Raw genomic sequence first — 70,629 nt, 5'->3', positions numbered from 1 at the left:
TCTTTCTTCATGGGCCCCTCTGGCGAAATCAGGGATTCCTCTTCACAGAAAAATGCCCCTGTCTCGCAGGCGCAGAAAACATATTAAATTTCAAGGAGTCCAGGGACTGTCTGAAGCTCAACGTGAATCCCGTGGAAGCCAGGTTAGGAGCCTCTGGTAGGGGAGTCCCCTCCCGGGCAGTAGCCTGGCCCCGGCCCAGCGGGGCTCACCGCGCTCCTGGCTTCCTCTGGGGAGCAGATGTCCGCAGCTTTGGGGCGCCCCTCGCCACTCAAGGTCTGGCTCTGTATCCCTACCCTTGTGACCTCCTATGTCCCCGGGGAACAGCACGCCTGCGCCAGCTGCTGCCGCACCAGGCAGAGAGGTGTGGTGGGCTCGCCCAGCCCAGGCCCCCGACATGATAGGACAGGGCCAACATTTTCCGGAAAGCCACTGGGGCGCTGTGCCCCAAGTGCAAAAGCAGAGAAGGAGGGAAAATGGAGCTCCCTGGCAGCGCAAGCGCGCACGGGTGCACCGCTCCGGCTCGGAACTGGAAGTGGAGGGAAAGGATGCAGGATACGCGGAAACTCGCTCTGGGGATCTCTAGGGTGGGTGCTGCAGTTCACCACCCCCCAGAGAAGTTCAGTGGGTTCGAGCCATTCCAGGGCCCCGAGGGCCAGCTGCGGCAAAGGCCTGTGAGATTCACACGTGAGCTCGGGACAGGCGGGGGCGACCACGTTTGTAGTTTGTTCAGTGAAGCAACAGGTCGTACTGGGCATCTGTTTTGTTACCGAGCACTTCCCGAACACCCGGCAGCTGGTCTAAGCACCCTGCAAATATTAGCTCCCCTAACGCCTTAGGAGACGGGAGCACCATCGTCTCCACCTGACAGATGTGGAACCCAAGCGACGTGTCCGGAGTCGTCTGGCCAGAGCACCGCCATGCTCTGCAGGGACTGCGATCAGGGACTGGGCCGTGAGCAGCACAGACAGGGTTCCCCCCCTCCAAGGGGCTGACGTTTTAGTGGCCAGAGTGGTCAACAGGCCAACGCAGCGCGTTGCGATGCATTCGTCCATCGGGGTGCAGAGGCCATGGCTGTGCTCGAGAGCGCACCGAGGGTCCGGGTGCAGCCAACAGGTTGCAGGGACCCCCTTCTCGGGCCCAGGACCAAAGGGGCCAGACAGGAGGAGAAACCATTTCTGGTTGTGGGACCTCCCGTTCGGCTCCCACTCTGAAGCCCAGAAAGCAAACAACTGGGAGTGAGGCTCCCGTCAGGAACTACGGGAGTCAAGCGAGTGTCCTCACTCCTGTCTGGGGTATCAGAACCAGGGGGGTGCGGTGGGCCTGCAGACAGTGAGCTCCCTTGAGGGAAGGGCATAGGCTTGCGTCTCTCTCCATCACACTGGCTCTGGGATACAACAGTGACCTCCCCTGCCCCCCCAAATCCCTCTCTTAACTGAGCCTACATTAGAGTGGGAGTGGCAGACGATAAACAAAACGAGCAACGAAAATATAGACAGGCTTACAGGAAAACTGAAGCAAGGAAGGAAGATAGTACAGATAAGTGAGGAAATTTTATTTTACCTTTTTTAAGTTTATTTATTTATTTTGAGAGAGAGAAAGAGAGAGCAGGGGAGGGACACAGAGAGAGAGGCAGAGAGAGAAATCTCAAGCAGGCTCTACACTGTCAACTCAGAGCCCGATGCGGGGCTCGAACTCATGAACCTCAAGATCATGCCCTGAGACAAAATCATGAATTGGACATGTAACCAATTGAGCCACCCAGGCGCCCCCCACCCCGAGTTTTTTTTTAATGTTTATTTCTTTTTGACAGGTGGGAGGGAGAGGGGCAGGGAGGGGGGAGAGAGAGAACCCCAAGCAGGCGCCACACTGTCCACTCAGAGCCCGACGCAGGGCTCGAGCTGACGACCCTTGAGATAACGACCTGAGCTCAAACCAACCGACTGAGCCACCCGGGCGCGCCGGAAGTGAGCACATTTTAGACAGAAAGGCCAGCTCTGAGAAGAGGACACTAAAGTCAAGGCCCGAAGCAGGCAAGGGAGCAGGCCACGCAGATACGTGGGGGAAGAGTGTTGCCGGCAGAGGAAGAGCAAATGCGAAGGCCTCGGTCAGGAATGCGCCGGGCGTGTGTGAGAGCCAGGGAGGAGGCCGCAGCGGCTGGAGGGCAGTGAGTTGAGCGCCATCATAGCAGGAGCTGGGGGGTCAGGACGAAGGAACAAGTCCTGGAGGGCCGGCTGCGGGGCCCAAAGTGGTTCCACAGCTTGGAAGGCCTCCCAGTCCTGCTGGGGCTCACTGGGGGAGGTGGGGAGGCCCCACAGGGAAGTCTATTAATAACCCTCTCCCTCCCGCGCTCCATTCCAAAGGCATGACCGGGCTCCCCCCCACCCCCAGGGCAGGCAGGGGCTTCCCGGAAACCCCTCCTCCTTCTCAGGCTGGGCCCCGGGCTGAGCTGGCGGGAGCAAGCTGAGATTAAGAACTGACCCTCAGGGGCACCGGGCCCGCTCAGTGGGTAGAGCGCCCCTAAAAACACAACACAAAACAAGGACCTACCTTTAGAGTTTACACAGCCCACCTTTCCACCGCCACAGCGTGCCCCATTCCCTTGTCGCTTCAGCCGCGAAGACGGAGGGCAGGAGGGGCTGCGGCCGCCTGTCCCCTCTGATCCTCCTGAGGGAAAAACACCTTTTCGTTAGGGTCTCTAAGCAGCAAATTCTCTCTCAAAGTCCCGCTTTGCCACCTCCCTCCCTCGCTCTGGCTCTGCTGTCAGAGGTGAGAAGGGTAGCTGTTCCGCCATCTGGGATGTCTGTGTCCCAGAGGCCGGTGGCCTGCACCGTCCGGAGATGCCAGAGTCAAACCCTCTCTCATCTAGAAGAGGATGTGTGTCTTTACCCACCCTGTGATTGGCTATTATACTCTCTTAATGGGGCTTTTTGATGAACGGAAGCTCTTGATTTTAATGGAGTCTAATGCTATGTATACATCTTTTATGGTTGGTGCTTTCTGTGTTTTGATTGAAAGGCCTTTCATTTTCCAAAGATAATGAAAATACTTTCCTATATTATTTTCTAGAAAATTTTTATAAAATATTTTTAAGTTTATTTATTTTGAGAGAGAGAGAGAGACAGAGAGAGAGAGTGCCCAGGGGAGGGGCAGAGAAAGAGAGAGAGAGAGAGAATCCCTAGCACGCCCCATACTGTCAGTGTGGAGCCTAACGTGAGGCTCAAACCCATGAACCTGAGCCGAAGTCAACAGTTGTAAGCTCAACCGACTGAGTGACCCAGGTGCCCCCAGAAATTTTTTTTAATGTTTACTTATTTTGAGAGAGAGACAAAGCACACGGGAAGGGCAGAGAGAGAGAGGGAAAGGGAGACTCCCAAGCAGGCTTTGTGCTGTAAGTTTCAAGCCCAACTTGAGGCTCAGTCCCACGAACCGTGAGATCATGAGCCAAAACCAAGATTCAGACGCTCAATGAAATGAGCCACCCAGACGCCCCTCAAAGTTTTCTTGTTTTGTTTTTGTTTTTAGTAAACTCTACACCCAGTGTAGGGCTTGAAGGCATGATCCTCAGATCAAGAGTCCTATGCTCTACCGACTGAGCCAGCCATGCACCCCATATTCTAGAAGTCTTTTTATTTCATCTTGCTCATTCAGATCTATGATTTTTTTGTGGGTGATATGAGATAGTGGTCGTTTTCTTTTTGCCATATGGCTAGATAATTGTCCTAGCAAAGGATACTGAAAAAAAAAAATCCTTCCCCCACTGAGGAGCAGGCCACTTTTGTTCTATGTCCGTTATTACCTGTGCAGGTCTCTTTGTGGACTCCCTACTCTCTTCTATTGGTCTATTTGCCTATCACTGGGCCAATATCATCCTGTTTTAATTACGTTCACTATATGACAATATCTCATAGAACTATCTTTCTGTCTACTTCTGGAAGACTGCCTTGGCTATTTTTGGACCTTTTCCATAGACTTTAAATTGCCTTGTCAAGTCTTCACACACACACACACAAACTGTTGAGATTTTTGAATGGGGCCTCGCTGAATCTTCAAATCACTGTGCAGAAAACTGACACCATAATGATATCGAGTCTTCCAACCCACGAATACAGTCTAGCACTCCGTTTATTTAGATTTTCATTTTTCTCAATATTCTTTTATAGTTTTCTTTTTTAAAAATGTTTCTTTATTTTGAAAGCGGGGGGGGGGGAGTGTGAAGGAGCAGAGAGAGAGGAAGAGACCCCAAGCAGGGCTTGATCCCATGAACTGTGAGATCATGACCTGAGACTAAATCAAGAGTTGGACACTTAATCGACTGAGCCACCCAGGTGCCCCTTCCTCTTTTATATAGTGTTCTATGTAAAGGCCTAGATTTATCCCTAAATATTTTTTTAATCTTTAAAATCTTTAAAAAATATTTATTTATTTATTTATTTGAGAGACAGAATGCAAGCAGGGGAGGGGCAGAGAGTAGGGAAATACAGAATCTGAAGCAAGCTCCAGAGCTGTAAGCACAGAGCCTAATGCAGGGCTTGAACTCACGAACCTCAAGATCATGACCTGAGCCGAAGTTGGACATTTAACCAACTGAGCCACCCAGGTGCCCTGAATCTTTATTTATTTTTGAGAGAGAGGAGAGAGGAGAGAGGAGAGAGAGAGAGAGAGAGAGAGAGAGAACGGGAGAAACGGGGAGAGAGAGAGAGACACAGAATATGAAGCAGGCTCCAGGGTCTGAGCTGTCAGCACAGAGCCTGACATGGGGCTCAAACTCATGGACCGCAAGTTCATGACCTGATCCGAAGTTAGACGCTTAACTGACTGAGCCACCCAGGCACCCCATCCCTAGGTATTTTTTATGCTACTATAATAACTTTTTAACTTTTTTAAACATTTATTTATTTTTAAGAGTCAGAAAGACAGAGCATGATCAGGGGAGGGACAGAGAGAGAGGGAGACACAGAATCTGAAGTAGGCTCTGGGCTCTGAGCTGTCAGCACAGAGCCTGATGCAGGGCTCGAACTCACAAATTGCGAGATCATGACCTGAGCCGAAGTCAGACGCTTAACCGACTGAGCCACCCAGGTGCCCTGACTTTTTAATTTTTTTTAAGTTTCCAAATACTTGTTGCTTATATAGAGAAAAAAGAATTAATTTTCCATATTGACCAAATGTCCAGCAACCTATTTATCCTTCAATTCATTGGATATTCTTTGTACACAGTTGTGTTTTCTACAAATGATGACAGTGTTATTTCTTCCTTTCCAGATCTTTAATCTTTTTGGGTTTTTTTTCTTCTTTTATTGCACTGGCTACGATTTCCAATACAATGGTAATGGAGGGAATCCTTGTCTCATTTCCGATCTCAGGAGGCACGCTTTTAAGTATGATACTTGGTTTATAATTTTTTATAGCTAGCTTTTATCATAATTAAGAATTTTTCTTCTGTTCCTAGTCCCTTATTCCCATGTATATACTTACAATAAATGTCTGTTCTTTAAGATAACTTGAGTATCTGTTCCTAATATCCAAAAAAGCCTAATTAAAACAATGATCATTTTGTCACTGTCTTTTAAATATTTGTTTATTGGAAAAAATTTCTTTTTATGTTTGAGAGAGCGAGAGCAAGAGAGGAAGAATCAGTGGGGGAGGGGCAGTGGGGGGGGAGAGAGAGAGAGAGAGAGAGAGAGAGAGAGAGAGAGAGAGAGAATCCTAAGTAGGCTCCTCACTGTCAATGAAGAGCCCGATGTGGCAGTCAAACTCATGAACCATGAGATCATGACCTGAGCCGAAATCAAGACTCAGACACTTAACCAACTGAACCACCCAGGCTTTCCTTTTTAAATATTTATATCTCTCCATCTTCCTATTTTATTCAGTAAGGTCAAATTTCCAGAATAATATCGAGTAATAGCAATGACGGCAAGCATCCTAGTCTCATTCCTGACATTAAAGAAAATGCCTCTAGAATTTCATCTAAATTCTATTTTTTAATTTTTATTATTTGAAAGAGAAAGAGTGTACCAGCTGGGGAGAGGAGCAGAGGAAGAGGGAGAGAGAGAGAATCTTTATTTTTTTTTATTTACTTATAGGAGAGAGAGAGAGAGAGAGACAGCGTGAGCAGAGGAGGGTCAGAGAGAGAGGGAGTCACAGACTGAAACAGGCTCCAGGCTCTGAGCTGGCAGTCAGCACAGAGCCCGACACGGGGCTCGAACCCACGAACCGCGAGATCATGACCTAAGCGAAAGTCGGACGCTTAATCGACTAAGCCACCCAGGTGCCCCAGGAGAGAGAGAATCTTAAGCATGCTCTACACTCAGCATGGAGCCCAATGCAGGGCTCAGTCCCACAACCCTGGCATCATGACCTGAGCTGAAATCAAGAGTCAGGCGCTCAACTGACTGAGCCACCCCGGCGTCCCATTTATTAATATTTTATTTTGAACCTTAGCACCTCTATATTCAGAATTTTTACATGTATATTTTTTTTGGTGAGATTGCTTCATACATTTCTTTTTCCTGCTATCATTGTCAGGTTTGGTATCAGTTATCCTATTTTCATATAAAGAATTGGGGGAAATGATCTTTTTCTATTTTCTAAAACAGTTGAAGAACTATCTGTTCACTGAAGTTCTGCTAGGGCTCAATGACACACTCTCATCAAGCAGAGATCACTAACTGGTAATATCTCAAGGCATTTCCTTCCGGTTCTTTCCCTCCCCGTGTGTGTGTGTGTGTGTGTGTGTGTGTGTGTGTGTGTGTGTGTGTACACATGAACAGATAAACCAAATAAGATCACTCCATATGCTGTTCTGCCAACTGCTTTTTTTAAACCAATAATCTCTACCATTTTCATCTCATATAATACCACATATCTGTATTTTCCCAGGTAACCCTGAAATGACCCCTGCAGCTGGTTTGTCCAAACCATCACCCAATCTAGAAGAAAAGGCACTAATTGCATCTGGTTTGGAAAAGGAAAATTTTAGAGTTGCTGGAGGGGGGTCGGGGGATGGGCTAAATGGGTGACAGACATCAGGGAGGGCACTTGTTGGGAGGAGCACTGGGTGTTATATGTAAGTGATGAGTTCCTAAATTCTAGTCCTGAAGCCACTAAAAAAAGAAGAAAACCCTGCAAATGAAATATACAACAACAGGTGGAAGTCCAATAACGTATTAGGATATATGAGCATGGAAAAAAAAAGAAAAGGAAAAATTCCCTAACAATTATACTTGTCTTAAAATGGAAAAGGCTACATTGGGAAATTGTAAGACTAGAGACCTTTTTTTTTGCCTAATATGTCATGTTTATTTATTTTTAATATAATTTATTGTTAAATTGGATAATATACAGTGTGTACAGTGTGCTCTTGGTTTTTGGGGTAGATTCCCGTGATTCATCGCTTCCATACAACACCCAGTGCTCATCCCAACAAGTGCCCTCCTCCATGCCCCTCACCCATTTTCCCCTCTCCTTCATCCTCCATCCATCCTCAGTTTATTCTCTGTATTTAAGAGTCTCTTATGGTTTGCCTCTCTCCCTCTCTGTTTGTAACTATTTTCTTTTCACCTTCCCTTCCCCCATGGTCTTCTGTTAAGTTTCTCAAGATCCACATATGAGTGAAAAAATATGATATCTGTCCTTCTCTGACTATTATTCAGCATAATACCTTCCAGTTCCATCCACATTGCTGCAAATGGCATGATTTCATCCTTTCTCATTGCCAAGTAGTATTCTATTGTATAGATAAACCACACCTTTTAATCCATTAATCAGTTGATGGACATTTGGGCTCTTCCCATAATTTGGTTACTGTTGAAAGTGCTGCAATAAACATTGGGGTACATGAGCCCCTGTGAATCAGCACTCCTGTATCCTTTGGGTAAATTCCTAATAGTGTTATTGCTGGGTTGTAGGGTAGTTCTACTTTTAATGTTTTGAGGAACCTCCATACTGCTTTCCAGAGCAGCTACACCAGCTTGCATTCCCATCAATAGTGCAAGAAGGTTCCCGTTTCTCCACATCCTCTCCAACATCTGTCGTTTCCTGGGTTGTTCATTTTAGCCACTCGGACAGGCATGAGGTGGTATCTCAGTGTGGTTTTGATTTGTATTTCCCTGATGATGAGTGATGTTGACCATCTTTTCATGTGTCTTTTGGCCATCTGGATGTCTATTCATGTCTTCTGCCCATTTCTTCACTGGATTGTTTTTCGGGTGTTGAGTTTGGTAAGTTCTTTATAGATTTTGGATACTAACCCTTTATCCAATATGTGATTTGCAAATATCTTTTCCCATTCCATCAGTTGCCTTTTAGTTTTGTTGATTGTTTCTTTTGCCATGCAGAAGCTCTTTATCTTAATGAAGTCCCAATAGTTCATTTTTGCTTTTAATTCCCTTGCCTTTGGAGATGTGTCAAGCAAGAAATTGCTGAGGCTGAGGTCAAAGAGGTTCTTGCCTGCTTTCTCCTCTAGGACTTTAATGGTTTCCTATCTCACATTTAGGTCTTTCACTCAGAGTTTATTTTTGTATATGGTGTAAGAAAGTGGTCTAGTTTCATTCTTCTGCATGTTGCTGTCCAGTTCTCCCAGCACCATCTGTTAAAGAGGCTGTCTTTTTTCCATTGGATGCTCTTTCCTGCTTTGTCAAAGATTAGTTGGCCATCCATTTGTGGGTCCAATTCTGTGTTCTCTTTTCTATTCCATTGGTCTATGTGTCTGTGTTTGTGCCAATACCATACTGTCTTGATGATGACAGCTTTGTAGTAGAGGCTAAAGTCTGGGATTGTGATGCCTCCCACTCTGGTTTTCTTTTTCAATATTACTTTGGCTATTTGGGGTCTTTTGTGGTTCCATACATATTTTAGGATTGTTTGTTCTAGCTTTAAGAAGAATGCTGTGCAGGGGCGCCTGGGTGGCTTAGTCGGTTAAGCGTCCGACTTTCGCTTAGGTCATGATCTCGCGGTTCGTGGGTTCGAGCCCCGCGTCGGGCTCTGTGCTGACTGCCAGCTCAGAGCCTGGAGCCTGTTTCAGTCTGTGGCTCCCTGTCTCTCTGACCCTCCCCTGCTCACGCTGGCTCTCTCTCTCTCTCTCCTAGAAATAAATTAAGAAAACATTTAAAAAAAAAAAAAAAGAAGAATGCTGTGCAATTTTGATTGGGATTGCATAGAATGTGTACATTGCTTTGGGTAGTATTGACATTTTAACAATACTTATTCTTCCAATCCATGAGCATGGAATGTTTTTTCCATTTCTTTGTGTCTTCTTCAATTTCCTTCATAAGTTTTCTATAGTTTTCATCATACAGATCTTTTACATCATTAGTTAGGTTTATTCCTAGGTATTTTATGGTTCTTGGTGCAATTATAAATGGGATCTACTTTTTTAAAAAATTTTTTTGTTATTTATTTTTGAGAGAGACAGTATGAGTGGGGGAGGGTCAGAGAGAGGGAGACACAGAATCTGAAGCAGGCTCCAGGCTCTGAGCTGTCAGCACAGAGCCTGACACGGGGCTCGAACCCACAAACTGTGAGATCATGACCTAAGCCAAAGTCGGACACTTAACCGACTGAGCCACCCAGGCGCCCCCGGGATCAATTTCTTGATTTCTCTTTCTGCTGCTTCATTATTGGTGTATAAAAATGCAACCAATTTCTGTACATTGATGCTGTACCCTGCAACTTTGCTGAATTCATGTATCAGTTCTAGCAGCCTTTTGGTGGAGCCCTTTGGGTTTTCCATGTAGAGCACCATGTCATCTGTGAAAAGTGAAAGTTTGACTTCTTTGCCAATTCTGATGCCTTTTATTTCCTTTTGTTGTCTGATGGCTGATGCTAGGACTTCCAGCACTATGTTAAACAACAGTGGTGAGAGTGGACATCCCTGTCGTGTTCCTGGTCTCGGGGGAAAGCTCTCGGTTTTTCCCCGTTGAGGATATTAGTTGTGGGCTTTTCATATATGGCTTTTATGATATTTAGGTATGTTCCTTCTATCCTGGCTTTCTTTAAAAGTTTTACTAAGGTTGCTGCATTTTGTCAAATTCTTTTTCTGCATCTATTGACAGGATCATATGGTTCTTATCCTTTCTTCTATTAATCGTGATGTTGTATCGCATTGATTGATTTGTGAATATTGAACTAGCCCTGCAGCCAATGAATGAATCCCACTTGATCATGGGGAATAATTCTTTTTATATGCTGTTGAATTCAATTTGCTAGTATCTTGTTGAGACTTTTTGCATCCATGTCCGTCAGATAGATCGGCCTATAATTCTCCTTTTTTGTGGGGTCTCTGTCTGGTTTGGGAGTCAAGGTAATGCTGGCTTTATAGAAGGAGTCTAGAAGTTTTCTTCCATTTCTATTTTTTGGAACAGCTTGAGAAGTATAGGTATTAACTCTGCTTTAAATGTCTGGTAGAATTCCCCTGGGAAGCTTATTTGTTGGGAGATTTTTGATAACTGATTAAATTTCTTCACTAGTTATGGGTCTGTTCAAATTTTCGAATTCTTCCCATTTGAGTTTTGGTAGTGTGTGGATGCCTAGGAATTTGTCCATTTCTTCCAGGTTGTCCAGTTTGTTGGCATATAATTTTTCATAGTACTCTTTGATGACTGTATTTCTGAGGGATTGGTTGTGATAAGTCCATTTTCATTCATGATTTTATCTATCTGGGTCCTATTGCTTTTCTTTTTGAGAAGTCTGGCTAGGGGGTTATCCTTTTTTTTTTTTTTTTTTTTTTTCCCAAAAAACCAACTCTTAGTTTCATTGATCTATTCTACTGGGGTTTTTTTTTTTGGATTCTATATTGTTTATTTCTGCTTTGATCTCTATTATTTCTCTTCTGCTGGCCTTGCGGTTTCTTTGTTGTTCTGCTTCTCGTTCCTTTAGGTGTACTGTTAAGATTTTGTATTGGGGATTCTTCTTGTTTCTTGACAGCTGTCACTACCTCTAGTTTATTTTGCACCTCATTTACAGCATTTTTCAATTCATCATGACTATTTTTTAGTTCCTTGATCTCTGCAGCAATAGATTCTCTGCTGTCTTCTATGCTTTTTTCAAGCCCAATGATTAAGCTCACGGCTATTACTCTAAGTTCTTGTTCAGTTATATTGTTTATATCTGTTTTGATCAATTCTGTAGCTGTCATTTCTTCCTGGAATTTCTTTTGAGAATTCTTCCCTTTCATCATTTTGGCTAGTTTTCTGTCCCTTATGTGTTTTAAAAGCCTGTTGTGTCTTGCACTTATGAGCACTACTATATTAAAGAGGGGTCAGTAAGACTGCAGACTTTAAAGCAAAGGCTGGACTAGTATGTGTGTGGGGGTGGCACAGGGAATTCCTGCATGTGGGACGTTAGAGCTCACGGTTTGTTAAGGTGTGTCACAAACCTGAGTGATGAAGATACTAGGACTGATTTCCTACAAATCGTGTTACTGTATCACTTTTGCACTGGATCCTATTCCCTCCTGTTTACTCAGGTACGTTACTTCCGAAATTCCCTCTCTCCTGCATTATCTCTTGGCCTTTTCCTCATCAGCATTCAAATATGCTGTTATCTCTGTTTTGAAAATGCCTACTGTCAGTCTTAGTTCCCATTACACCTAGCACAGTTCTTTTCCTTTTACAACAAAACTCAAAAAAAAAAAAAAAACAAAATACCCCACAATTGTCTGTATTCACTGCCTCTGATTCCTCTCCTCCCGTTCTCTCTCGAACTCACTCCTGTCAGGCTGTTGCTCACATCACTCTATTAAACTGCTCTTGTCAAGGTCACCAGTGACCTCCACTAAATGCAATACTCATTTCCAAGTCCTCGTCTTTCTTCCATGTGCTGGTCATTTGCCTATTTGCTCTCAGAGCCATTTTCCCTCTTCTGCTCTGTTGTGTGGAATAGACAACTACATTTCCCAGGTGCCCTTCCCCTCTGACTTCCTGAAGGGTTTGGCCAATGGGAATCACTGGCTGAAGATTGGAGAGCAGAAGGGGAGAAGCTGGGGTACCCCCTTCCTTTCCCTCTGTGTTGAGTATCATCTCTAAAACAGTGACTGTATCTCCTCTGCGGCTCCCCCTGGATAGGCCCTCCCTCTATGCAGCAAGCCCCTGCTGGACCAGCCTTCCTGCTTCTGGGCGGTCCCTGATCCTGGACTTGAGTAACACCACCTTCTTTTATTTTACTTTTTTGTTTTAGAGAGGGAAGGGGAAGTGAGGAGGAGAGGGGAGAGAGACAGAGAGACAGAGAATGACAGAGACAGAGACAGAGACAGAGAGAGACAGAGAGAGAGAGAGAATGAATGAATATCCCAGGTAGGCTCCATGCACAGGTTGGAGCCCGATGCCAGGCTCAATCCCACAACCACGAGATCATGCATGACCTGAGCCGAAACCAAGAGTCAGATGCTCAATGGACTGAGCCACCCAGACGCCCCAAATAGCATCACCTTCTACTTATGCCTCCCGTATAGGTGAAGCAGCTGGAAGCCCTGGAGGTAAAACAGGTTCCTGCTGTTGCTAGATTTCTGGGTTAATTCACCATCCCCGTCTTAGCTTCTCAGCTTTTTCTGAGAATAGGTCTCTCACCTGAGTAACCAGTTCCTCATGTTAAATTCTTTGTTTATTTTTTTTTAATTTTTTTTTACCATTTATTCAGTTTTGAGAGACAGAGAATGAGTGGGGAAGGGGCAGAGAGAGAGGGAGACACAGAGTCTGAAACAGGCTCTGAGCCACCAGCACAGAGCCGAATTCTTTGTTTAAAATTCTGAGTGTGGTTTCTGTTTTTTCAGTGGCCCCTGACTAAAATAAAACACCTAGTTCTCTTAGCTTTCAGGATATTTCTGTTTTCCTCCAACCTTACTAGCCATTTCTGTCTTTGTTTTTACAGATTTTATTTTTAAGTAATCTCTACACCAAACGTGGGGCTCGAACTCACGTCCCTGAGATCAAGAGTCACATACTTTTCCAACTGAGCCAGTCAGGTGCCCCAGGATTCAATCGTTGCACCAACTCTCTTTGCTATGTACACTTAATGTCTTTGGGAATCGCATCCTGCTTGGGGGCCTTTGTATTTTCTCTTATGCTCATCCAGATTGCTTCCCCCACCCGTCCTTACCTGGCTGACTCATTCGCATCTGTCAGGTCTCATAGGCTCAACGGCCCCTCCCCAGGCTCCAGGCCTGACCACCTGTCACCCTCCATCACATCACACTACTGTAACTGACCGGTGTCTTCCTCACTTGTTTGTCTGGCACCCCTGCCCCCAGCTCCTACCGCAAACTCGAGCACAGAATAGCTACTCGGTATACAGTGAGTTCACTGAGTGAGGTGTCAGACGAGCCTTCAGCAGGAAGAGGGCCATCTCTTCCTCTGGGAAGGAGAAAAGGACGGAAAGAGATGAAGCTAATGGGCGCCCCCTGTGTCCTTGGTGCTTTGGGGAGAAAAACGTCTGTTGGGAGAAAGGGGGGGCTCGCAGGTAGAGAGGTTGGGGTGAAGTGGAGAAGGCTCCAAATCGTTCCGGGGGGAAACAGGAAGGTTGCTGACCCCAAACACAGAAGGCTTGGCCGGCTACGGGGAGAACCCATCTGAATACTGGAACCATACATTCATATCAAATTCCACTCGTGGGGCCCCTGGGCGGCTCAATCAGTTAAGAGTCTGACTCTTGATTTCGGCTCAGGTCACGATCTCGTGGTTTGTGGGTTCGAGCCCCAGAGTGGGCCCTGAGGGCTCTGCACGGACAGTGTGGAGCCCGCTGGGGAGTCTCTCTCTACCTCTCTCTCTGCCCCTCCCCTGCTCATGCTCTGTCAAAACTAAACATTAAAACAAAACAATTTTTTAAATAAATAAAATTTATGAGTAAAGGCAAAGGAACTAGAGTAACCAAAACAAATTTTGAAAAAGAACAAAGCCAGACAAATCATACTACCCATTTTCAAGACTTACCACAGCGCTGTGATAATCAAGTCAAGATGGTGTGGTATTCGTGCAAGCACAGACAACAGACAAAAGAGGAAGTCCAAAAGTAGAGGCAACTGACTTATAACAAAGGTACAAAAGCAACCGAATGGAGAAAGAAAAGTCTCTTCAGCAGATGGTGCTCGAACACCTGGACATTTGTATGCAGACTAAAAAACAGGAACCTCAACACATGCCTCACGCCTCATACAAAAATTAATTCAAAGTGGATCACAGACTGAATGTAAAATATAAAACTTAGGGAAGAAAATCTGCACGGTCATGGGTCATGAAAGCTACTACACTACTAAGAGAATAAGACAGCCCCCACCCTGGGAGGTGTTGCAAATCACTTATCTGATAAAAGACTTCTATCTAGACGGTACGGGTACGAAGAGCTCTTAAAACCCAACAACAGGGGCACCTGGGTGGCTCAGTCGGTCAAGCATCTGACTCTTGGTTTCGGCTCGGGTTATGATCTCACAGTTTGTGAGATCGAGCCCCATGTTGGGCTCTGCGCTGAAGGCACAGAGCTGGCCTGGGATTCTCTCTCTCTCAAAATAACTAAATAAGCATTTAAAAAAAAAAAACAATAAAAAACTCAGTTTAAAAATGGGCAAAAGATCTGAACAGATGATGCTACTCCAAAGAAGATATACAGGTGGCAAAGCAATTATAAAAATACGTTTGCGGCAACAAAAAAGCAAATAGTCCAATTAAAAAGGGGCAAAGGACTTGACCAGACCTTTCTCCAGAGAGAATACACAAATGGCAAGAATCACATGAAGAGTGACTCAACACCGCTAATTCTTAGATGCTAGTGGAAACCATGAAGTCTCACCTCGAACGTATGAGGATGGCTACTATCCAACACAGAAAATGAGCAGTGTTGCTGAGGATGTGGGGAAACTGGAGCCCTGTGCATTGCAGGTGGGGATGCTGTAAGAAACCATAGGGTGGCTTCCTCAAAAAATTAAACACAATTACCTTATGTCCCAAAAATCTCACTTCTGGGCATTTCCCTGAAGAACTGAAAGCAGCATGGCAAAGACACCATCTCATTAGGGAGGTGCAAATTAAAAGCACAAGATACCACTGAACACCTGTCCTAGATCAGAGGAAGCTAAAGACACATGCGGCGGGGCTCAGGAGGTTAAGCGTCCGACTCCTGATCTCAGCTCAGGTCTTGACTTCACAGTCGGGAGTTTAAGCCCCGCGTTGGGCTCCGCACAGAGTACGAAGCCTACTTAAAATTTAAAGAGAGAGAGAGAGACACTAAAGATGCAGTGTGTGATTCGGACTTGGGTCCTGGAGCAGAAAGAGGACACAGTAGAACAACTGGTGAAATCCCAGAGGAGTGTGTAGTTTAATGTTACGGTACCAATGTTAATCCCGTAGTTCTGACCACTGTGCTATGGTTTTATACAGACTGGTCTGCTATAACAAAATTCCGTAGACCGAATGGCTTAAACAACAGACATTTATTTCTCATGGTTCTGGAGGCTACAAAGTCCAAGGCCCGGCTGCTACCTCAGTCCCGAGGGAGAGCTCTTTTCCTGGCTGGTAGAGATGGCCGTTCTTCTTGCCGTGTCCTCAGTGGCAGAGAGAGAGAGGCAGGTAGAGAAAGGGCTCTCCGGTCTTCTTTCAAGGCACTAATCCCATCACAAGGGTCCCACCTCAAGATATCATGCACACCTAATTGCTTCCCGAAGGCCTGGCTCCAAATCCCAGCACACGGTGGGGTAGCACTTTACTGGAGGAATTTTGGAGGGGACACAGTTCAGCCCCCGAGCATTACGTGGGGTGTTAATATTAGCAGAACCGAGTGGAGGGCGTACAGGAACTCCCTCTCAACTATCTCTGGAACTTTTCTGTACATCTAAAACTATTCAAAGATTTCTTTTTTAATTTTGTAATTTAATTCTTTTGCCGTCAATAAGAAATTTACTCGTTTAAAGAAAAATCCAAATGCTGGCATTGTCCAGAAAAATGTAAACAGGCCTATTTATAATTGCTACAAAGGCGAACGGCTGAAACGTGTTCCCCAAAGCATTTTGGCTTCCGCATGAATGCTTTGTGTCCCCGCATTTATATTAAAACATTCACAGGCAAATGAAAATGGAAAAACTGCCAATATCTCTTCCTGCCCCCTATGTTTCCATTTGCAATCATATACTGAAGTACCTTTTGACTCCATGGAAAAAAATATCTGACGTTCAGAACTACCAAGAACAAGAAGAGGAGAATTTTTTTTTTTTAATTAACGAATGAAATGTTTTCCATCAGAGTAGATTCTTAAGCACATTCTCCACGTACGAGGCGTGCCCGCTGGATGTCTTTTGGCCTAACTGTTACACGTTTGGCACGGAGGGCACGCCGGCTGGTGTCCTCAAAGAGGCCCACCAGCTAGGCCTCGTGTGCCTCCAGGAAAGCACCAATAGCCGTGCTCTGTAAGCGCAGGTCTGCTTTGAAGTCCTGAGCACTTTCCCGCACCAGACGCTGGAAAGGAAGTTTGCGGATCAGAAGTTTGGTGGACTTCTGGTAACGTCTCATGTCCCATGTCACAGAGTGCGGTCCAGGCCTGTAACGATGAGGTTTCTTCACCCCGCCAGTAGACGGCGCACTCTTGCGAATGGCTTCCGTAGCCAGTTGCTTCCTGGGTGCTTTATCACGGGTCGATCTACGAGCAGTCTGCTTTGTACGAGCCCCAGGTAGTGAGACCTCCTGACTTACCTCCCTTCTCCTTCAGCTGGAGCTCGGTGATCTAGAGGCAGCACGGGCGGGAACGATTGTGTCTCCCTCTCTCTTTGACCCTCCCCCATTCATGCTCTGTCTCTCTCTTTCTCAAAAATAAACACTAAGTTGACAATAAACTATTTGTAAAAATAAAAAAAATAAACACTAAGAAAAAAAAAAAGCCTTTTTAAAGGTAAAAAAACTCAAGGCCAGGGGTACCTGGCTGGCTCAGTCAGTAGAGCATGCGACCGCTGATCTTTCAGGTCATGAGTCTAAGCCCTACGTTGGGCCGTAGAGCTTACTTAAAGAACAAACACAGGGACACCTGGCTGGCTCAGTCGGTAGACATGCACTTCTTGATCTCAGGGTCACGCATTCAAGCCCCACGTTGGGCGTGGAGCCTACGTAAAAACAAAAAAACACAAATAAACTCAAGGTGAGGGGCCTTCAGATCCCCAACCACAGGACCAGGCTGGGTCAAATGGAAGAGAGGCAGTGACAGAATGGCAAGACTGGGAGAAAACAGGAGGCTCAAGGTTCTATGGGGTTTAGAAGCCAGTTCAGTTCACCAGGAGCGATGCTTTTCGTTTTCCTGAAGGAATTCTCAAACACTAAAAGCTCAAGAGCGACGGATGATGCTTTGTTAGAAGCGAGTGAAAACACAGAGTAGTCGGGTGAAAAAGCAGTAGAACAGACATCAAGAAGTCAAAAGGGGAAGATGTTTCCTGAAGGAAAGGATGTGGTCCCTGGTGATAACGAGCCCCAAATGGTCAAGACAAGCTAGTTTTTCAAAAGCGTTTTAACTTCTCTTATGCAGTAAAATGACACTTCCAAATGCCACCAATTATGACAGCTATTAAGACAAACCTTTTACAACACTGTACTATTTTATGAGAGTTGATAATCTGCACGCGCGTGCGTGCACATGCACACACACACACACACACACAGAGTAAAACTCTCCACAATTTCCATACTCTTTACACTAACACTGAAACCCTGTATTTGCTGCTCAAATTCTACAAGAAAATAGAGACCATGGAGAAACTATGTCATAGTATTTTAATAAGCACTTCAGCACGAAAGAATAGAACGCTAAAGAGCACATGCTTATCTGGTGCTAATGACCTAATGATTTGCAGTCTCGAAGATGAAGCAAAATGCGTACTTTGACCCAGATGGTAAAGTGGTTTAGGGCTAGTATCTAAGGAAGACTATTTCAGAAAATGCATGGAAGTGTCTTTACGTCACATTTCATTTGGTTTCTCAAAATGAAACTGGTACCTGTTGTCGACAATGTATTTTTTAAAAAATCCCACAGGAGGGGCAGTTCAGCCCAGTTCTGTCGTCACATTTCTGGCTTTATCACTGGGTATGGGAGCTCAGGAACCTTCTACTCTCAGAGCCTCAGATCCTCATTTGTAAGAAGAGACTGGTAACAGTTAAACCTAGCTCCTAGCGCCGTTGTCTTGGTTACATTAAGAGAATACCCATCGAGTGCTGTCCATGGTCCGACGCATGTCCACTAGCCCGACGCCTAGTGAGGGCTCATTAAAAGTATTATTATTATTACTCCTCCTACGTTTGTCTGTAACTACTGATGAAGTAGCCACCTACTTCAGATGAAGTAGATCTGAAGATCTAAAACCAAACGAACAGATTTAGTGGAAGCGAGAACACGAGGGGAACGCCGTTAGGAGGCTGTGGGCCCAGAACAGGGTTCTGGATCCCTCGAATCTTGGATTTCAGAGGCGGTGGACAGGACCGCCGGGCTATATAGGGTTATGGGAGTTGGTAGCTAGCATGGAGTTAAGGGAAAGGTCCCTGTTTGGAGGTGAAGTCAAGGACTATGCGGAGGTTAAGGTCAGCTATCCACAGGCTGTCTAAGCACCTCTCGGAATGAGGACAGGAATTGAAGTGGAGAGGAAGGCCCAGTTGCAAAGACCTCACTGGATGCAGGAAAATAACTGGGAAGAGGGTGACACGGCCCTGCCCGGGCTTCCCCAGGACCCCTGTCCCTCTGTCTCCCGGTTCTTGCTAGCTCACATCCACCCCTACCTACTCCAACCTACTTTTCCTTCCAAATAAGGACATCGGGGAAAAAAGGCAAAGAAAAATGCCCTATCATTTCCCAACAGCACCTCACACACACGTTTTAGGTGACTGCTAAGCGCAACCCACTGCAGACGATGCAACGAGTTAAAATGCTCCTCCTGCCCCGACAGCTCATAATTCCGAGGAACAGATAAAATCATGCACGTAACACTGCGTACTGACATTGCCGAACGAGTGGGGCAGTAAACGTTTAAATATAACCACACTCCTCTACGCACAGCGAATGTGAAACACCAGATCACAGACAGGCCCCTCTGTTTATCTCAGTATCGTTTCTTCCTCTACGTCTCCGTCCCATATGCCTCTCAGCGGCTCGACCGGACAGACAGTAGGGATTAGCTTAAGGTGCTTACCCTACCTTTTCTCCTTTCAATTGGAGCTGAGCTACCCTACCCGGCCACACCCCCACTCCCAACCCCGCCTCTAATCTGGCTGTTCCTTCTTAGGTACAAAGTCTGAGGAGGAATAACTCACCTAGAGCTTTAAGATTTGAAGTACAGGAACCAAGGCTAGGCCGTTTCTGTAGTTTGTGACTAGGCAAGTTTCTCTGAACATGAAGTAAAGGAAGCTCTATGTAGATTCTGGCTTTTTATGGATTTTCTTCTGACAGCAGAGAGATTCAAACCATAGCCAATACCTGCCAGTCTAAGAATAGAGAGAGCCACTTAAAAGAGTCTGACTTGCTAGGACTTTAAATATCATTCGTGCCATTTTTTTCTATGACACATCATAATATTTTTTTCAAAAATCTTTAAATGTTTTTATTAACTTTGAAGACGGAAGAATAGCTACTTTGGAAACTAGAGACTCTTCAAGCACTGATGTATTCATAGAGTTTCTACACAGCTGAAGAAGTTTACATCAAATGGACCAAAAATAGTACAGAGGACCTATATACGGAAAGATCTGGGCGGGGGGAACCTACGTCTAGAAAGCAGGTCAGATGGACTGAAAGACCTCACTGAAGGTAGGAGAAAGCAATGGAAAGCAATGGAAAGCCTTCTGCTGGGGCCAATAGGTAGGTACCAGTCCATGTAGTCAAGAAAAAGTTCTTTTTCCTCATGATCGCCAGTCTGGGTTGAGAGAAAGGTCCTGATCATTTGAACTGGTTGTCAATCAAGGTCCCCTTCATTTTCGCTTTCTTGGCTTCCAGTTCAGCCTGGGAAGGAAGAAAAGTTTACCCCCTGAGACGTGACATGAAATTCTTCCTTTCCTCCCTCACTCAAACTGCCCCAACTCTATCCCGTCGTGTTCATTTAGTAGAGAAACCAGAAGAGGGGTTGTCAAATCGTCATGAGTGTCCAGCAACTGCTTTCCAATGTTTCTGATATTATGGTTCACACAGGAAATGATGACATCTGTGTGGCAAAGGTGGGGGGGAGTAACACAAGGCTGTGGTCAAGGGTGATCAGTGCAGGGCTCCTACAGCCCCAGGTCCCTCCAAGGGCCCAGGGAAGCAATATCATGGCATACCAGGATCCTATTCCCGGCAGAACATGAAGAAAAACACTCTTCTAGAACAGTGCTGCTTCAAGTTGTGCCATCCATGAACGATTTGTTATTGGTTCATGCAAGATATGTATAAAAATCAAGAGTAAGCATTTAGACACTTGTATAGCAATTTGACAGAGGGATAATAAGAGCAAGTAATTTAATAAAAGTAACTGAGGCAAATTCATTTTTATTGCATTTGATAAATTACAAACCTGTTTCTTTTTAACTTTTTTTTTTTACATTTTTTTATTTATTTTTGAGAGAGACAGACAGCGTGAGGAGGGAAGGGTCAGAAAGAGAGGGAGACACAGAATCCAAAGACAGGCTCCAGGCTCTGAGCTAGCTGTCAGCACAGAGCCCGACGCGGGGCTCGAACCCACGAACCGTGAGATCATGACCTGAGCCGAAGTCGGATGCCTACCCGACTGAGCCACCCAGGCGCCCCTCCAAACGTGTTCTTGACAAATTAGAAATTAAAAAAAAAAAAAGAAAGCCTTGGCCGTTCACCTCAGAACATTTGGAAAGCACTGCCTTGGACACTAAGGCGAGGTCATGCAGCTCCCAAGCCCCCCAACCTGTGTCACCGAAAAACCCTCTATGATCATTAGAAAGGAGTGGTACACCCTTTGAGGAGGCACAAATGTATGATGTCGGAATGTAAGGAAATATCAGAAGTTATTATCAAGAAAACACAAAGGTAGGCACCATCAAATATAAACGTGCGCGCTCCACGCGGAGCCCGTGAAGGACACAGAAACCGGTGTGTGCTCTAAGAGCGCCGATCTGGAGGCCCCGGTCCCCGTACTGCCACTGTAGCGCCACCAGACACCGTCGCACCCTGGGAGAGTGTCCGGGAGCCCCGATCTGTAACTCCTGACTTGGGACCACAAGCAGCAGATGCAAGTACTGCTGTGGCTAGGGCTCTCTCACAAGGGCTGTAACCGGGGGCCTGGACGCTACGGTCACTTGGGCAGGGCTTACCACTGGTTAGAGCCCGGGGTTAGACACCAGGCAGCCAAGCACACTGGCGGCCCCTGACATACTTGCGAAAGGATCTCCCTGACCGTCCGAGGGTCTTTCAGACCCAGAAGCCCTTGCCACTCCAGGCCACTCACCAGCTCCTGCAGCCGCCTTTTGCTCATGCCTTTGCGCTCCAGCTGTTTTTCAATCACTTTGGCGTTCTGCGCATACGAGTCAGCAACCTCTCTCTGAGGGAGAAGAAGAGGCACCTTTAAATCAGGGGTCCGGCCAGTGAGGAACAGGGCCCTTAAGGAGCCATTTAGACTACTCCAATCCCAAAATTACTACTGAAATGGACTCTGTTCCCTTTTCAACGCTTCAGCTTTTTAGTAATCCAGGAGTGCTCAGGTCGCAGCGAAACCATTTTAAAAAGAGTAGATAACACGTCTCTGCAAACCTCGTTATACTGAAGTACCATAAAGGTAATCGCCACTCCCGCTAAGGAGAGCCACACGAAGCACTCGAGCCAGAATGGAAGGGACCTGAAATTGTTGAGTCCAGTAGTTTTGAAACTGAAGAGGGACAAGGGAGCTGCCCCCTTGAAAGTATCTCACAACCCAGTATGAAACAAATCACTGATGTCGTCCAACTCGCTGGCGCTCACTGTGCCCACTGTCCTTGAGATCCAGGGAGATAGGGACTCACCTCATCTTCTCTAGTCTCTTACTAGCATAGTAAGGCCTAGGACTGATGTTTCTAATTATGCTGCTACTCGAATGGGCTGGTTCTCGAGTCCCCCCTTCCTTCCGGAGCCCACCCCCAATGCATCCAGTTCCTTTGAGAGCAGAAGCACTCACAGCCTCGATCTCCTCTTCCTCTTCGTCAATAGTAGACACCGTGACAGAGCTGAACTTGCCCATGTCTTTCGTCCGTTTGGTCATCATCACCTGGCGTCACAGGAGGAGGACTCAGTGTCATTCACTGTAGTTGGCTCTGTGAACCACGCATGCGCCGTGTCCATGCACGTGCGCGCACACGTGCGGGACTGCAGGGGGTGGGGGCTGCGGTTGGGGCAGGGGACGCTCACTGCTTTGGGACAGGCTGGCCTATCTAAAAATGCCAATGGTTTTTATTTGGATTATGTTTTTCTAACATTTGCCATCAGGGCTTTAAAAAGTATATTTAAAACTCAGCCTGACTCATTTCGTTTTTGTTTTTTTTGTTTTTAACTTATCTAAATTCAAGTTACTTAACATACAGCATAGTATTGGTTTCAGGAGTAGAATTTAGTGATTCATCACTTACATATGACACCCAGTGCTCGTCCCAACACGTGCCCTCCTCCACGCCCCTCACCCGTTTGGCCCATCCTCCCCCTCCCAACAACCCTCAGTTTGTTCACTGTATTTAAGGGTCTCTTATCGTTTGCCTTCCTCTGTTTTTATCTTAGTTTTCCTTCCCTTCCCCTATGTTCATCTGTTTCTTAAATTCCAAATATGCGTGAAATCATATAATTTTCTTTCTCTGACTTATGTCGCTTAGCAGAATACACTGTCCACACTGAACGGGGAAGACATTTCAAAGGAAATAAATGGTAATTAAAACCATACGATTTCTAACTTTACTCACAGGACAGCTATAGGAAAGGAAAAAAGTACACATGACTGACGTTACACGTAACATCTGCTTTTACATAAAAATGGCATTCTCTTAATAAGGAATGCATCCATAAAGGGCGATTTCTCATTATAATCTCATTTAAAAATGTACGGCGATCTGTAGCTATATTAACCAGTCTGTCAATAATTACCTTCTTAGGAGGCTCTTGTTTCTGAGTATAGATATTTGTTTTGCCAAAACCCTGGCCAAACTTGACTACTGCTCCATCCACGATGAAGGTCACAGGCGCATTCTTCGGCTGGGACTGATAGAAGAGGGGCAGTCCACACCTGCAAACAGCACAGCGAACCTCTGAGGAGCTCAGAATCCAAATCCCCCAAAACACGGATTCACGAAGTATGCTCAGATCCCGGGAATAGTTTTGCTTGTGGCATAAACGAACGATTCGCTCCTTCCACTGCTATCCGGATCACTAGAGGAATCACTGAGGAATCGCTTTTATAAGCAAGAATGTATTAAAACTGCTGCTCGGATTCCCAGGTCCCTCCCCCAGATGATCGTGATTCAGCAAATCTGGGCGCTGAGACCTGGGAACCTGCCATTTGCCTCAGCATCCCAAGTGGTTCGTATCATTAGACAAGTTTGGGAAATGCTGGCGCCTGCTACTGGCGGCTTTCCAGTTAAAACTGCTCCCATTTCGGGACGCCTGGCTGGCTCAGTTGTTAGAGCATGCAATTCTGGATCTCATTCGAGCCCCACGGTGGGTGTAGAGATTACTTAAAAAATAAATAAAATTCTAAAAATAATAGAAGTTTCTAAGAACATATATATGTATATATATGTTTCTAAAAATATACTATATGTATATATGTGTGTGTGTGTGTGTGTGTGTATATATATATATATATATATATACACACACATAGTTGCTGCCATGCCATTCTTCCAAGAATTCTGGGTAACTAGTCTGAGGGTTGTTTTTTGTTTTTTGTTTTTTGTTTTACCAGAGCATAATTCTTTTTTTTCAAATTTACATCCAAGTTATTTAGCATATAGTGCAACAATGATTTCAGGAGTGGATGCCTTAAAGTCCCTTACTAACCATTTAGCCCATCCGCCCTCCCACAACCCCTCCAGCAACCCTCTGTTTGTTCTCTATAATTAAGAATCTCTTATGTTTTGTCCCCCTCCCTGTTTTTGTATTATTTTTGCTTCCCTTCCCTTATGTTTATCTGTTTTGTATCTTAAAGTCCTCCTACGAGTGAAGTCATATGATACTTGTCTTTATCTGACTAATTTCGCTTAGCGTAATACCCTCTAGTTCCATCCACGTATTTGTAAATGGTAAGATTTCATTCTTTTTGATTCCTGAATAATACTCCATTGTGTGTGTGTGTATATATACCACATCTTCTTTATCCATTCATCCGTTGGTGTACATTTGGGCTCTTTCCATACTTTGGCTATTGTCAATAGTGCTGCTATAAACATTGGGGTGCATGTTCCCCTTGAAAACAGCACACCTGTATTCCTTGGATAAATACCTGGTTAGTGCAGTTGATGGGTTGTAGGGTGGTTCTAGTTTTAATTTTTTGAGGAGCCTCCACACTGTTTCCCAGAGTGGCCGCACCAGTTTGCATTCCCACCAGCAGTGCAAGAGAGATCCTCCTTCTCCGCATCCTTGTTAATGTTCGCCATTCTGCCAGGTGTGAGGTGGTGTCTCAGTGTGGTTTTGATGTGTATTTCCCTGATGATGAGTGATGTTGAGCAGTTTTTCACATGTTGGTTGGCCATCTGGATGTCTTCTTTGGAGAAGTGTCTATTCATGTCTTTTGCCCATTTCTTCACCGGATTATTTGTTTTTGGGGTGTTGGGTTTGATAAGCTCTTTATAGATTTTGGATACTAACCCTTTATCTGATATGTCATTTGCAAATATCTTCTCCCATTCGGTCAGTTGCCTTTTAGTTTTGCTGATTGTTTCCTTTGCTGTGCAGAAGCTTTTTATCTTGACGAGGTCCCAATAGTTCATTTTTGCTTTTATTTCCCTGGCCTCCAAGACATGTTGAGTAAGAAGTTGCTGCGGCTGAGATCAAAGAGGTTTTTGCCTGCTTGCTCTAGGATTTTGATGGCTTCCTGTCTTATGTTTAGCTCTTTCATCCATTTTGAGTTTATTTTTGTGTGTGGGGTAAGAAGATGTGGTCCAGTTTCATTCTTCTGCATGTTGCTTTCCAGTTCTCCCGGCACCATTTGCTGAAGAGACTGTCTTTTTTCCACTGGATACTCTTCTCTGCTTTGTCAAAGATTAGTTGGCCGTGTGTTTGGGGGTTCATTTCTGGGTTCTCTATTCTGTTCCATTAATCTATGTGTCTGTTTCTGCGCCAGTACCATGCTGTCTTGATTACAGCTTTCTGATACATCTTGAAGTCTGGGACTATGATGCCTCTAGCTTTGGTTTTCCTTTTCAAGATCGCTTTGGCTATCCGGGGGCTTTTGTGGTTCCATATAAATTTTAGGATTGTTTGTTCCAGCTCTGAGAAGATGCTGGTGTTATTTTGACAGGGATTGCAGTTGGTCATTTCTATTAGACTTATTTTCAGTGACATGAAGTAGACTCATGAGATGTGATAAAAACGAATTTAACGAATCCAGGGTGGCTGTGAACTAAAATGTCTTCTTGGCCATCTCCTTGCCTTACTTCTCCTTCTAAGAGCCAAGATGTAACTGTACTTACGTCAACAAGATTAAACTTACTGTAGTTTAGTATTCTCCCAGCTCCATTTAAAAAGTGATACTATGTTTTTAAAAAAAACATTTTTGTGGCCAGCTGGTCAGAGATGTGACTTTGACTAGTCGGCTGTTAGGGGAGCATACTGGCGGTTGTGTAGTTGAAGTTCAAAGGCAGTTGAGATTATAAAGATAAAGATACAATAAAGAACTGTATCCAAATAATTTTTTTCAGAACACATTACTGCCTCTCCTTTCTTATACTTGGAGAAACCCACACTGTGAAGTACTTACTTTGCACACTTCTTCCGGTACTGTCGTTCAATGCCTTCAGGCCTGCACAGAAAATGGAATAAAAAAAAAAAGGTATGAACAAATCTCATAACCTACCCACCTCACTACCTCATTTCTTCAAATGGTAACAGGGCCTTTCAAAACTTTTCATTTCCTAGATCAATGGTTAGTTAAACTTGTATTAATTTTAATCTTTTTTTTTTTTTTTTTGAGAGAGAGAGAATGTGTGTGCCAGGAAATGCATGGAGGTGGAGGCAGAGGGAGGGAATCTTAAGCAGCCTCCACGCCCAGCGAGGAGAAAGGGGGGCATCAATCTCACCACCATGAGATCAGGACCTGAGCTGAGATGAAGAGCAGGACGCCCAACCGACCGAGCAACCCAGGAGCCCCAAACCTCTATTAATTTTAAAACATTCCTGCCTCCCATAAACACTTCCTGAGCCTCTAATACAAGCCAGGCATCTCCCTGACACAGGAGGGGAGGAGCAGCTATAGTCATAGCAATGGGCGCAGTCACAGGAATAACTATAACAAAAGCAATAATAATACTCACAACCACTTGTATAGCTTTTGCTACGTGCCAGAAACTGCTCTGAAGTATACATGTATTTCATTTTTTTTAAGTTCATTTTTCAGAGAGAGACACACGGCCTGTGTGTACACACGCAAGCAGGGGAGGAGCAGAGAGGGAGACACAGAATCCGAAGTAGGCCTCAGGCTCCCAGCTGTCAGCACAGAGCCCGATGCAGGGCTCGACTCACAAGCCATGAGATCATGACCTGAGCCAAGGTTAGACGCTTAACCGAATGAGCCACCTAGGCGTCCCGTATTTTTTAATTTTTAAAAAATGTTTATTTTGAGAGAGAACAAATGTAAGAGAGAGTGGGGGGGGGGCAGAGAGAGAGAGAGGGAGGGAGAGAAGAGAATCCCAAGCAGGCTCCACACTGTCGGCGTGGAGCCTGACTCAGGGCTCAATCTTACGAACTGTGAGATCATGACCTGAGCTCAAACCAAGAGTCAGACACTTAACCGATGGAGCCACTCAGACGCCCCTCGAGTATACATGTGTGAAGTTCTTTCATCCTTACGATGGCCCTGTGAGGTAGGTCATATTATCATTCCCATTTTATAGATGAAGGCTCCTAAGTACAAACCAATCACATGATTTGCCCAAGGTCACAGTTAGGAAGCAGAGTAGGCTGATTTCAAAAACTAAAAAACAAAAAACAAAAAAAAAAACACAACAACAACAAAATAGACTGACTTCAAGCCCAGGCCCGTCTGGCTCAAGAGCCCACAACACCGCCTTGGCTAAGTGGCTCTTCCACCCACCCAGGTGCTGAGAAGAAACCGAGGAATCATCCTTGATTCTCTTTCCCTCACTTCCCAGATCTACTCCATCAGCAAATTCTGTGGATTTTACCTCCAAGAAAAGTTCCTGAACCTATCTACTTTGCTCCACCTTCCTGCCACCATCTTAGCCCAGGCCACCAGTGTCTCTTCCCTGGACGACTGTCACAGCTTCTGGACTAGTCCCCTCACTCCCTCTCCCCTTGTTTCCATTTTCTAATAGGCAACACGTATACATGGTACATATTGGTACATATAGAAGGGTACCCTGGGGGCGCCCGGGTGGCTTAGTCGGTTGAGCGTCCGACTTTCGCTTGGGTCATGATCTCGCGGTTCGTGGGTTCGAGCCCCGTGTCGGGCTCTGTGCTGACTGCCAGCTCAGAGCCTGGAGCCTGTTTCAGAGTCTGTATCTCCCTCTCTCTCTGACCCTCCCCTGCTCACGCTGTGTCTCTCTCTCTCTCTCTGCTAGAAATAAATAAAACATTTAAAAAAAAAAAAAAAAAGAAGGGTAGCCTGTAGGGGCACAAAGAAAAGTAAATCTCATCGCCACCACCCTTCACCCACCCCGTTCTCTTCCATGAAGGCGAATTCGGTTCTGGCTTCTTCTGTTCCTCTGAGACAGCTGATGAGACAAGCAAAGAATCCTTATCAGTGTATAAAGAAAACAGATTTTCTTTTCCTTTTTAGACAAAAAGAGCACGCCTTACAGTTTTCTACTTCTTTGTTCATTTAAAAATGTATCCTGGGGGCGCCTGGGTGGCTCAGTCAGTTGAGCATCCAACTTCAGCTCGGGTCATGATCTCACAGTTTGTGGGTTCAAGCCCTGCGTCAGGCTCTGTGCTGACAGCTCAGAGCCTGGAGCCTGCTTCAGATTCTGTGTCTCTCTCTCTCTCTGACCCTCCCCTGCTGGCTCACGTGTGCTCTCTCTCTGTCTCTCTCTCTCTCTGTCTCTCTCTGTCTCTCTCCCTCAAAAATGAAATAAAAATAAAAAATTAAAAAAAAAATGTATCCTGGTTGGAAAACATACAAGTGACCTTTCCCTACCAATTCCTAAAGAGTTGCCTCATTCTTGCTGAGGGCTGCACTGCATTCCTGTGTATGGATGAACCAAAATGTCTTTTACCTGTTGGATAAGTGCCTAGAAGCGTATCCACTTTCATCCTGAAAAATACTGCCAAATTACGCTCTCGACAAGTTGCACCAACTCACACCCCCACCACCAATGCGAGAGTTCCTGTTTCTCTAGTCTCCCCAACACAGTAGGTCTGTTATTAAAATGCACGGTTGCCGTGGTGCCTGGGTGGAGCAGTCGGTCAAGCGTCCACCTTCGGCTCAGGTCGTGATCTCGCGGTTTGTGAGTTCGAGCCCCGCGTCGGGGTCTGTGCTGACAGCCTGGAGCCTAGAGCCTGCTTCAGATTCTGTGTCTCCCTCTCTCTGCCCCTGCCCTGCTCGCGCTCCGTCTCTGTCTCTCTCTCTCTCTCAAAAATCAATAAGCATAATAAAAAAATTTTAATAAAGAAATAAATAAAAATAAAATAAACAGAGGCAGGAGTGGCTTCCTAAGCTACCTAGAAGAGAATCCAAACTCGCTACTGCGGCCTCCCGGGCCCCAACCAAGCACCTGACTGGGCGCCTGTCTCTTCCCACAGATGCCCACCTGCCCTCACTGCGCGCTGGCCACACCAGGCTTCTGTTCCCCGCAAAAGCAAGGGCTTTCCCACCTCTGACCTTTCACACACGCCCTCCTCGCCCTCTCCCCGGAATGCTCTGCTCACTGCTTTCCGAGTCTCATTTTTTGGGGTCACAGAGACCTTCTCTGCCTACTTTTTCAAAGAAGTTTTCATGAGATACCCTGTATTAGCCCTTTGTTTCGCTCACAGGACTTTCCATAATCGTAATTACTTTAGTTTTCTGTCATCCCACTAGACCATCCGACTTCGGCTCAGGTCATGATCTCACAGTTCATGGGTTCAGGCCCTGCATCAGGCTCTGTGCTAACAGCTAGCTCAGAGCCTGGAGACTGCTTGCGACTCCGTGTCTCCTTCTCTCTCTGCCCGTCCCCTGTCCATGTTCTGTCTCTGTCTCTCAATAATAAATAAATGTAAAAAAAAAAAAAGAGAGAGAGATTTAATTAGTAATCAAAACACTGCACAAAGAAAAGCCCAGGACCAGTGGTTTCACTGGTAAATTCTACTAAAAGTTCAAAAAATTACTACCAATGCTTCACAAACTTTTCAAAACAGGAAGACACACTTCCCAACTCTTCATATGCAGCCAATATTGCTCTGATGCCAAAACCAGGCAAAGATACAACAAACCAGAGAGCAATATTGCTTAAGAACATGGGGCGCCTGGGTGGCTCAGCCACTTAAGTGTCCCACTGCAGCTCAGATCATGATCTCATGGTTTGTGAGTTCAAGCCCCATGTGGGGCTCTGCGCTGACAGCTCAGAGCCCGGAGCCTGCTTCAGACTCTGTGTCTCCCCCTCTCTCTGCCCCTTTCATGCTCATGGTCTGTCTCTGTCTGTCTCTCAATAATAAATAAACTTTAAAACATTTTTTTAGTATATTGCTTAAGAATACACAGGCAAAAATCCTCAAATGAAAATAAATACTAGCAAACTGAATCCAGCAACATATAAAAAAGATTATCTGGGGCGCCTGGGTGGCCTAGTCGGTTAAGCGTCCGACTTTCGCTTGGGTCATGATCTCACAGTTCGTGGGTTCGAGCCCCGCATCGGGCTCTGTGCTGACAGCCAGCTCAGAGCCTGGAGCCTGTTTCAGATTCTGTGTCTCCCTCTCTCTCTGACCGTTCCCTGCTCATGCTATCTCTCTCTCTCTCTCTCCTAGAAATAAATAAAAAAAAAAAAAATTTAAAAAAAAGTACAACCATTTAAAAAAAAAAAAAAGATTATCTAACACAACCAAGTGGAATTTGAAATCCCACGAAATCAAGATTAGTGCAACATAGGGGCGCCTGAGTGGCTCAGCTGGTTAAGCATCCGACTTCGGCTCAGGTCATGATCTCACAGTTCATGGGTTCGAGCCTTGCATCGGGCTCTGTGCTGACAGCTAGCTCAGAGCCTGGAGCCTGCTTCAGATTCTGTGTCTCCCTCTCTCTCTCTCTCTCTCTCTGACCCTCCCCTGCTCACGCTGTCTCTCTCGCTCAAAAATAAATAAAAAACATTAAAAAAAAGAAAAGATCGGTGTAACATACAAAAAATTTAACCAGACCAATACACCATAGTAACAGAATAAAAGAGAAAAAAAACACATGATCATCTCAACAGGCCCAAAATAAAAGCATTTGACAAAATTCAAAACCCTTTTAATATACTAGGAATAGAAGGGAATCTCCTCCACCTGATAAAACGCATCTATGAAAAACCCACAATTACCAAGCTACATAAACTAGTATCATACTTAATGGTGAAAGACTGAAAGTTTTCCCCCTAAGATCAGGAACGAGACAAGGATACTTACTCTCAACACTTCTATTCAACACTACACGAAGTCTAGCCAGGGTAACTTAGACAAGAAAAAGAAACAAAAGGCATCCAGATTTGAAGGGAAAAAGTAAAACCATCTCTATTTGCAGATGACATGATCTTACATATAGAAATCCTTCCAGATGCACAACTAGAGTTAACAAATTAAGCAAGGTCGCAGCATACAAGATCAGTATATAAAAATTAATGGTAGTCCTATATACTAAAAGTGAACAATAAAAAATAAAGTTAAGAAAACAATTCCAGGGGCGCCTGGGTGGCTCCGTCAGTTAAGCGTCCGACATCGGCTCAGGTCATGATCTCACGGTTCATGGGTTCGAGCCCCGCATCGGGCTCTGTGCTAACAGCCAGCTCAGAACCTGGAGCCTGCTTCGGATTCTTTATCTCCCTCTTTCTCTGACCCTCCCTTGCTCACGCTGTCTCTCTCTCAGAAAAAAATAAAAACATTAAAAAAAAAAAGAAATTCCAGTTCCAATAGCATCAAAAAGAACAAAATACTTAAGAATAATTTAACAAATTAAGTGCAAGACTTGTGCACTGAAAACTATGACATTGCTGAAAGAAACTGAAGAACACTGAAGTAAATGGAATGACATCCTGTATTTGTAGACTGAAGACTTAACAGTGTAAATTAATTAATTAACTAATTAATTCCTAAATGAATCAACAGCTTCAACACAATCCCTATCAAAATCCAAGCTGGCCTTTTTTTTTGCAGAAATTGACAAGCTGATCCTAAAATTCACATGGAATTGCAAGGAACCCAGAATAGCCAAGACAATCTTGAAAAAGAACAGTTTAAGGACTCACATTTGCTGATTTTGAAATCGCTAAAGCCACAATAATCAACACAGGATGGTACTGGCATAAAGACAGACATATAGAGCAACAGAATGGAACTGAGTACACAACAAGCCCATACACATTTGGTTCATTGGTTTTTTTAAATGTTTATTTATTGGGGTGCCTGGGTGGCTCAGTCGGTTAGGCATCCGACTTTGGCTCAGGTCATGATCTCGCGGCTCATGGGTTCGAGCCCTACATCAGGCTCTGTGCTGACAGCTAGCTCAGAGCCTGGAGCCTGTTTCAGATTCTGTGTCTCCCTTTCTCTCTGACCCTCCTCTGCTAGCGCCGTCTCTCTCTCAGAAATAAAACATTAAAAAAAATGTTTATTTATTTATTTATTTTGAGGCGGGGGGCCAGAGAGTGCAAGCAGGGGAGGCACAGAATGGGAGACATAGAATCCAAAGCAGGCTCCAGGCTCTGAGCAGCCAGCACAGAGCCTGACACGGGGCTTGAACTCATGGACTGTGAGACCATGACCTGAGCCGAAGTTGGATGCTTAACTGACAGAGCCACCCAGGCACCCGTGGTTCCTTTTTAATGAAGTTCTCTAGAATAGGCAAATCCAAAGACAGAAAAAGATTAATGGTTGCCAGAGGCTGGGGTAGAAGGGAAAAAAAAGTGACCAGTAATAGGTAGAAGGTTTGTTTTAAGGGGGGGACGATGGAAATGATAAGTAGTGATGACAGTTGTATAACCTCATGAATATACTAAAACCATTGAACTGTACACTTTAAAATGGTTAAGTTTTATGGTCTATGACTTACGCCTCAATTAAAAATACTAGATCTCTTAGGATGGAGCTGAGGCATTAGGACTTTTAAAAAATGTTTCTTTTTGAAAGAGAGAGCATGAGCAGGAGAGGGGCAGAGAGGGGGGGGACAGAGGATCCGAAGCGGGCGCTGTCCACACAGAGCCCAATGCGGGGCTGGAACCTATGAACCGCGAGATCGTGACCCGAGCTGAAGTCGGCCAACGGAGCCACCCAGGTGCCCTGGCATTAGGACTCAAACAGAACAAAACCAACTGCCCTGGACGGTGCTCGCACAGCCAGGGCGGAGAGTCACCACGTGAAGGTGCGTCTGACGAACAGAGGACGTGCATCTTTAGCCACACTCCATATTGCCAAAGTGCTTTCCAAAGTCCTTATAACTATTTACGGTCCTTCTGGTACTGTGGAGACTCCGAGTTGCTCTTTGACAATACATGGGTATTATTTTCCCAGTTGAGGGATAAGGAAACTGGGGCCCAAGAAGCTTAAGTGACCAGCCCAAAGTCCCAAAGTGGTGCCGCTGAGGGTATAACTCCAAAGTCTCTGCTCTCAGCCATCTTTACCATTCCGTTCGTCTTACAAATATTGCTTATGTCGAATGTGCTCCCATTCGCTAACATCGTGCGGCTAGGGCTCTAGCAAGATTTTGGGTTCCATGTACCACTTCTGGTTCCTACTGGGACTCTAAATCCAACCTCAGCCTGAAGGGAGAGATTCGCCATACACGTGACTTCTAGAATCCCGGAGTCAGCCAATCTCATGCGCCTGAGCTTTCAAACCACAGGATTTCAAATAAAGGGGACTGTATACTTCTCAGTGAGTTAGCCTTCAAATACTAATGACAAATGGGATTTTGTCAAGTTTATAAAAACCCATTTAGCCCTAACACTGTGCCAAGTGTCAGGCAAGATGGACTAAGGGGTTGGGAAGTATGAGGCAGGATTCTTGCTCTCAAAACGTTCATCTTGGGGCGCCTGGGTGGCTCAGTCGGTTAAGCGTCCGACTTTCGCTTAGGTCATGATCTCACGGTTCGTGGGTTTGAGCCCCGCGTCGGGCTCTGTGCTGACTGCCAGTTCAGAGCCTGGAGCCTATTTCAGAGTCTGTGTCTCCCTCTCTCTCTGACCCTCCCCTGCTCACGCTGTCTCTCTCTCAGAAAAAAATAAAAACATTAAAAAAAAAAAGAAATTCCAGTTCCAATAGCATCAAAAAGAACAAAATACTTAAGAATAATTTAACAAATTAAGTGCAAGACTTGTGCACTGAAAACTATGACATTGCTGAAAGAAACTGAAGAACACTGAAGTAAATGGAATGACATCCTGTATTTGTAGACTGAAGACTTAACAGTGTAAATTAATTAATTAACTAATTAATTCCTAAATGAATCAACAGCTTCAACACAATCCCTATCAAAATCCAAGCTGGCCTTTTTTTTTGCAGAAATTGACAAGCTGATCCTAAAATTCACATGGAATTGCAAGGAACCCAGAATAGCCAAGACAATCTTGAAAAAGAACAGTTTAAGGACTCACATTTGCTGATTTTGAAATCGCTAAAGCCACAATAATCAACACAGGATGGTACTGGCATAAAGACAGACATATAGAGCAACAGAATGGAACTGAGTACACAACAAGCCCATACACATTTGGTTCATTGGTTTTTTTAAATGTTTATTTATTGGGGTGCCTGGGTGGCTTAGTCGGTTAAGCGTCCGACTTTCGCTTAGGTCATGATCTCTCGGTTCGTGGGTTCGAGCCCTGCGTCGGGCTCTGTGCTGACTGCCAGTTCAGAGCCTGGAGCCTATTTCAGAGTCTGTGTCTCCCTCTCTCTCTGACCCTCCCCTGCTCACGCTGTCTCTCTCTCTCCTAGAAAAAAAGAAAAAAAAAGTTCATCTTGATACGGAGACAAGGAGACGAGGTATTTAACCGGTATAAGGATGTGATTAATACGAGCTAGCTAGCGGGACTAATTGACCTTGGTTTTCTTTCCTACCCTTAATCTCCAGGAATATGTGAGGGAGGGAAGGCTGAGAACAAAACCCCACACGCCACTCTCCCAGGCCGTGGCAGTCTCTGAGACGGCCCCAAGGATCCCTGCACCCTGGTATTGACACCCGCTACAGTCCCCTCCCAAAATGGATAGGGCTGACCTGTAGTCCCAACAGGACACTGCAGAAATGATGGTGGCTTCTGAGTCATGGTCATAAAAGGTATTGTGGCTGCCACCCTGCTCCCTCTTGGATTGCTGATGCAGTGGGAAGCCAGCTGTCACATCACAAGGATAGTCAAGAGCCTTCTGGAAGATCCCTGTGAGGAGGCTCCTCCCCAGTGGCACTCGGCGGCCAACCATGGGAGTGAACCACCTTGGAAGTGGGACCTCCAGCCCCAAGCAGGACTTCAAATGACTGCACCCATGACTGAGCTCTTAACTGCAGCCTCATGAAGAGACAGGAAGCACGCACCTAAACTGCTATTAAATTCCTGACCCACAGAAACTAGACGAGATGGTAAACATCATTAAAAAAAAAAAAAAAAAAAATCATGGGGACGCCTGGCCATCTCGCTCGGTAGTGCATGCAACTCTTGATCTCAGGGTCATGAGTTCAAGCCCCATGCTGGGCACAGAGCTTACTTAAGAAAAGAAGAAAAATAACCAAGGAGTGACAGGAGATGAGGATGAACAGGGCAGGCCAAGGCCAGATCATAGACAGCCTTCGAGCTTGGATTTTATTCTGCTAACCACGATTTGTAAAACTATACTCCACCATGACCCCTAAACGAAACCAGACAGGGGAAGGGCAGGAGTCCTTAATGGGTTGGGCTCCTTCAATCACAGCAGCTTCCTGCTTCTGTATACTTCTGGGGAAACCTTTCACTTGAACGGATGACTCACAGTCTAGAACTGTTTGGAAAGCACTGCTATAGGTGATGAAGAGTCACTGAAAGATCTGAGGCAGGAGACTGGTGAAATGTGCATTTGAGGCCATTCAGGGAACAGACGACAGACGGGAGGACAACAAAATCAGACGCAAAAAGACCACGTGAGAGGCCACTTCAACAGCCCAAGCGAGCAAGGTGGGTCCTGGAATGATGGCATTGCGGCGGGGCTAAACCGGAGGAGACGCAACCGCAGGAGACACTAGAAGGTAGATCTGCGGGACATGGTGAGCGACAGGATGTGTACAGGGGCTGCTGGGTTTGGGGACGGAGGAGACAAAGGGAGGCACCCAGATTCTGGCCTGGGCCACTGTGTGAATGGGGGTGTCCTCATAGGAGGAGGGGAAGGAAGGAAGTGTGTTTGGCTGACAGGTAGAGACCTGTCTGCAGCAGTGTGGACACAATGGTGTGTTCTCATGTAAAAGACGTCCAGAGGAAGGTGGCTCCTAGCAATGACAGGGACCCGAGGGCAGTGATGGCGAAAGCTGTGATTCTCGCGCCCTTTCCCTCCCAGGCCCAGAACGGCTGCTGGTGCTCCTGGCATCATGTCCATTTTCCCAAAGAGCAGAAAGGAATTAAGAAGAGTAAAAAGGCCTTTCCTTGGAAGCCACACCCAACAACATCTACTTCTATCCCTTTTACTTGGCAAGAGTGAGGTCACATTCAGAATGTTAAGGTTTTGCTTTGGGTTTTTTTTTTTTTTTTTTTTTTGCAAGGGGAGGGGTTTGGAATATACACCCTAACTTTGCAGACACTAGTTTACAGGCAGGTAATGAAAGAAGTGTGTTGTGGTGGTGCCAGGTCAGCCAACCTGCAGTATTTTCCAGATCAGAGAGATGAGGAGTCTGGCCTCAGTCGTGCCCATGTGAGACAGGTGGAGAGGTAGGTGGGGCAGTGAAGTACACTGAGCACGGGAGAGAAGTGCAGGCTTGGTGCGGCTTCAGCATCTAAGTGGAGCCCTTGTCACGGGAGGTGGTGAGACCATCCAAGGAGAGAATAAAGAGTGGAGGTCAGAGCCCTGGGGAATGCCAACGTTGAAGGGGCAGGCGGAGGAAGAATCCAGAAGCCTTGAGAACGCCAAGGAAGTAGGAGGATCTTCAGGAGAGCATCCCAGGGAGGCTCGGTTGGCAGCGACCCAGACAGGAGAGCACTGGGTTTGCACCTGGGGGAGTGGCAGATGAGGGGAAGGGGCGACCAGGGAACAACAGTGACAGAAGAGAGGAACCTGAGAACGGGAGACTTGGAGGCCGGCAGTGATAGGCTCCGGGCCATATGGTGGCCAGACTGTCACATTCTCAGCAACCTGTGCCGTCACCCCCAACAGGCTGGAGAAGGCAGACCGGAACCCCGCCCCACCGGAGAGGGTCGCGGAAAATACTGCAGATCGGAGTGGGGACTATGTCAACCCCGGGGGAAGCTGACCACGCCTTGTTGGTAAAGTCAAAGAACTGTCCAGAACTGTCCAGCCACTGCCGGGTCCTATGGCTAGGCCCACAGCTGGGTGGCTTCCAGGACCAGGCGGACTGGACGCTGGGGTTTCTACTTCAGCCTAAGGCCATTCCGTTTTCTGGCCCAGAGGTGAGGGCATGTATCTTTTAGTTAGTGCCTTACAGGCCTGTGGCCTGGCTGTGTTATTAGATCATTTTCTATATTAACTGAGTAACAGACGTTCGTTCGATATACATAACATAGAATACTATCATACGTTACTACGTGGAATTACAATATATGTGATAAATACATGAGAAACATATTGGTGATCTTTAAGACAGTCAGTTGGCGACTTTCAAACTCAGAAAACCAAATAAAGGTGGATGGGGATGCCTGGGTGGCTTAGTCGGTTAAGCGTCCTACTTCGGCTCAGGTCATGATCTCACGGTTCGTGGGTTCGAGCCCTGCGTCGGGCTCTGTGCTGACAGCCAGCTCAGAGCCTGGAGCCTGCTTCAGATTCTGTGTCTCCCTCTCTCTCTGACCCTCCCCTGCTCACGCTGTCTCTATCTCTCTCTCAAAAATAAATAAAACATTTAAAAAAATTTTAAATGAAGGTTGACGGAGGGAGAAACGCACAAGACAATGGATTAGCCTGGGACAGGGCGTCTTCCTGGTAAAGCTGCCTCTACGCTGTAACGGAGTGTTTCCCCCAATGTTTCCTGAAGGGCCTTCCTTTGTAGTTTTCATCAATGTTGTCAGCGACGGGGTGATATCTTGCTCTGTTAATTTAAGAAATTTTGTTGTAATCTGGTTGCATTATTGGCCTCGAGTTGTATCTCGTATATAAGCAATTTTCTCTTCAGCTACAGCATTTTACTTTGATGTTTTTTAACATGTATTCATTTTTGAGAGATACAAAAAAGCATGAGCAGGGAAGGGGCAGAGAGAGAGAGGGAGACATGAAATCCGAAGCAGGCTCCAGGCTCCGAGCTGTCAGCACAGAGCCCGACACGGGCTTGAACCCTCGAATCGTGAGATCATGACCTGAGCCGAAGTCGGACGCTTAACCGACTGAGTCCCCCAGGCGCCCCCAACTACACCACTTTAGAAACCCAGTTGTCACGATGAGGCTTGATGCCTGCTTTGCTACCGAGTGTCGCCTGGCAGTGTATTTCCACTTCTCTTCATTAGTACGGGCTGATGGCAGCTTGGTTTCTTAAATTAACATAGCAAGGCGCTAGCCCGTTGCTTCTCCCAGTCCAACACTAGAATACAAGCTCCACACAGGCAGGGTTCTTTGTTTGTTTACTGGTCGTGCTGGGTCGGACGGATCCCTTAAAAAGTCACGTCCTTACAGGAACCTCAGAACGTGACCTTATTTGGAAAGAGGGTCGCTGCAGATATAATTAGTTACGATGAGGTCATGCAGACGGGGAGGATGTGTCCTTAATCCAATATGACTGGTGTCCCTATAAAAAGAAGAGAAGAAAACCAGAGACCAAGACCCTGGGAGAAGACCACGTGATGATGCAGAGCCTGCAGTGGTGCATCTACAAGCCAAGAAACGGTGCAGACCGGCAGCAAGCACCAGAAGCTGGGAAGGGCCAAGGAAGGACCGTGCCCTTGAACGCGCAGATAGACCACGGCCCGGCGCACACGTTTGTTTCAGACTTCCAGGACTCAGAAGGAACGTGAGGCAATTCCCGTTGTTCTAAGCCACCTAGTTCGTGGTCCTTTGTTCCAGCAGCCCCACCTGGCCAACGAGTACGGCGGCACATCTCCGGTTTCTCGGATGGCGCCTGGCACGCAGCGGGAGCCCAATAAATGAAATCTCAGTGAAGAGACGTATGGACTTTCTAATTCCCCACGACCGACTTCTCTGTAGTATCAGGCACCTGCTGACGGCCACCATCCCCCGATATACACACTCCCTGATGCTCTCTCCTCTCGTTTCCTACATCACCAGGTCCAAATTATGTTGTCTGCTTTTGTAACTGTGTTTATTTTGAGAGAGCCTGCAGGCATGTGTGCGGGGGAGGGGCAGAGAGAGAGGGAGACCGAATCTCAAGCAGGCTCCATGCTGACAGCGCAGAGCCCAATGTGGGGCTCAAACTCACAAACCGTGAGATCATGACCTGAGCAGAAACCAAGAGTCAGAAGCTTAACCAATCGAACTACCCTGGCGCCCCTTGTCTGCTTTTGATTTTTATTTATTTATTTTTGAGAGAGAGAGAGCACGAGTGAGCAAGGGGTGGGGGGTGGGGGTGGGGAGAGAATCCCACATGGTATAGAGGGAGAGGGAGAGAGAGTTCAGAGCCCGGAGCACGGCTCAAGCTCACCTGAAGCGGGGCTCGAACTCACAAACCATGAGACTGTGACCTGAGCGGAAACTGGATTTAACCAACTGAGCCATTCAGGTGCCCCCTCCTTGTCTGCTTTTTATTTTTATTTTTATATTTGTTTTAATGTTTTGAGAGACACAGAGACAGAACATGAGCAAGGGAAGGGACAGAGAGAGAGACACAGAATCCGAAGGAGGCTCCAGGCTCTGAGCTGTCAGCAAAGAGGCCGATGAGGGGCTCGAACCCACGAACCGTGAGATCATCACCTGAGCCAAAGTCGGACACTTAACCGACTGAACCACCCAGGCGCCCCCCTCTTTGTCTGCTTTTTAAACATCTTTCCCAGGCATATATCTTCAGTCCTCTCTCTTCTTGCTCCACACCCCATGTGATGTTAACCCTTCCCAGGTTTCAATTCCCCATCTTAATCAAGGACTCCCAAATCTAAAACAGATCTAACCATGTCACCCCCCCCCCCACCCCCGCTTAAAAAAGAGTGCTAGCTACTGCCAACAGGTAAAGTCCCAATTTGCCTACTTCGGCATTCTGCTCGGTCCCCACCCCCAGGATGCACGAACCCCTTCCTGTAAAGCAACCCGGGCTCCAGTCGTCAAGGACCGTTCAAATTTCCCACCACACGGTATGTGATGTTTTCAGTGCCTCCATGTCCCCCCCTCCCCCCCAACCTGGGATGCTCCTCAACGCCCTCATCTAGTTGGTGAAACCCTGGTTCAAGGCCACACATGAATGCCATCATCTTTTGGCGCCTTTCCCGATCACCCTTCAGGAGAAGGACCCACTCCCATCTGTTTTTCCACAGCCTTTTGTTCACCACTGGCATTCTGTCCTATCACAAAGGTAGCCAGTCCCTTATCTATCTTCACAGAGCCCGTCTCCGGCTCAGTGCCTGGCCCAGTGCCTGGCCCACGGCATGCTCCAGGAGACTACAACTTAAATGAACTCATTCTACTTGCAAAAATCCCCTCAAATTACAGCTATCAAATGAGAGCAGAAGCACATATCCACAGCATTTCAACAGAGCACAGCAAAGATCTTGCTGTGTTCACAGAAGCTGGAGAGCCAACACAGCCGTCCAAGGGCTAGACCCACAGGATGGCCTGTTTGGCCCCAGACGGGGTGCCTGGACTCTCCAGAACCAGGCTGCAGCACAATCAGGAAATCGTAGGCGAGAGTACCCACCCCTTACCTCCGAAGATACATAGTTTCCTCATCTTCTGTGTTACAAAACTTGTGGGCGTGTTTCGCTGCATCTATCACACGGGACCGATCGCGGGGCCTCATGGGCAATTTCTCCAACTGACAGTCTGGAGAAATGGAGAAAGATTCAGTCACAGGAGCCACTGAGAAATACCATGAGGTAGTCCCAAGTCTTCGGCGGGGTCCTTAGCACGGTAACATGTTACCATAATCGCTATGCTTATTGCTGCCTATTATTGAATTTCCCAACGAACAAAATGACTCGGTGTCAGAACATTTGCAGCTCTGTTACCTTCTTGGTGATCTTTGGCAAATTACTTCCTTTCGGGTTTTTCTCCCCCTTATTTGAAGAATGAGTAGATTACATTATCTCAAACGTCCTTCCCAGCACTGCAAGTTTTCCTTGAGTGTTTCTGGGATCAGGGTACACTTGGTTCATGTTATCATGCATGAGAATCAGGGGAGACCAGTGAGTGTGCAGAAAAGAAGGCACTGGGAAGGGAGGAAGGCACTGGAAAGGGTGGATCTGTGCTTACAAAAGGAGAGAGACAAAGTGGGTGCTATGAAAGGAGAGGTATGCAAATGACTCAAACCAGCCAGAGGCGTTTCAGTCTGAAAACAATGAAAACATACAGGAAATAAATGAGGTGCAGTTACAAAGCAGAAGGACACTGACATAGTGCAAACTGTGTACCTAAAGGGTCAAAGAGAAATCAAGAGATCCCCATGACTCGAGATTAATGGAAGAGGGGGCGGGGGAGTCACAGAACACCAGGCAGTTTGCATGTTCATTAATCTTCACAATGACCTGCTGGGGTAGTCCTTTCATATTCTGAATTCAGAGCTTAAAGGTGAGGGAATTGAGGCTGACCAAGGGCGCCATGCATTTGAACAGCTATTCATTTGAACAGGTATGCGACTCAACTCGAGGTGATCAAAAGAGAATTCATTTATTCAATGAATAGGTGAGAGCCTTCAATGTACCAGGCGCTGGGGATTCAGCAAAGAACAAAGTCCCTGCCCTGATGACATTTACATTACAGCGGGAGGAGGCAGAAAATTTTAAAATAAGAATTATATGATATGACCTTGAATAATGATAAAGTGCCAATAAAAAAAATACCAGCAGGGGGCGCCTGAGTGGCTCAGTCGGTTGAGCGTCCGACTTCAGCTCAGGGCATGATCTCAGTTCGTGGGTTCGAGCCCGCTTCGGGCTCTGTGCTGACAGCTAGCTCAGAGCCTGGAGCCTGCTTCAGATTCTGTGTCTCCCTCTCTCTCTCTGACCCTCCCCTGCTCACGCAGTCTCTCTCTCTCTCTCAGAAATAAATAAGACATTAAAAAAAAAAAACGGCAGGATATTAAGAGGGTGGACAGCGATCTCAGATAGTGAGAAGTGCTATCAAGAAAAGTCAGGCAGAGTTCAGAGGACAACGAGAAACAAGGGTGTTATTTTAGGTAGCCAGGAAAGGGCTTTTTTTTTTTCAATGTTTATTTGTTTTTGAGAGAGAGAAAGAAAGAGAGACAGAGCGTGAGCAGGGGAGGGGCAGAGAGAGAGGGAGACACTGAATCCAAAGCAGGCTCCAGGCTCTGAGCTGTCAGCACAGAGCCTGATGCGGGGCTCGAACCCACAAACCCTGAGATATTGACCTGAGGAGCGGACCTCAGGCACTTAACTGCCTGAACCACCCAGGTGCCCCCAGGAAAGAGTTTTTTAATGAAGAGAGATTTCAGCAGGGACCTGAATGAAAGAAGGAAGCCCCTAGGAAAGCGTGTCTGAGGGGCGCCTGGGTGGGTTAGTCGGTTAAGTGTCCGACTTTCGCTTAGGTCATGATCTCGCGGTTCGTGGGTTCGAGCCCCGCGTCGGGCTCTGTGCTGACTGCCGGCTCAGAGCCTGGAGCCTGTTTCAATCTGTGACTCCCTCTCTCTCTGACCCTCCCCTGCTCACGCTGTCTCTGTCTCTCTGTCCTAGAAATAAATAAAACATTAAAAAAAATTTTTTTTTTAAAGTTAAAAAAAAGCGTGTCTGAGGCAGAAAAAAAATGCCAATCCCACCACTCGGGGAGGGGGGGCAGAACGTTTTGACAGGATGAAGAAAAACCAAAAAGGCCACTGTAGCTGCAGTGCAGTGAGCAAGGGGAAGAGAAGCAGGGGGCGAGGTCTGAGAGGTAGCTGAGAATCTTATCGTGCAGGGTCTCGGTATGGACTTTGGTTTTACTCTTGGTTCTATAGGAAACCAGCAGCTTGGAACAGGACCCTGGCCGTTGTGCGGGGGGAAAAGGCCCCTGGAGACGAAGAGTGGAGCGTAAAAGACTATGGTGGCAGTTCCAGGTGAGGGACAATGGTGGCTTGGACTAGAGTGGCAGAAACGGAAGTGGTAAGAAGCAGTAAGGTTCTGGATGGATTTTCAAGGAAGCCCCGGCAGAGCGTGTTGATGGGTTCGATGAATTGAAGGTATGAGAAAGCGACAAGTCAAGGATGATTCTGAGATGCTGGGTGAACAGGGGAGAGTGGGAAGTAGGCGACCATGAAGTCAATTTGAACATGATCCCTTTGAACATGGACATCAGACATCCACGTGGAGATAAGCAGTAGGCAGCTGGAGTTGGAGGGGACGTGTGGGGGAAAGATGAACATTTGGGAGCCGTCGGCACAGAGATGGTATTTAAAGCTTGGGAAAGGTTGAGATCGCTAAGGGAGTGAGTACAGACTGAGAGTAGGTAAGAGGACTGAGCCCTAGGGCCTTGCGATGCCTAAAAACCGCAGTCAGAAAAGAGGAGCCAGACACTGACAAGGGGCAAAATCGAGGCAGGAGGAATATCGGGAGATTGTGGAGTCTTGGAGGGAAATGAAAAAAGTGTGTTGGGCTTTATTGGGAGAGGGAGAGGGAGAGAGAGAGAATCCCAGGCAGACTCAGCACCGTCACTGCAGAGCTCCATGTGGGGCTCGAACTCCCAAACCATGAGACTGTGACCTGAGCCAAAGTAAGAGGCTTCGCTGACCTAGCCACCCAGGTGCCTAGAAAAGAAGTGTTAGGAAGGATGGAACCAGCATCTCTGTCAAATGACAGTAAGACGTGGGCCCAGATGAGCACTGATAACTGACCACTGGGACTAGTAACCTGGTCAGTTACTGACCTTGACAAATAGGGTTCCGATGGCGGGGTGGGAAAGAAAGCCTGCCTGAAACCAGGTTCACAGGGATGGGAATGGGAAGTGAGGATGCAGAGAGAGCCATCACAGGCAGCTTTGGCGGGGAGCTACAGCCGGAAGAGGACGGCGATCACGGGAGGATTTTATTCGGGTTTCAGAAAAGAGCCTGAACAGCATCCTCGTACCCAGCAGGAGGGTGACAAAGCTTCTGGAGGCGGCAACGGGAGGAGAGGGGGGGTAATAAACAGTTCATCTTCCCTGAAGGAGAAATGTACGTTTGCGGGAAGCCTGGATTAACACTGACCGGGTTAAACAGAAAACAGAGAAGCTATCCTGGAGCGGGGCAGGGCCGGCTAGCGAGGATTTCAACGGAGCAGGAGACGCGCCTCCTAGATCGCAGCCCCGCAGACTCCTCCCTCCAGAACCCGCAGTTTCCCGGCTGGCAGACGCCGCCCGGTTCCCGACCACTCACCCAGCACCAGGACCATCTGGCCACACAAACAGTAGTAGACGTGGAGGGGCTTCTCACCGTCGTCGTACTCCTCCCGATCCCGGGTGTCAGAGCAGACTACCGAGCGGGACACTACTTTAGGCATGGTTCGGAAGAGCAGCAAGGAACCACTAGCCAAAGGGGGGGGGGGGAGGGAAGCCCAGGGTCGCGCACAAATGACCTCATAGACGTGCCTCGAGCCTTTTCCCAGCCGGAAGGCTGGTCACGTGTCCGTAGCAGTCGCGGGGACTTCCGGGTTGTTCCATTCAGCCAGGACGCGGAGGGGGAGCCGCCCTGAAGCGCTCAGAACCTCTTTTGCCTTGGCCTGAGCTAGCCGGGACTTTGCTGGGGACAGTCTTGGCACTGCTGAAGTTAACTCGTGTATATTTCTGTATATGCGGCTCTATGAAGCCAGAGAGAACAAAGAAATAAATGTACACATTAGAGGCTTCATAGGTGTGCCTCTAAATATGATTTTGATTTTCATGGCTGTATCCAGGATGAGAACCTAAATGAAGTAGAGGTATCTTTTTATTTACTTATTTTTTAATACTTTTATTTATTTCTAGCAGAGAGAGAGAGAGAGAGAGACAGCGTGAGCAGGGGAGGGTCAGAGAGAGAGGGAAACACAGACTCTGAAATAGGCTCTGGGCTCTGAGCTGGCAGTCAGCACAGAGCCCGACCCGGGGCTCGAACCGACGAACCGCGAGATCATGACCTAAGCGAAAGTCGGACGCTTAACCGACTAAGCCACCCAGGCGCCCCAGTAGAGGTATCTTTTTAAAGTTGAGCTATAACTCATGTCATATAAAATTCACCCCTTAAAAGGTGTATAATGCCGTGGTTTTTTAGTGTATTCACTAGGTGTGCAGCCACCAGCACTAATTCCAGAATATTTTCATCGTCCCCAAAAGAAATCCCGTGTCATGAGCAGTCACTCCCCCACCTTTCCCCAGCCCCTGGCAACCACTAATCTACTTTCTGTCTCTGCGGATTTGCCGCTTCTGGACGTTTCGAACGAATGAAATCATACAGCGTGTGGCTGGCGGTGGCTGGCTTCTTTCACGTAGATTGATGTTTTCGAGGTTCATCCCATGTTGAAGCGTGAATGGGTAAAAAGGAACGAATCAGTGAAAAGGAATTTAATTCTTTTTTATGGCTGAATATCCTGTGGTATGGCTATACCACATTTCGTTGGTTTATTCAGCCATTGATGGAGACTTGGGTTGTTCCCACTTTTTGGATATAATGACTAATGAACATCGGTGTACAAGTTGTTGCGAGGACGGGTGTTTCCGGTTTTCCTCGGTGCATACTTAGGAGTGGAGTCGCTGAGTTACATGGTAACTTTGTGTTTCACCTTTTGAGGAACTGCCAAGAGTGTTTTCCAAAGCAGCTTTACCATTCTGCATCCCCACCAGACACATATAGGGGAGGAGCCTGACTTCTTCACAGCCTCACCAATAATTACTTTTGTCTGCCTTTTTGATCATAAGCATCCTAGTGAGTGTGAAGTGACATCTCATTGTGGTTTTGATTTGCCTTTCCCTGGTGGCAAATGATGAGCACCTTTTCATACACTTATTGGCCATTTATATATCTTCTTTGGAGACATGTCTATTCAAATCCTTTGCCCATTTTTCAACGGGTTGTAAGAGTTTGTGATACATTCTAGATACTAGACCCTCATCATGCAAATGACTTATAGAGCCCTCTTAATAATCCTGTTTGCCACAGTCATAAGGGGACATTTTCCACCCTTCCTTGCCCAATCCAGAAACTCTCCCAGAATGTTCTTTGTGGCGGACAAGTGCCTGGAGCAATCCAAAATAAGGACATTGAGACAGTTTCCACTGGATCACTGCAAAAGTCCAAGTGACAACACCAAACTAGTGGCTTTTTAACACAGAATTTAGTGATGGCAGCAGGAGCTTGTGACTAGAAAATTGACCATTTGGCTGGCTGGAAAAAGTTCAAGACACACAAGATGTAAACCAAGGGGCATTTAAAGCCATCTGCTAGAACTTCAAATGAATTAAATAAAATATAAAAGAAATGTGGTGTGTATATATATGTTATATATATGTATATATATGTAATGGAATATTACTCAAGCATAAAAAATCATGAGATCTTGCCATTTGCAACAACGTGGATGGACCTAAAGGGTATTATGCTAAGTGAGATAAAGAAGACAAAGAAAGCAAATACCACATGGTTTCACTTACATGTGGCACCTAAAAAGTAAAACAAACAGAAAGCAGAATCAGACCTATAAATACCGAGAACAAACAGTTGTTAGATGGAAGGGGGGTGGAGGAATGGGCAATGTGGGTGAAGGGGAGTAGAAGATACAGGCTTCCAGCTATGGAATGAAGAAGCCATGGGAATAAAAGGTACAGCACAGGGACTATAATCAAAGGCATTGTAGTAGCATTGCATGGTGATGGAGGGTAGCAAAACGTTTAGAGTAGCTGAATCACAGTGTTGTAAACCTGAAACTACTGTAATATCATGCGTCAACTATATTCAGACTTTTTTTTTTTTACCTATATTCGAATTTTTAAAAATCAATTCAAGTCTTAAAGAATCACAGTGTTTGCTCCTTAGGCCTTATTCCAATGTCATCCATATGATTTCACATTATTTGGTATCTACTGATCTTCTGCTGTGTGTCAGGTGCTGCACTATATACTAGTGGTATAGTAATCAATGATAAATGATCTCACCCCCTCACGCGCCTTAGTCAAATGCGAGGGTGGGTAAACTTTTGACATAAATATTTCAGCCTTTGGCAGACCAAGAGGCAAAATCAAGAAGATTATTCAGGTACTTATATAACGAGAGAAAACAAATTTCCACAAATGTTTTATTGATGAAATTCAAAATATACTAGTAATCAATTTTTGTAGTACAGGTCTGCTGAGGAGAAGAATAGCATTCTTTTATAGAGGGGATAATATTTCACTTAATTAGGACTCAAAGCGAGTGTTCTCTACCATCAAACTCCCTTGCCAATCTCCATATATCTTTACAGGTTTTTAAATTGCTTCATAGCTGGTCAGCTTGAGATTTTTGAAGAACCTCGTTTTTATGTTGTAATAGAAGTTTACAACTTTTTCCCAAGAGTCAACAGAGAGCACTGTTAATAAAGGTCTTTACGAAATACATCAGTTGCAAATATTCCTCTGTTACTACTTACCTGCAATGAGATTTTATGTATTGCATCGTTGAAAAAAATTTTTAACACAGATAAGCACTGCCAACTGCTGATACCAAATATCTGATTTTAATTGAGCATATTCATATCTTTTAAATTTTTCTTAATGTTTTTTATTTATTTCCGAGAGAGAGAGAGAGACAGCATGAACAGGGGAGGGTCAGAGAGAGAGAGGGAGACACAGAATCTGAAACGGGCTCCAGGCTCTGAGCTGGCTGTCAGCACAGAGCCCGACACGGGGCTCGAACCCACGAACTGTGAGATCATGACCTGAGCCGAAGTTGGACGCTTAACCGACTGAGCCACCCAGGCGCCCCAAGCATATTCAAATTTTAGAAGGAATTTACAGAATTCTATTGGATTCTCCTCTTGCTATTTGCCTTTTTAGTATGGCATTACATTACAGAATAATCACTTCCGACTGAAATTTAGGTAGAAACTCCTGAAATGCACAGTTAAATTGAGTTTTAAATATAGAAATTTCCTTTGCACTTCGCATCAAGTTCCGAAAAACACCACTGGAATTGCAATTCAAGCTCAGAAAATATATTCATTGCAAATTGGTGAGGGAATTCAAATCCTGATTTTTGTTTTCATTTTTGACAGCACAAGAAGAGATTAAAGTAATGGCATTACTTGTGATTCAAACAATGCTAGTTGTCATTGAAATGACTTTACTGAAATACAAGTCTCACATATAAGCAGTGCTCTGCCTTGAAATTTTAGTTTAAATGCATTAGGTAACATTAAGCCTACAGCAAAAGCTAATTGAAGAAAAAAAGCCATCCAGCATTTAATAATAGTGGTTGCAGGTGTTTCTTCTCATTCAGAAAATGTTCACTCTCAACCTTGAGCTCAAAAAAACAAAGAGGGGGGCCACCTGTGTGGCTCAGTCAGGCGACTAACTTCGGCTCAGGGTGTGATCTTACGTTTTGTGAGTTCGAGCCCCACGTCAGGCTCTGTACTAACAGAGCCTGGAGCCTGCTTCAGATTGTGTCTCCCTTGCTCTCTGCCCCTCCCCTGCTCATGCTCTGTCTCTCCCTGTCTCTGAAAAATAAAGAAATGTAATTAAAAAATGTTTTTTAAAGGGGGGGGATTGACTGAGAAAAACTTTACCACTGCTAAGCTATTGAACTGCTTTTGGTTGGGCAAATCAGAAATCTTCAGCTTCTAGTTCTGACAAAAATTCATGTAACTTGACTGTGGTTTAGTCCACGAGCGAATAAGTATTGCCGCTTATGGTTGAAAAACACAAGACAGACTCCAGTACTTTCGTGCAAAATGCCTGCTGTTTAATAATACAATGAATAACCAGAGGATTTAATCAACTTGCATTTTCACTCACTCCGTACATTTCTCCAACTCAGCCTTGTTCTGCTCCATACGTGTTTGTAACACATCTTAGAAGGTTCTACTTCGGGTTGTGCCGAATGAGTTATTCTCTTGACTTCTTTGAAAATATTCTCATCTGAGTCATCCCACACAGACTATCCATACAGGCCAACCCTTCCATCACTTTAAACTCAGCATTGACTGTGAGTAAAGTACCACGACTGAACAGTATTGGTAACATCTGCCCCCTCATTGAGAGCCAAGGAAAACCACTTGAAGCCATTTGCCCTGTTTGTTTGTTTTTCTTTTTTTTAAATGACTGTTGGTATTGCTTCCAATGTCCTCAACTCGAGGCACTGCTCCCGATGAAAGGCTAACTGTCTTTGAGAAGTTTCATTTCCCTGGACACATTTCTTTGGCTTCTGCAATCAAACCCGATTTAATTAACTCATCATCAATAAATGGCTTTCCTAGCTTGGCTAACAAATGAGCCACTCAGGAAAATCACTGTGGCTGCAGCCTCATTATCATGTTTGTGAAGAATTTTGCTACGATAAGATATCCCATTTTAAAGTTTCTAATTTTTCTAACCATTGCTTTCCTGGGAGTCAGGAACACTGCACTGAAGGCTTATTTTGGTAACGCCGTTGTGTCGTCTACTCTTTTAGCAATGCTACAGTGTCACCGTGTAATAAACAGTGCTTTGACATCAAATGTGATAACCAAGTAATCTACATGCCACTGTGCCTTAAACGCGTGACATTCAAAATCCACTTTTCTTTTTTTTTGACATGATAGGTATGCACTTGTAACTTTTTTAAAAAATGCTTTAATATGGTGGTACACGTGGCATTCAAAACGCTGTCGAGTTATAACCACGTTACCGCAATTCGTGGTACACCCAACAGCGTGAAGGGAGGACAGCGCCACGCACAGTCTCTGTCACCTCTACTCAACTCTGCTGTAAGGGGTACAGGCAATACAGGAATGAGATAGCATGGCTGGGTCCCAATGAAACTTTACGTATGGACGTTGAAAATTTGAATTTCATATCATATCATTTCATATTCATTTCGTGTCATGAAATATGATTACGTATTCTTCTTTTGATGTTTGCAACCCTTTGAAAATATGGAAAATCACTTTTAGCTTGCAGGCCCTAGGGGAAACATGGCAGGGGAGATTTGACTGGAGTTTGCTGGTGGATGTGGCCAGTTTGATTGAATTCCTATACCCAGCATCGCCACCATGTGTGTTAGGCTTCCTATTGCTGCTGTAACAAACTGCCATAAACTTCATGGCTTTAGAAAACATGTATTTAATACCTTCCAGTTCTGGAGATCAGAAGCCCCAAATCAACCTCACTGGTCTGAAGTCAAGATGTCAGCAGGGCTGGTGGCTCCTAGAAGCTCCAGGGGAAACCCCATTTGTGCCTCTTCCAGCTTCTAGAAGTTACCGCCATCCCTTGGCTCCTGGGCCGGTGGCTGTATCACTCGGACCTCTGCTCCCATGTCACATGGCCTTCTCTTTGAATTCAGACAAGATCTTCCCTCTTATAAGGACCCGTGTGAATACATCAGGCCCACTGGTTTTACCCCAGTTTATCTCCCCGTCTCAAGATTCTTAATTGAACCACATCTGTGAAGTCCCTTGTGCCATACAAGGTAATATATCCATGAATTTCAGAGCTTAGGACAAGAACATCTTGGGGAGGGGGTGCATTATGCAGCATACCAAGCCATGCCTTTATTTTTGATTCTGCAACTTAGCAGGTAGTGAAATTCTATGTTCGTGGCTCCAATTTCCTCATTTCTCTAAACTTCACTACTTCTCTCTCCTCTCTCTTTCTCTCCTTATGTCCTAGAGGCTGTAGATGGACAGCATACTACTGCTTTTACTGCCAAGAACACACACTGTGAAACTGTTATTGCCTATAAGCAATTCTTGACTTCTCTTCTGAGGTTATTGGAGTCAAGATGGACTTTTTAAAAATATTTTTTTAATATTTTTTGAAGGTTTATTTATTTTTGAGAGAGAGAAAGAGAGCACAAGCTGGGAAGGAGCCGGCAGGGGGGTGGGGGGGTGGGGGGAGGGGAGATCTGAAGCAGGATCTATGCTAACAGAAACAAGCCTGATTATGAGGCTTGAACTCACAAACCGTGAGATCATGACCTGAGCAGAAGTCAGACGTTCAATTGACTGAGCCACCCAGATGCCCCTAAAAATATTTTTATTTTTAAGTAATCTCTACATCCAATGTGGGGCTCAAACCCATGATCTCAAGATCAAGAGTCACATGCTGGGGCGCCTGGCTGGCTCTGTAGGTTGAGCGGCTGCTTTTTTTTTTTTTTAATGTTTTATTTATTTCTAGGAGAGAGAGAGAGAGACAGTGTGAGCAGGGGAGGGTCAGAGAGAGAGGGAGTCGCAGACTGAAACAGGCTCCAGGCTCTGAGCTGGCAGTCAGCACAGAGCCCGACGCAGGGCTCGAACCCACGAACCGCGAGATCATGACCTAAGCGAAAGTTGGACGCTTAACCGACTAAGCCACCCAGGCACCCCGAGCGGCTGCTCTTGATCTCAGCTCAGGTCTTGATCTCAGGGTGGTGAGTTGAAGGCCCGCATGGGCTCCATGCTGGGTGTGGAGCCCACTTAAGGGGGGAAAAAAAAAAAGAAAAGAAAAAGAATGGGTCAAATGCTCCACTAATTGAGCCAACAAGGTGCCCCAAGAAAGACTTTTTGATTTTATACTCTGTTGTTCCCTGGTTGCTGTTTGTACTGGGTTTTTTGTTTTTTTTTTTTTTTTTTGGTCTTCAACCTAGTTGTGCCTTTATATTTAAAGTTGGTTTCTTGGAGGTAGTACATAGCGGGGCATTTTAAATTTTTTTAAATGCTTATTTATTTTTGAGAGAGAGAAACAGAGTGTGAGTGGGGAAAGGGCAGAGAGAGAGAGGGAGACACAGAATCTGAAGCAGGCTCCAGGCTCCGAGCTGTCAGCACAGAGCCTGACGCGGGGCTCGAACTCACGAACCACGAGATCATGACCTGAGCCGAAGTCGGACGCTTAACTGACTGAGCCCCCCGGGCGCCCCCCCCATTTGTACTAAATTTTCACAACAGAAGTGGGAACTATAAGAAAATAAAATTCCTTGCCGTCGCTAACAGGAATACAAACTCAGAGCCTCATAAGGCAGGAAGTGATGGTTTATTCAGTCTGTCTCTCTCCAACCCAAAATAGTTCAGGAAAATCACAATCCAGTCTACATTTTGAAAGCCTCGTGAATGAAATTCCACAATTTCCCTAGTGATATATTCCCATATTTCACAGGCCTCCCTTTTAGGAAAATTCTCAAATGCTTGCCCGTGGATGGTTTGGGACTTTGTATCTGCCCCCAGCTGCATTGCTAACACGCTTTTCTTTGCACTACAAAGGACTTCTCTTCTTCACCCCTGCTTCTGGGGAGGGGGTGATGATGCTTGGCTGTGAAGAGGGTGATTTCTTCAACATGTCGAGGAGAAAAGGGGATGGAAGGAACGCTTGGCCAACTATGCTATAGATAGTATGTTCTAACCTGACCATCATCTGTGCTACACGGCAATCGCCTGTGTGGCTGCTTGTTACGGGGATGAGTAACGCGAGGGCACAGTATTTCTGCAATGCAATTCCACTGCGCAGTCAGGTCATGTTCTCCCCGCCCCCTGCTGCCACGGGCTCCCAAAATGCTTTGGTTCATGTCCCTGCATTTCCTTGATTAGGTAGTCAAAGAGCTACTCAGAAGCTAGAGCAAAGGAGTTTCAGAAAATAAACAAGCCTCCAGCGAAGCCAGATACTTCTCTGGCCATCAGTGAGTTTCAGACATTTGTATCCGGCGGCAGGACTTTCCCAGTCTCCTCCATGCTCTCCAGTGCGTTACAGCAGCTTCCCAGCACCTGTGAAAGTGACACCTCTAAAACCGATCGAAGCTGCCTATCAAGCCTGAAGCCCTCATCCTCGAATTTGAGGGCTTTTCGTTGAGGGCATTTAATCAACTGTCGCCCCCACTTTTCCAGGCAGACGTCTTGGCGTCTCCCATGAGCCCCGCTAACGTGCCCAACATCCCCAGAACATGGTTGAGCTCCATGTCCTCTTAACTTCTGTTGTTCTCGTAGAAGCTGCCTGACTACTCTCCCAAGCCCTGCTGTCACCTGTTTTGAAAGAAAATTGAAACCGACCCATTCCAGGAAGCTTGTTCTCACCCCACTGGACTGAGGACTCCCCCCCCCCACCCCATGTGGCCCCTCAACATGGATAGATTCACATGCTTCTGCTATGTATCATGTGCACACCTACCTTCTTCCAGTTAATCAAACACAAATCTAGGCTCTTGCTGTGAAGGCATTTTGCAGCTGTCACAGTTAAGGTCCCAAATCAGATGATACTAAGATAAGGAGATTCCCCCGGGTGGGCCTGACCCAATTAGATAAGCCCTTAAAGTGAACTGGGCTCTTCCTGAAGAAAGTCAAAGCACAAGAGAGGGATTTAATGGGAGACAAGTTCTCTGTTGCTCGCTTGAAAATGGGAGTAGGCCACGTGGCAAGGGATGTGGGTGACCTCTAGGGGCTGAGACCCGTCCCTGGCTGGCAGCCTGTGAGCAAATGGGGGCCTCAGTCCTACAACCTCAAGGAAATGAATTTGGTCAACAGCTTGGGATAATTCGCTGAGTAGTAATAGAACACTCACGCGCTCGCTTTTGTAGATTATATATGCAGGTGTTAGACTGCAAGTTACTATATGAGAGGAAAAGGAGATTTGTAACTTATTTCTGTACCCACTTCCCACCATAGTCACGATGCAATGCTATTGGGGAGACTTGTCTTACCTCCTGATGCGTCGCAGTCAGTGGGAGCTATAAACCCTTGTCCATAAATGCAGCAGCTAGAATCACTAACACTGCCAAGTGTCCCCTGCCTCCCGCCTTAGAAACAAATTTCTGCACTTCTGACATCTTATGGACATCTTGACCAGGAACTCAGGAAGTCCCCAAACCTGCTCTCCCCAAACTACCCCTCCCCACTCCGTTCCCCAATTCTGTTCATGGCATCTGCAACCTCCCAGTTACCTCGGGGCTGAGAACTCCTACCATCGTTGACTCCTTCATCTCTCTTGCCTCCAAGTGCAATCCCTTGCCGGGTCCTCTCAAGTCATCCCCTCCTCTCCATTTCTGTTGTCACTGGCTGGTTCAGCGTTTCTCACCTGACTCCTTCCAACATCTCTTAGCTGCTCTCCTGGGACCAGCCTCTGACTAGCTCGGCTCTAATTATTCTCAGCCACCTTCCAAAGAACCCATTAGCTTGGCATTCAAAGCTCTCTGTGACTGAACCCAAACGTACCTTTCTCGTATTTTCACCCACTCGTAAACGAGTGTTTTGCCGACTTTCTAAGTTACTTTGGGTTGACCTTAACAAATTATTCTTTAAAACTGTTATTGCTTTGGCAGGTTCCACATACTAACCTGTGACTCTTCTCTGCAGCCTGCAGCTTTTTCACGTGCGTCTTACCGTTACTTTTACTTCAGACTCTCTGCCCTTCCAATCCTCCGCAGTCGGATATTCTCATACCTTGGACTCTTCTGAATACATAGTAGCCGCTTGGCTTGTTGACGTGCCAAGGGGAAATGTGGTTCCAGAGCCAAATTGTGAGTGCCCAGAGCTAAAACCTCATTCTGCTTGTCTTAAGCTCTCATTCCCTCCCCACCCCCAGGACACACACCACCATTTTATTCCGCTTTGGGGGGAGGGGGTGATCACTGGCCTAAACGTGGGGACCAGCATGCCGCACGTTCTTCTCCTAAACAAGGGACCCACAGCTCCCCCTTTGAGAGTCGGGGCCGGTGTATCCTCTGGATTTTCAGTGATTTTAACCAGTCCCACAGCCTCCTCCCCCCGTCCCCCGTGTCCCCAGGGGGTCTACCCCCTGGATCTCCCGCTTTTTGAGAACTAGATTTGCCTCCACCCACTCTGTCCTCCTTTCTACTTAGGGACTTCCACCCTTCTCTCCACCCGCTCGCCAGCCACAGTGCGTACTGTAATAAGTGATCCTCTCTTAAAAAGAAAAAAAAGAGAGAGAGAGAAAGAAAGAAAAGCGGAAAAAAGGCTTCCCGGGGTTCGTCTCAGCCTAGGCAGGTGGAGACGGACCCCAGGCCACCACGAATTCCTAGTGAATTACAGGCTGCCGCGCGGCCGGCAGCCCGCCTCTCACCCGGCACGAGCCCGGCGCTCCGCGCCGCCCGCTGGGGTTTAATGACCTAAGCAACTTTCCTCGCCACCCTCCCCCGTCCCCTCCCGGTGTTGGTACGGCCTGTCCGGCGTTTGGCGTTCGGCGTTCCACACCCCCCCTCTCCTTCCAGGTTGGTTCAGCCCCCGTCTACTCCGGGGTGGTGCTTAGCCGGCGCCAGACCGACCCTCGACTTCGGAGGGGCAGCGCTGTGCCTCTGGGCGCTTCCTCAGCCGCCACTTCGGCTCCTTCAGCCCCGTCGGCCTCCGCGGCCTCCTCAGCCCCCGCCGGGACCCGGGACGTCGGTGTATGCCCCACCCCTGACCCCGCTAGAGATATGTCCACCCCGGCTCGGCGGCGCCTCATGCGGGACTTCAAGAGGTACAGCGACCGGGAGGGAGCGCCGAGGCCGGGGGCTGCCGGGCGGGGCTCAGGGCGGGTCCCGAGGCGGGCCGGCTGCGGTAGGGGGCGGCCCGGCGCGGGCGCCGGGGCCGGATTGCGGAGCCCCTGTCTGTTTCCCTGAAGGTTGCAGGAGGATCCCCCGGCCGGAGTCAGCGGGGCTCCGTCCGAGAACAACATAATGGTTTGGAACGCGGTCATTTTTGGGTGAGTCTGCGTTCCGGATGGTGGCGAGAGGGGGGAGGGGGGGGGGACGCGGGGCGGCCTCCCCCTCGTGAGGGCGGAAGGGGAGAGGGAAAATATTCGGGTCCGGCCGGGCCTAGGCGCCTCTCCGGAGCCTGTACCTCGATTAGCTCGGTTCCCGCTGCCAGGGGAACCGTCTGGGGTTCTGAGGGGGGCGGAGCGGGGAGTGGTAGCGGGCAGGCGCGGCGGCCTGCGCCGGGTTTGCGAGCCCGAACCATTGATTGGTAGTGGCTTTTCAGACCCAGGGAGCAGTGGTTTATCGGAGGCTTCACTTGACAGAGCCTGGAATAGCCATCTCTTAAGATGAGCCTCTTACCGGAGAAGGGAGCCCCTGAAAGCGGGAACTGACTCTTGTTCTCTGTGTTGCAGGCCTGAAGGGACCCCGTTTGAGGATGGTAAGAGAGTTTCTTTACCCACCTTTCAGAAGCCTGATCATCTCTGGGGGAGAGGGTTCCCAGTCTTTCTGAAATACCTCCTACTTAAGAGCCTGCTTCTCCCTAGCCTCTGCCTGCTAAAAGCTTGCCTCGAATACAGTATGTGGCAGGTTGTTTTGACCATTGTTCACTTAGAACTGCGCCTTCTTTCTTGCTTGTTTCTTTAAAAAAAAAAAAAATCTGGGTAAGCCCATCGCTTTAAAAAAAACTTTTTTTTAATGTTTTATTTATTTCTTAGAGAGAGACAGACACACACACAGCCTGAGCAGGGGAGGGTCAGAGAGAGAGGGAAACACAGAATCTGAAACAGGCTTCAGGCTCTTGAGCTGGCTGTCAGCACAGAGCCCGACGCGGGGCTCGAACCCACGAACCACGAGATCATGACCTGAGCCGAAGTGGGACGCTCAACCGATTGAGCCACCCAGGCGCCCTGGCCGTTGCTTTTTTTTAAAAGGAGCATCATAGCAGTGGTGTTCACGATTCCTGAGGTTTGGGCTGCGATCCTGTTAATTTCAGCTCGTTATCAAGATACTTAGTATCAGCCCAGCCACTTGCTGATAGACTCAGAGACAGGGAGACCACCTAGCTCAGAATTCGTCCGGCAAGGGCAGGAACTATGTTCAGCAGGTGCTTCCTGTGTGTCTGCTGGATGTTGGACAAGTGCAAGAATCCCTTGCACAGAACTGTCGGGTTTCTATAATCTGACGGTTCTTCAGCTGTCAGCCTCCCTGCTCTGAGATGGTCTTTAATGGCTCCTTTAATGGCCAGTTTGAGTATAACATTGTTTCCTTTTTTATTTTTTCAATTTTTTAAAAATGTTTTTTATTTATTTGTGAGAGAGAGAGAGAGAGAGAGAGACAGTGTAAGCAGGGGTGGGTCAGAAAGAGAGGGAGATACAGAATCCGAAGCAGGCTGCAGGCTCTGAGCTAGCTGTTAGCACTGATCTCTGAGTTAGCGGTCAACACAGCCAGATGCAGGGCTCGAACCCACGAACTATGAGATCATGACCCGAGCCGAAGTCGGACTCACAACCGACTGAGCCACCCAGGCGCCCCTTTTGTTTCCTTTTTTAAAATCAGTGTTCAGTGTGCTTTTATCAAGACTTTATGGTGAGTAGTGTCCAAGCAGCTTCACAATCGAGGGTATCCTTAATGTAACCTCTTGACCAGTTCCCAGCCTACTTGAAGGTACTGTGTGTACCCACAGGTGCCTGAGGTTTCATGGATTTAGGTTTGACTTTTAAAAAGGCTTGGGTTGCTTTTTAAGGATTTTTTAAAAAAACAACCTTTCTATTTTGAGATAATTATAGATTCACATGCAGGTGTAATTAATAATAATGCAGAGAGACCTTGTATGCCCTTTACCCACTCCTCCACCCTTCTGGTAACCTCTTGAATGACTGTCCTACAATATTCACCACCAGGAAATTGACACCGATAAGAGTTTTATGTGCATTCAGTTGTTTGTGTGTATGTGTGGTTGTTTTTTTTGAAAGCTTAAAACATTTAGAACATGGTTAAAACTACTCAAACTACTGATTGACATCTTTAATACTCGAGGTATTTAAAAGAGAAGAATCTGTGCTATTTTTTTTTCCCAGTGACTATCTCTACTCATTTAGCATTTGATGTACACACACGTGCACATATGCATGCACATAACTTTGAAGGTGGGAACAAAACTATCTCCGCAGGCTACTAAGTATATGCTTCTCTTACGAAGCTGGATTGCTTTTTGATGCTACCAGTCCACAAGATGTGAGATAGGGCAATATCAACCCATTTTATACTTGTCCGAAATACTCAGATGCCCCTGGGAGACTGTGGACAGTTGCCTGAATACTTAGAGCTTCCCTTCTCCCTCCACCCCCCTGGGTAAATAGCACTGGTTCTCAGTGCTGCAATAAAAAGAAATGACAGCAAGTGCGACTGATTCTAAAGGCACACTACTTTGGTGCAGGAGATCATTTGAACTGACCCGACCAGTAGCAAGAGCTCGCTCGCTAGACTTAATTTTCCTCTACTGGCTTGGCGCTGGTTCCTTACACCTAAGCACTGTGTGCAGATTAACAGTGTATTTGCTTTAGCTCCAGCCGACTTTGTTTTCATTGGCTTTTTTCTTTTTCCTCCTCCTGATTTTACCCAGACAGCTTTGTGTTGGGCACAGCTTTATTAATAGTACATCATTTTGCCGGAGGACTGGCTACTTAAATATTTCAAGGGTGCTTCACTTGTTTTAAGTGGTATGAATTGAAAAGTACTTAAGGAATCCATTATCTACCTGGATCTTTCCCGTTGCCGTCACTTGTTCTATTTTTGACGGCGCGTGTGTCTGTACTGGCATTACTGAAAGGAATTACTCCAGCTAAATAACAACACCCTTTTCTGCTTCATTCTGTTGAGCCGTCTGCTGTCCATGGAGGCTTCCGCAGGTGTCTGGAACGCTGACTGTGGCTGCAGGAAATATTTTGGCCCTTTTTGAATACGCTTTATTTACAATTAGGGAATTGACTAGAAAAGACCGATTAACGACAAGTGGCGTCATTGGTTTTGCGGTTGCCAGTGTAGTATATGAATCGATGGCCCCAAAACTACATTTGCCGCTTCCTTGCAAACCCTTTGCGGTGGGAGTTTCTGAAACAGCCAGGCCCTACTTAAAGAGATGATGACTTAACGAAAAGGAACTCTTCAAGGTATCTTGATTTAACATCACATGCTTCAATAAGAGGAAAATGGTCCCAAGAACTCACACTACCAAACAAAACGCTGGGGGGCAAGCTTCCTCATCAGAATATCTTAGTGTGTATGCTGAGTACAAAGACTATGGAATAAAGTACTTTCCTTTGTATCATCTAAAAGTTATTAATAGACACAGTAAGATACTAGGATTCACTTTTCATAATACGTGTGTTCTTAAGAATCTGGATGTAAGTCTTTTCAAAATGAATCACTTGAAATCCATTGTGAGTGTTCTTAAGGTAGATACATCCTATGATGAAAAATATTTGATTATTAAAAATCAGAATTTCCAATTCTCAAAAAAAAAAAAAAAAAGCATAGACTCTGTCTTCTTCTCCAGGGTCACAAACTGGTGGGCAAAAGGCAGAAAACACCTGCAGAGGTGTTTCCTTTGGCTCACACAGTGTTTTCAAAAATTTGAATTTGCAAATGTCTTTAGCAGAACATACACTCTCTAGTTTTAACGCTATCACTCCTTATTGCCATACGCCAGCTGTGTAACACATATAATCTTCCCAGTACTTCTATGTAGATGGATTACTTGATACTTGCCTTACAATGTTTTGGCCTACTCAGGAAGATGAACAAAATCAGTATCGATTGCGTACAATGGTGAGGCTTAAGTTTTAGTTGATTTAAAGCCTGACCTTCTAAATATCCAGAGAATAAAAGCACTAGTCTCAACTGCATAATATTCTAAGTTTTTTAAGTTCCTTAACATTTGTTTTGGATCTCCGAAATTGCATTGAGGGTTGTATTAGAGAGATTCTGATAGTTTAACATGGCTGAAAGTATCAACCTAATAGTGTACTTTGAATAAGATTTGGGGTAAGTCCTAATTTATATTTAAGTACACATAAGCAACATTGTTTCACTCCTCAAATAGTAAACGAGCTGTTTTAAAAGGCTTGATTAACTTCTTTGGTAGCTAGCTAGGTAACCACCTTGTTGAACTTCTGGGCAAGTATTAGGCAGAAAATTCAAGTCAAGAACTTTTTTTTTTTTAATGATTTTATTTTTGAGAGAGACAGAGACGAGAGTACGAGCCGGGGAAGGGCAGAGAAAGGGAGACACAGAATCCTAAGCAGGCTCTAGGCTCTGAGCTGTCGGCACAGAGCCCAACACAGGGTTTGAATTCACGAACCATGAGATCATGACCTGAGCCGAAGCCGGATGCTTAACCGACTGACCCACCCAGGCGTCCCAAGAACTTTCTTTTGAGAAAGTTTGAGAGCCACCACCATACAACTCACCTTGAATTCAGCTGTGAGCATTTGATGTAGGTCTGAAAGGAAGTATTATTTAAGATTTGAATTCATTACTTGTATATTTCTTACTGATCGTGAAGTTTGGATTTTTGGTTCTTACCTCCTTCAGTTGAACCTTTAGAATTTTTATAGCTACAGTATTTATGGAGCCCTTATCTTGTGTTACTGTGCCTATTTCCCTCCTTTAAATCTCACAACAATGTTATGTAGTGGGTACCATTCTTAATCCCATTTTACAGATGAGGAAATTGAGGTTTAGTCGAGTGGCTTCCCCAAGGCCTCATAACCAGTAAGTGGCAACACAAGGAATTAAGCCCAGGTCTTGGTGCTAAGCCGCTGCTCTTCCCCACTATGCTCTTCTGTTTCCACACATGTCTGCCTTATGTGTTGCTTTACCACTTTTAGATTATCCTGTTTAATTTAAAGTACCCAGTAGCTCTGTGTGCTATTAAATCTCCCCAAGTTTAGAGCCATTCCTTGATGATGAATCTCTTACCTATAATTCAATCAGATGTCAACATCAAGCCATTGTGTTTAATACTTGAGATACATAAGCAAACTCCCAATTTTGAACTAATACTCATCCCTGCTTTTTCCTGCGTATTTTAATATCAGTAGTACTGAAAAGGAAGATCTGATCTTTCTTCCCTCGAAAACAGGAAGACGTATGACCGGGTGGCAAGTTAATGAAGTAAAGCGTGTTCTGATGGAGTATATAGCATGTGTGTCCGTTCCAGAATATTGTACTTTTTGCTCTTAGTTATAATGCACAGTGTCTTCAGGTCTGGCTTTCCACACAGCTTGGGGAGTAATAGGAGTTTGGGAGAATATGTCCATATTTTACACTTTAAATTATTCTGAAACTTTGGGAGACCTGCTCTCACTAAGGGCAGCTTTGTTAGCAAATTGTTTCGTAGGAGTGTGCTGGTAGAAAACAAACTTTGATATTGTTAATATGTAACAGATCTAGCAATAGAATGTAGCCTTTTTTAAAGTGGTGGATAAACCTATTAATGGAAGGAGGAAATAAATTGTCAACTCTGAAGGAACCGTTAACAAAGTATACTCCAGCTGAAGTGTGGTCTCTGTCATATTGGAATAAATGTATGAAATGGACCGGAGTAATACAGTAAAACGTCCATCACCTTACCCCAGACAGTAACAGATTCCTTAAGATAAAGAGATTTCAGTCAGGAAAAAACAATTGCCCAGTTTTTCCTTGAATTTGTTAAACCCAACTTAAAAAAAAAAAATATTTTCAAGGGAATAACCTCCCCAAGCCCCAGCATCCTATGATTCGTGAATGAGGTCCAGTTTGTTCATCCCTTACAAATAAGTCTATAGTGTACTTTTGGGCTTCCTGCCTTAGTTGACACGTATTCAAGGAAAAGAAATTCATTTCACTAGTAGCCTAAACAAACATCATTAGATAAATTTGCTGGAGACATGAATGCAATCTAATGTGAGTTTTAAAAGATTTCTGCCATTAATTCCCTCTGTTAGTGTGAATAATTGAGTTGATTTTATAATAAAGTACCTTGTGAGTCCTACTTAAGGACTTTTGAGAGAGACTGTGAAGTTTTTTCTGGATTGCGTCCAGTTGTGTTTTCATTATAGTTGTTGCTCTTAGATGAAAAGGAGTCAGTCAACACACTTATACTTATTCCCTTCCATTTGGAAAATAATTTGGTTATCGATTTGTATTTCTAGCATTGATTCTGGAACCTTTGTACTCTTGCTCTTTCTAGTCCGTTGCCAAATCACTGGAGAGTTTAAGATGGAGGCTGGTTAAAACATGCCGTAAAGGTCTTTCAGCCTTGTAAGGGAAGAAGACCAAATTTTGGCTCATTTCTGGTCATTTTAAGGATACCTTCAAAAGATACAGTGGCTAAAGTTACCCTGCAGGCAGTAATTTGGCGTTTAAGATGGCTGAACAGAGCAATAAATCTGTTTCTTAAACCTTTTTTTTTCCAACTACAGGAACATTCAAGCTTACAATAGAATTCACCGAAGAATATCCAAATAAGCCACCGACAGTTAGATTTGTCTCCAAGATGTTCCATCCAAATGGCAAGTAGCACTTTCAATGCAATACCTTTTTTTTTTTTAATGTTTTATTTATTTCTAGGAGAGAGAGAGGGAGTCACAGACTGAAACAGGCTCCAGGCTCTGAGCTGGCAGTCAGCACAGAGCCCGACGCGGGGCTCGAACCCACAAACCGCGAATCATGACCTAAGCGAAAGTCGGACGCTTAACCGACTAAGCCACCCAGGCGCCCCAATACCTTTTTTTTTTTTTTTTAATGTTTATTGATTTTTGAGACAGAGACAGCACGAGCGGGAGAGGGGTAGGGAGAGGGGGAGACACAGAATCTGAAACAGGCTCCAGGGTCTGAGCTAGCAGCGCAGAGCCCAATGCGGGGCTCGAACCCACGAACCATGAGACCATGACCTGAGCCAAAGTCAGAAGCTTAACCGACGGAGCCACCCAGGTGCCGCTCAGTGCAATACTTTAAACTGCTACGCTGTGAACTGCAGAGGTGTATCGTGTTTCCTATGTATTAGTCTATAGTAGTACCCGGGCATCTGTTTAGGCTCCTTGCCATTTCCTGAAAACTGAACTTGTCCGTGAGGGTCCCTTGCTGTCTTGATCTCTAGTCCTCAAACGGAAGCCGTGAAGGTAGTCTGCCTTTACTTGGAGCCTGCAAGCCGCCTGGTTTTGATGATATTTATCATTTATTTATTGCACAAAAATAAGGGTGCCCTTGATGTTTCCCTTTAACGTTAGGCTGGATTGGGGTAATCTGGCGTTGTGATTATTTTCACGTTTAGAACAATTTACTTAGTTAGAACAATAATTTGCAAATTTAGATCCAGATCAGAATGAACCACGGAACAGTTTTAAAGATACAGATTCTGTGGCTGAGGGCTACGGCAGCACAGGTGATCCTAACTCACGTTCTGCCTTTATTCCCCCCCGCCCCGCCCCCCACTCATAGTCAGCCTCAGAACAGCTTGCTTTTTATTGATAAAGTTGATAAAGTCTTTTCCAGGATATCAGATATTTTTATCTTCATGCCAACACGAGCCCTTGTGAACTCTGCACTATGTCGTTATTTCAGATAGGAGACCGCGTTTACAAATTTAGTGGACTAAATTTCTCACAAATCTGGATGGCCAGGGACGCCATCAGAATAACATGTGTGATTTCCTGGATAACACGGCAGTCTTTTCAGAAGAAAGCGCCCAAAGTATCTTCTAGATTCTTACCAATTCTATTTGACGTTCCCGGGTTATTTGACTAGCGGTGATTAGGACTCTTCTTTTTAGGAAGCTAAGTGAGAAGCACTTTAGGAATCTTTTAAAACCTCCCGAGCAAAGTATTCGTGACTGTCTGTCTTGACTATGTTATAGTCTTAATGGGTTTTATTGCATTTAACTAAGTATCACTTCTGTGCTCTCAGTCTATGCAGATGGTAGTATATGTCTGGACATACTTCAGAACCGTTGGAGTCCAACCTATGACGTGTCTTCCATTTTAACATCCATACAGGTGATTGTTCCTTACTGTGGCCGCCTCTGGCCTTTGCTCTGTGTATATTAGCAACTGAATGGTTTTTGACAGTCCTAACTTAAGGTAGAGGGTGGCTCATTAAGACCCGAGAGCCCAGAAATCAGGCATCTGCCTAGCCAGCAGCAGATTAAGGGTACTCTGGGTTAGGATGCTAAGGGAGCTAACGGAGAGTTGTTACTCAGGACAATTCGGTGGGTTGGTTGGAATGTATACTTTTTTGCATCAAGGGACCGCCCTGTTACAGGTTGTTTCTGTTGTTTCTGTAGTCTCTGTTGGATGAACCCAATCCCAATAGTCCAGCAAACAGCCAGGCCGCCCAGCTGTACCAGGAGAACAAGCGGGAATATGAAAAACGTGTGTCTGCGATAGTAGAACAGAGCTGGCGTGACTGTTGACCCGGGTGCAGCGCGAAGGAAGAGGCTGCTCAAGAGAAAAAGTCTATATTGACGTGTCTGTCACCTTCCTATTCTTCGGTGTCATTACATTTACTTTATTAAAAGCAAAATAGCTGTTGTGCCGTTTCCATCTACCCCTGCCGAGCTTTTCTTACCCCTTCTCCCCTCTCCTTGAACATCAGAAAACACCCTCTCTGAGATCAAATGTACTGTACCTGGGTTACGTGCAGAATTTGCTAACGCTCACTTCCTTTTCTGTTGTGTCTCATCTCCGGTTTCAGGGCTGCATTGTGCTACCGTGCTTTACACTAAGCTTTTAAAGTGAATCGTTACACAAGTGGCACTTGCACACAGCTCGGCGCCCAGGGTGTTATTTTTAACAAAATGATTCCTGGCCGACCCTTCACTCGTGTTGGAGTTAGACATGAGTGCTTGGAACATGGCCCATGGCAAACAGGGGAACTGATCCATGTAAACGGCCATCCCGAAAGAGCGCTGGAAGCCCAAAATGTTAGGACGGTAAGATCTAACCAGTATGAATTACAAGATGCTTTTTACCAGCAGGAAGGGGACAGTTAAAGGGCGCCACCAAAGGCTGGCCGCAGTCGTGGTGACTGACACCGCCTTTCCTTGTGGGATGCCCACTGGGCTCGCCCATGCTAAGTTTCAGAAGCCTAAAGTCATTTCCTGCCTGGGTTTTGGCTTTTTAAAGAGGCGTGGGAACACAGGAATGAATTTTGAAGCTAGGGAAGGTTGGAGATCCTTTCATCTTTTTAAAGGAGCAGTGCTACCCTAGATAGACTTCTAATTCCCCCATCATTTTTTTAGTGTTTTAGGGAACCCAAGGAAGGGAGCCCATCTGTGGCAAACTATTTTTCCACTTGACTCCTGAGTTCTTGCTGCATGCTGTAGTTTCTTCTTCCCTTTCAGTATTATAAGGACCTTCAAGTCAACGTTCGTGATTTTCCTGTGGACATTTATACTTTAGACAGGCAGTGCGTTTAAGCCGCAGCGTGGGACGGGGCTTATACACGTTTCGTCTGACATTCCCATCGTCACCTTTTGTGCGTTTGTCACTCTTCTGAATCGAACTTTGCACAAGTAACCCATGTAAAAAAATGTACATTTTTCAAACCTTGTAAATAAAAATAACCTTAAAATTTTGTAGTCAAGGTATAATTATATTTTAGCTCACTATGAACTTTTAGTATTAACTTATTGGAATCTCACATCCACTCACGTTGCCCCTTGAAATAGACATGGTGAAAGCGAAATCACAACCCTCTGCGAGAGGAAGAAGAGGAGTAGATCCTGTTGGAGAGGGCCTTCTTTCTTGTCATAAGTGTTAATGCTTTGTTCTTTTTTTAACGTTTTAACAAGAATGTAAAACTGTTAAATAAAACAAAGTTCCTTCAGCATATAGTTTGGTCGGTCAAGCGAATGGAGTGCGGTTGGGGGCGGGGACGACAAACCCGGGTCTGTAGCAGCACCCTCAGATGCCATGATCTCACTTGTTGATCCTGACATTCCACCTCTTTAAAGAGCCCTAGCTTTTAATGAACAGTACCAAACTCTTCTAGAACGGTATTTTAGCTCCTGTGTGGGGAGTACAATCTTCTCTTGGTGAAACAGAACTGCTCTCTCCTGGGGAGCGGCCCATCTCATTCTAAAGACCCCGGAGCAGTGACTCGGTGGGAGTGCTCCGGCGGAGTGCTCCTCTCGTTCGGGGCAGGGGCTCCAGGAGGTTAAACTATGGCTTCATGGCGTGTGTACTCATCCTTTCAGACGCGGCACCTAAAGGAGCCTCAGGGTGGCAGAGTTCATGCCACACGGCACCAGGTCCGTTCCACCAGCAGCAGCGTCCCTAAATACACGTTTGCTGTTTTCCGCGAAGTCCATTTCTGCTTCAAAGTAGAGCCACATTACATTGGTCTTTATTTGACATTAACTTTGTCATCCTACCGTGGTGGGGTACCTTAAATATTGACACTTTCAGTCACACTTGGAAAAATTAAAGGCGAGATGGAGAGTACAGATTTCATCGTTTTTCCTTTTTATACGCCTCCTGAGAAACCCTATTCCCAATTTTTTTCATGGGATAATCCTTTGAAAACCTTACGAAAGAGCCAACAAGCTGATCTCTAAAGGCATCTTATCCCAAGGTCAAAGGCACTACAAAAACCATTCATTCACACACTTAATGCTAACTTGCCTTTTTCTTTACAATGTTTTTTCACAAATGCCACAGGCTGCCTGCATGTAATTATAACCATACAGTTAAAACAGATTTGGAGATCCCTTTACAAACGACAGTCTGATTTGAACTTGAGTCTTCCTTTCTGCACCTGCTGATACTGGGCTGGGGGCACGAGGAAGAACCAAACTTGTAATCAAGAGTCCTTTAGTTTAGGACCCATCTCCAGCCTCAGGGGTTAGGCAAAGTGAATGCATCGTATTCTACTAAAAAAAGAATCCCAAGAGAATGCATGATATGCCCATTCACTTTGCAATCAAAGGGGAGGGGAAAAAAATCCAGATCTGTGAGACTTGAGGCTATGTATATAACTGACGGAGTTACTTCCTCAGTCTAACATATTTAATTCAAATATAACTTGAAGCAGCTCATTTATCTATAGTGCAGGTTTTATAGCAAAGGGACGGAGTTAAAAATGACTGCAATTTTGAAGAAAGGGAAAATACAGGAGCCAACAGAATGGGGACAAAATAGAGCAGCAAAGTTGTCTAGCAGCTCATTCTCAAATCCATTTCTCAACATATTTTATTTTCAAACAGAGTTAAGTGACTTCACCCTAATTCCACATCAATACCAAAGCTAATTTAAGAAGTTAGGAAATCTGGACCCTCAAATCCAGAACCAAATATATACTTGTCCCCTGCCCTCCATACACAAATACACACACACACACACACACACACGGCCCAATTATTTGGGAGCCTTGACTGACAATATTCTGTTCTGTTGAACTTATCTAAGTAAATCAGATTCATAGGTAACATTTCCCTACTTCCCACCCCCAACATCATGCCGGAAAAAGGAAAGCGATGTAAAGAGAGAAATGACTTTTCATACCCCTTAATCCCCAAAGCCACTCCTACTCAAGGGAACGAAGGCTGGCTTTTCCAACTCACTAGCTAAACCGCAGCTTCTCAAGTTTGGCATGAGCCCTGTAGGTAAAAAAAAAAAAAAATCCTATAAAATCTATAAACATTCTAGCTTCCGTTCCCTTTGCCACCGTTAAAACGTGAAGTGCCAAAACAGAAGGTGCGCTCATTTCTCTTCCTACTGACATTAGGAGAGGCCATCCACCATAGGAGGAAAGGGAGTCGGTGGAAAGCAAGTACCACATGCTGTTCATCACTGTGGGGGACTAAAACGTGGAGACCCAGGTGTAAAGGTGAATCCCTTTATATTCTTAAGATATTGATTTAACTACCATGGACAGCTTCTTCATGCAAAATATTAAGAGAGGGGAAAGGACAGTACCGTGTCTTGTGGGCCAACTGCACGTCAAATACGGTGCTAAATGTTTTAAGACACTGTGAGCGCCCTATGTGTCCTAGCATCTCGTTGGAGTGCTCCACTATCGAGATGAATACTCCTCTCTGAAGAGTAATACTCTAGGGGCGCCTGGGTGGCTAATTCGGTTGAGCATCCAGCTTCGGCTCCGGTCATGATCTCACGATTCGTGGGTTAGAGCCCTGCGTCGGGCTCTGTGCTGACTGCCAGCTCAGAGCCTGGGGCCTGTTTCAGATTCTGTGTCTCCCTCTCCCTCTGACCCTCCCCTGCTCACCCTGTGTCTCTCTCTCACAAATAAATAAAACATTAAAAAAATTTTTAAAAAGAGTAATACTGTAAATATTAAGACTTGCTCTATGTGCGATACAAAACCAAAATCATGTCAAAGTAAACAGCCTGAGATTCGGTTGCAGCCAGCAGGCTGGGCCACAGGAAAACGTGACGGGCGACCAGTTAACTGTTCATATCTGCTAAGTCCTTCTAGGTTCATCCACGCGTGCTCGGGGCTTGAGCTATTGTGTACAAACAGCACGTCCCGACTCCAAGGGTCCAAAGCGCCGCTACTGGGCCTTTGCCCAGCAATAAGCACGCTGCCATTTTGATCAACTCCGGCTCCTTTTTATTCAGGAAGCATATGCTAATTCTTTTTATACATTTTTTTTTTTTTACATTCCAGAAATAAGCGAAAATAGCAGTTTTAAATATGTTACAAAGTTGGCTTTTGGGGCTCGGTAAGCTTCTCGAGAGAGGGAGCGGCCAGCTGACCTTGTCATCAAAGCACCAGTGTGTCTCTGGCCTCTTTCCAAGTCCCACTGCGGCTGTGGCCACCCTGGGCGCACACACACCGCGCAAAAGCTGTCACGGAGGGTTGCTGTCTCTGCAAGGCACCAAGAACGAACAGCTCCAGCTTCCTTCCTTCAGACTGAATCGAAGTTTCTGCAACTTTTCAACTGCTCTCTCAAGTAGTGCTCTCTCGGCGTGAAGACTAGAATTGGTTAAAACTCAGATATCACAAGATACAGTAAACCACTTTCAGTATTCGGGAAACCACATGGTAGAAGTTATAAATAAATGAACACTAAAATTACTTTAAGAAAGTTTTACATCGTTTAGTCGGTAAGGACATTTACACGTACAGCACAATTTACTGTTAAACATTCTTTAACTGGCTTCACACAAAGATGAAAATAGGAATACAAAATGATCGGACATTTTCAGTAAGTCTGGAATTAAGACGGTAGTTTTATTGTAGTCCATGTCACCTCTACCTATTGTTGGCGGATCGCTGTGCTAGGCCCTTTAAAATGGGAATTTCTTTTCTCGAGGTGAAATTCCACTTGGACGTGTGTCTTGCTTTGTACAAACTACCAAAATCTGAGGGACACAGTGAGATCAGAGACACAAGCAGTAACCGCACAGTACCCTCCGCTGGATGAAGCTAACACAAGTGGACGGAAGTCTTCGGCTTCCAATACCTAGTAAAGCACTATATGAAATGAACAAGGTGAAACATCTTAAGAATGAATATACTCTGCAGTCAGGACATGTAGCATTTCTTGAATTCACAAATCTGCCTCGTCGGGCATTTACAAAATAAATTAGCAACGCCTCAATTTGCCTGAGGCATCACAAGCTCGTAATGCCCCACCTGGCCCTCCTGTTTGAGCTGATCCAGCAGGTCCTCCTTCCGTCTCTTCCTACCTACCACCAGGTACCTATCGTGGCCTACCCCGTGCGACTTACTCTTCAGGCCATACTTCTGGGCAATCTGATGTATTTGCTTCCGCTCATCGTTAGTCAGCTCCGTGGAGAAAGTCAAATCCGTGTGGCTCTCCGAGCGGGCATAGTTTCTGATGATCTGTTCAATATCTCTCTTGGCGATTTTGTTCACCCTCTCTACGTCGAGACCAAGCCCTTCTCGCTTATGCTGCTCCTTGACGGAGATGGGCTCCCGGATGCCCTCACCAGACTTGCCTAACCCACCACCTGTCCAGCCCATCTTTCTTAGCAGCTGGTTTCCTATGTTATCCTCCTTGATTTGCTGTTTGTAAGCCTCCTCTGCTGAGCGGCCCTGGATTTCGTTTCGTGAAATCACGTCTTCGATAGCTCCTTTCTTCAAATTGTTAATGACGGTCGGTTGGGTCTTTTTGAGGGTCTTTACCGCCTCCCCAGCAGCCTCGTACTTGACAGTCTTCTTCACCCCGACTGCTTCGGCGATCACTTCGCTCTCCAGAATCACCTTGCACTTCCAGCGGAGGCCCGTCATCCTTTCGTACACGTACTCGACAGTCATCCGGTTGAACTGAGCGGTGTCATTCAGCGTGCACACTGGATTGGAGGAATTCTCGTAAACGACGAGATCCTTTATATCTTTCTTCTTCCCAGACCCACGGGGTGAAGAGCCTGTCTGGCACTGTGAACTTTTGACGGACGGGTAGGTGGGCTGTGTCTTTTGAAGGATTTTCAAAGCCTCGTCGGCGGCCGCATGCTTGCTGGTCTTCTTGGTTCCGTAACCCTCGGCCAAGCAGTGATCTTGCAAGAACACCCGACAGCGCCACGTGCGGTTCGGCATCATCTCGTATTTGTATTCGACCGACATTTTGTTGTAGGAGGCAGAGTTGTTAAGGATGCCGATTGCGTCGTTTGCATTTTCTGTAAGGACAAAGTTAGTCCAGTGTTTGGCAGAAGCGTTAAAAATTGGCTGCCCCGAAGCATCTTTTGCCAACACCACCAGCTCTTCTGGTGGCTTCAGAGCGGGAGGAAACTCATAGGAAGGCACGCCAATCTGACACACCACAAGGTCCTCTCCGACCGTGTGCTTGAATTTCCGTCGGACGACTCTGACTTCAATCCGTTTCTGCAAGAGTTTCACGGCGAGCTCGGTGGCGCGGTCCCTGGACCCGTTCTTGCTGCCAGCGTAGCCCGTGGTCAAGTAGATATTTTGGCATCTAACTTCACAAGCATAACCATCTGTCAGAAGTTTCTTATTTTTGGGGATGTCAGCGGGAGGGATCTCTTTCAAAGGAGCATAAATATACTCGGGGTTGGTCTTGCACGCCTGAATGCACCGCGTTAGCATGTACGTGTAATTGATTTTATCTGACCCGGAAGTCATCTCTGGATTAGAGAGGTTCTTCCAGATGGTCGCTGTTAGTTTTTCAATAAAGTACTGCTTCTCGGCTACCACGGACTCCGGAAATGTCTGTGACGGTGAGGGCTCGGGAGCTGCCTGAGAGTTCGCCTGCTGTGATGTGCCGCTCGGGGTGGGGTCCCCACTGTCAAAGTACATGTTGGCTGTTACAGGCTGGTCTTTCG

At 45.9% G+C, this 70,629-nt stretch overlaps 3 protein-coding genes and 1 pseudogene across 4 annotated transcripts in view; 1 reads left to right on the top strand and 3 right to left on the bottom strand.

Moving 5' to 3' along the window:
- Positions 1 to 15,399: 15,399 nt before the first annotated feature.
- Positions 15,400 to 19,822, bottom strand: LOC120222128 (annotated as a pseudogene).
- STEEP1 (STING1 ER exit protein 1) lies at positions 18,788 to 44,069 on the bottom strand. Of its 2 annotated transcripts, none has more exons than XM_039219836.1 (7): positions 43,907 to 44,069; positions 40,275 to 40,392; positions 25,883 to 25,924; positions 23,053 to 23,191; positions 22,100 to 22,189; positions 21,398 to 21,490; positions 18,788 to 19,947 (listed from the first exon to the last, which is right to left on the bottom strand). In XM_039219836.1, exons 1-7 carry the CDS (start codon positions 44,028 to 44,030, stop codon positions 19,885 to 19,887), a joined length of 669 nt encoding a protein of 222 aa, XP_039075767.1. In that variant the 5' UTR covers positions 44,031 to 44,069; the 3' UTR covers positions 18,788 to 19,884. The 2 variants fall into 2 exon arrangements, with proteins under 2 accessions (XP_039075767.1, XP_039075768.1); XM_039219837.1 differs by having other exon boundaries at positions 43,964 to 44,069.
- A 10,776-nt stretch (positions 44,070 to 54,845) lies between these two features.
- UBE2A (ubiquitin conjugating enzyme E2 A) lies at positions 54,846 to 64,936 on the top strand. Its single transcript, XM_039219844.1, has 6 exons — positions 54,846 to 55,107; positions 55,252 to 55,332; positions 55,738 to 55,763; positions 61,789 to 61,878; positions 63,272 to 63,360; positions 63,648 to 64,936. Exons 1-6 carry the CDS (start codon positions 55,064 to 55,066, stop codon positions 63,774 to 63,776), a joined length of 459 nt encoding a protein of 152 aa, XP_039075775.1. The 5' UTR covers positions 54,846 to 55,063; the 3' UTR covers positions 63,777 to 64,936.
- Positions 64,937 to 67,910: 2,974 nt separating this feature from the next.
- Positions 67,911 to 70,629, bottom strand: part of NKRF (NFKB repressing factor) — a 14,992-nt gene continuing 12,273 nt past the window's right edge. Inside the window, exon 3 of the mRNA XM_039219849.1 lies at positions 67,911 to 70,629. This exon is cut by the window's right edge and continues 252 nt beyond it. Coding sequence (XP_039075780.1) covers positions 68,924 to 70,629 — 1,706 coding nt within the window. The 3' untranslated portion in view covers positions 67,911 to 68,923.

Source organism: Hyaena hyaena, unplaced genomic scaffold (genome assembly GCF_003009895.1).
Source record: "Hyaena hyaena isolate Hyena2069 unplaced genomic scaffold, ASM300989v1 scaffold_840, whole genome shotgun sequence".
Classification (NCBI taxonomy): domain Eukaryota; kingdom Metazoa; phylum Chordata; class Mammalia; order Carnivora; family Hyaenidae; genus Hyaena; species Hyaena hyaena.
The sequence above is the reverse complement of the archived record's forward strand: the minus strand, read 5'-3'. Positions and strand labels throughout refer to the sequence as shown.

What these genes read in the sequence shown, in the direction of transcription:
- STEEP1 (XM_039219836.1), bottom strand. Translation starts at nt 44,030, where the DNA reads ATGCCTAAAGTAGTGTCCCGCTCGGTAGTCTGCTCTGACACCCGGGAT. An exon ending in TACCGGAAGAAGTGTGCAAA is followed by an intron (nt 23,192 to 25,882) that starts GTAAGTACTTCA and finishes TGCTGTTTGCAG; the next exon opens with GTGTGGACTGCCCCTCTTCT. An exon ending in AACAAGAGCCTCCTAAGAAG is followed by an intron (nt 22,190 to 23,052) that starts GTAATTATTGAC and finishes CTGTGACGCCAG; the next exon opens with GTGATGATGACCAAACGGAC.
- UBE2A (XM_039219844.1), top strand. Translation starts at nt 55,064, where the DNA reads ATGTCCACCCCGGCTCGGCGGCGCCTCATGCGGGACTTCAAGAG. An exon ending in AGGGACCCCGTTTGAGGATG is followed by an intron (nt 55,764 to 61,788) that starts GTAAGAGAGTTT and finishes TTCCAACTACAG; the next exon opens with GAACATTCAAGCTTACAATA. An exon ending in CCATTTTAACATCCATACAG is followed by an intron (nt 63,361 to 63,647) that starts GTGATTGTTCCT and finishes TTGTTTCTGTAG; the next exon opens with TCTCTGTTGGATGAACCCAA.